This window comes from Anopheles stephensi, chromosome 3, assembly GCF_013141755.1.
Source record: "Anopheles stephensi strain Indian chromosome 3, UCI_ANSTEP_V1.0, whole genome shotgun sequence".
In the NCBI taxonomy this organism is placed as follows: domain Eukaryota; kingdom Metazoa; phylum Arthropoda; class Insecta; order Diptera; family Culicidae; genus Anopheles; species Anopheles stephensi.
In genome coordinates this window covers 38,755,349-38,815,591 of record NC_050203.1, presented here as the reverse complement: position 1 = coordinate 38,815,591, position 60,243 = coordinate 38,755,349, and the positions used below count along the sequence as shown (strand labels likewise).

The following is a 60,243-nucleotide window of genomic DNA, read 5'->3' as shown; positions in this document are numbered from 1 at the left end:
TATACCGTTTCAATCGGTTTATCCTGGCGCAACCGTGGCGCACGTTCCTTGAACCTGGTGTAATCGAGTGGGGCATTTAAAATATTTATCGAAATGCACCCGGTCAGCCGTAGTGTTAGACGTAGCGTTACTGGCCTGAACTGCTGCTGAAGAACGCTCGCTCGGCGCTCGCATACGGAAGCGCACATGCATGCAAACGTGTTTTCGAACAAATGAAACAAAAACCAGGCAAAGAAATTGAAAGAGCAAAAGATAAATTTTAATCTATCAGATCAGCAAACATCGCGTGAAGTGGTGCCGTATCTGTCCGTTACGGACACCCGACAGTGAGAGCATCGTTAAAGGGGAATAAATTCCTTTCGCCCTGTGAGTGACGACCTGCAGGTAAGTGAGCTCAAAAATACGATGATGATGCAGCTTGACCTGATGCTTGGCCCAAAAGAAACAGAAGGCAACATGTGTTTCCAAAACAATGCTTTATTAGTCTGCTGACAGGTAAACTAATGGATGGATAGGTAATATCGACTTCCTGGTAGTTAAAGCTTGATGAGATAAGGTATCGAATGTGGACTCTTAAGAATCACAAAATTTAAAGCTTTAAACATTTCACATCGAGATTTAAATTTTCGAAATAAGCTCCTGAATTCACATCCTCTTTATCGATACCTTTATCGCTCTATGTTCGCATACAAAATCACCGCCACCAGGAACACTTGAATGACACAAGGCAAACACGGTCTCCAATCACGGTCGATCCCTTTTGCAGTGCTACCGCAAATCGCTGTTACATTCCATTTGCATGATATCGGTGTAATTGAGCATTCTTCACTGTAAAACTCTCGTCCTGCTGTTGCTGATGCTGCTGCTGCTCCTAATCAGTACCTACCGTTGCCCGGTTCCGTCCCCTTATGCACCATTTCCATGGAGACCGTTTTGCTGCAGTTCGTAACTATTGCATTTGCTGCCTGCAGTTTTCCGTATGCATGGGAAATGCGAATGATGCCTCTTCGCCAAAGCCTTTGCATAAGTTTCCCGATCACGCATCTCTACCGCAGAACTTTAGTCTGTTTCCGGCTGGACTGTGAAATTGTTCGACTGATGTGCACAAATATGGGCATTGCGCCCGCTTGGAGCCCGTTGATTGTTGTTTGTAAAGTATGTTTCTTCTAAAGTGTTTCTTTGGATGCAATTTCTGCAATATGTGTTTTAAACCTTTTTTTGATATCGATTGAGAAATCAGTAGTTAGCACATAAATGATCTTGTTACAGTTAACCGTGCAGTGATTCTGGAGTTGCCACTCTCCCCGAACATAAACCACAATCGAACCTCTACAGTTTCTTTGCTGCGTCATAAACGGAGCTTGAGGCAGCATTCATTCAGGTCAACTTCACTTTACTGCGGGTTTAACTGATCAGGTTGTCTTCTTTATTAACTCCATTATGAGAGTTTTAACTTTATAAAATGTTTCATGCTAAATGCTGCTACGATAGGATATGACTATCGCAAAAACAACCAACAAGCATAAGGACCCTCGGAACGGATGCTATTTAAACAAAATTAAATGCTTGCTATAGTCTGAGAACCTGTTCTAGTTGGGGCGGATGTTCTAGATGTGAACAGCGGCGACGGTCTTCACATGGCAGGACCGGGGTTCAAATCGGGGTTCATCTGGATCGTTCCCTCAAAGTGAGGACTGACTATCCAAATATGCGGCATCAACAAGTCTAGTAAGCTAGAAATGGCAGCCTTGACCTTAGAGTTCGTAAAGCTAAGAGAGAAGAAGAAAAAGTCTGAGAACCTGAGGAGGGAACGAATTTTGTCTACATGCATCTAATACTACTAGCACGGTGCATTTGGCCAGGACAGCTATACAGCTTGATCACGAAGAGCAGAGTTCAAGGAACGAACAGCGATCGCTATAATACATGGAACGCAGAAAAAACTTTGTGAATAGTCGTTAGAAACCGTTGAACTCCACATTACGACTGGTATTCAACTAGTAATCGAACAAGCGAGCAATAGATAATTTTATCCGATGTTAGATCTGCAGCAGGCTTACTACCTCGAAACCATAGACGTAACGAGAGGACATATTTGTCCATCGATAATTATTAGGTTCTCAACTACGTACACGATTATAAAGTCATTAAGAGCCATGGAGAAGACAGGGGTGCAACTTTATTAGTATCTACTTGACTGCTGCTGCCTTTCAACGCCATCAGTCCATCTCAAACCACACGTCCTCTGGTGATGTAGATGGCATGAAAATACCTTGACAGTGGCATGAAAATACCTAGATGGCATGAAAATGACAAGTACAGTTAACCGAAACTTAGCGAATCTAACCAGCAAAATCATCTAGTGATTGGTAGATCATCGTAGAGCTCGTCATTGTTACCGATCCGAAGGGCCATAGATCCTTCTGAGCATCTTCCTGTCAAACGCGACTAATAGAGCTTCGTCAGGTTTTCACACTTTAAATGTCCTAAATGTCCTGAGACAATTGTTGCTACCTTAAAGTTTTTTTTTTTCATACAAGAAGTTTGAGAACAATTTTCCAGCTACAGTATTGTCCATAAACTGCATCATCGAATAAATGAATAAGTAATCAATCAGACAATTGAAATTCTACAAAATTAAATTCCGTTACAACTTTGACCGAAAAAAAATCTTTCTCTTTACCTAAATCCATGGATATAAAATAAATTAGTAGGTATATAGATTCCGGCTCAGTATCAGTTTAATACTTACCAAAAATCTAATTAGAGTATGCAAAAAATTGGACAATCAATGTACCTGCTTACGGCTCATCTAACATGCCGACTTTGCTCGCAGTAAACAAACGTTGCAGAGCACAGTACAAAGTCGCTCCTCGCGAAACTTTCCACGAGTCGCTCGCTCATTCAACAATGTCAAAGCATGCGCTCCTCTAATACATTATTCATAACAGATAAACCCAATTGCCAATTCACCCGTTGCGCGTGCACTTCGTCAACGCGCCGATTCATTGCGATCCATTTCTACCTCCATCGGACCTGGTTCCACGGGCAGGGCATTAAGTCGTGTTTTGGGGACCGAGGGCAAAAGCTCGTACGGTTGAATTATTTTCACGGGTCGTCAAACAACCGTTCGGCGAAAAACAAAGCGCCTGGTTCGGCATTCGGCCCGGAGCGGTCTAAGGGGCCAGCCAGCAATGGTTTGCTTAGATTGTTTTCCCTGCTCCGTCGGAATCTATAATAGTCGTCTTTCTGTCAAAATTCTTAATTGAAAGCGCCACTGGCAGGCGGTTTTTGAAATTATCCCTGCCGAGTAAAAAGTCCGCGCCTCAGCACCGTTTACACCGAATCTGAAATCCTTTTACAATGCTTCATCAAGCGTATGGTTGCGTTTTCCTTCTCGCGCTTTGTTTTTTATTTTAATAATTTTCTTTCGCGACCATAAAGACGCTCACTGCGAGTGATGTGAGGAAAATGAATCGCCCCCATAACGGTGGCGGTCACTTTGGTTTGAAATGTGTCCACCATTTTCTACGCTAATGAATTTTAATTACTTGGAACATTTCAATTATACAAATTGCTTATTATTCCGTCCAGGTTCCTACCGTCCGATGGCGGAATCGTCGATGGAGGCGCCCAGTCTCTCTCTCTCGCACGGTAGCCAACTTTGGGGTGTACGGGTCGACGCGATGCCGGTGACCCGAATCGGACGATGGGCGATGAGTGCGTTCCGGTCGGTGGGCAACCAATGGAACCTTCAGCAAATCGTTTCACCATCAAGCATCATTGTTATGGTTGTTATTATGCATTTTTGTGCCCACCGTTGAGCGCAGGAACGAAAGGAAATGGCATCAGTTTGGCACGTTATTAAATTTGGCGAATTGCTTGCGACCAACGTGAGTTCCGTGCCGAGTTTGGTTTTTGGGGAAAATCAATCGATTTATTTTTATTAAACCGTATTTTTGGGGTGACAGAACCGCCAAGCGAGTGGGACGTAATTACTTTTTCGTTAACGTTAGGGTGTTTGGGGTCAACACGGACTATGATTCGTGGTGGCAACAATTTTATGTCCAACGATTAGATGATTATTTGTACGTTAGCTTTCATTAATAAGTACCCTGGAGTTAACGAATGCTTTCTACGTGACTAATAAACCTAGATACGTTCGTCTCATAGCACAGCTCAGGGCTTTACAAATTCCTCATCGAAACACTTTAAACAGTAATGAAGCCTGTAAAAACCTATCCTTCGTTTTATACGAGGCAAAAGATTTTTTAGCAATATCCTGATATTCGGTGTAGTGTACAGGGTGTTTAATAACTTTGAAAACACTTTAAAATTGTGCTTAAAAAATGAAATTACACGATATTGATTTCTGAGTCAATTTCTATTGATGCAATGTGTATTGATATCCTTTAGGACATATTAGATAGGAACTCTCCCCGTCACGCATTTGTTCGATCGGCAATCCGTGCTAGACCGTTGTAATTATCTGCTTGGTCAGCATGGTAGGACCATACATAAAATCCAGGGGATCGAGTTACGATGAGCTGGGAGGTCTCAAATTCTTCTCGAGAAAATCAGTCAAATGCTCACTCACGTGTACCGAGGCCACAACCTTCTCCAGAACCTCGACCTTAAAATACGATGCGTTGATTTTCACGTGCTTTCGATAAACAGCCTGGATTCACGCTGTGGCACCGTGGGGTTGTTTTTTGGGACGGCGCAGTTTGATATTGGAAGTTTTACTAGTCTTTAAGCAGCATCTAGCTGAATCAGTTTAATATGAACAAGCCATACCATAAGAAGCACCATATGAAAGGGAAACAATGATGAAAAAAATTAAGCAATGAAAAAAACAACGTTTGTTTTGATCCGGGTGGTTTTCTTCATCCTTTCGTTTTGAGCTGTCCGGTCGTTAGACCTGTAGTAAAAAGGATCTTGTATACTAGGCTGTACTAAACCGACACCAATACCAATACATAGAATGCATATGTTGTACACCTACACAACTCTAAGATAACTTCGTAACTCCGGGCTAAACGAAAGAAATTTTGTTAAAATCGAGATTCACTTTGGCTTCCGTAATGCGAACGTGAGAGTTAAAGCTTACTTTAAGTTCCAAGCTCGCTGCGCTTTCTACCGGATAACCAAATTTGACAACCAAAATATCGACTCCTGAATCATGTGATCTTTTTCCAAACACTCGAGTATCATAATATACCAAAACAACTATACCAACCACTTCGTCACTTATCACAAGTAATATTTTGCCTCAAAAAACCAGGAAACAGAACTATCAGTTTGATTACCTACCGCTTTGCACATTAGTGCGACAATCGCTAATCGTTCCAATCTCCTGGGACCGATCTCTGATCCGTCGTTCTGTTTTATTGAGCATTGATAAAGCTACCGGCTAGCGATACGACCGAACTTCCGATACCTTCCGCACACCGGACCAAACTCACCCTCGCCAAGCCTCGCCATTGATTTCCCGAACGCCTAGCGACCCTAACCACTCGCCACTCGCCGGTTGAACGCACAGGCAAAGCACGTAATGTTGAGCCTATTATGTATCGGCAGGATGTAAATTATTGTTCCACCATGGACGCCAGAGACACAAATGGCTCCCTCACCTCCCCTCTCACCCCCTGCTTATCGAAGGTGCGACTGTGCGGCGATGATATGATTTGGTAAATGTAAAATTTAATTAGATTGATCATCTGATAATGGCAAAGGATGTGGGCAAAAGGATTATGGGATAAAACGTTGGTTGATTGCGGTTGGATGTTGCTGTTTTGCCGGTGGCGTACGGGCCCGCCAATAAGGCACGGTTTAGATTTATACTCTGCCATTACTATCTGCTGACACAAATGAGCTGTAGCGGCGGTCTGGCCGGGGTCTGAGTTTATCAATCGATATTATGAGTGCTGGCTGGCAGTGGCAGCCAGCCAGCGGTGACTGATTGTGAGTGCACTGCGATAATTCCATTCAAAGCAACAAATAGTTTTCGATTAAGCTCATCACCGGCCAATAATGGGCCTTTGGTAAATTAGTGCTGCTGCACTTATTATATGGCTTTGATTGTCCAGTAACGCAGTCGGATCTAATTAAAATCTTAATGTACTGGTCAACGGCGAGCTGTCCGGCTGGTGCAATGTTCAAGCTTGAAGGACGAAATCTACCTTCGAGAGCGCTTGTTTAACACACACACATTTTCCTGCTTTGTTTCGTGCTTCAATAAATCTTGAAACACCAAATACAAGTTACATTCAACAAATCGATTCACTGCAGGATAGCGGAATGCAATGATATATTTTGCTTGAACAAAACAAAAAAGACGAACATGATTACACATTTCGTAAAATATATGTCTCCAACGATACAATCAAGCTGTATGATTGCATCCAGGTACAACCATCATCGCGCTGATGGATTTACATTTGCAAAAACCCATAATAATAAAAATGAAAAATCAACATGATTTGTGGGTTAACTTCAACATTCGAGCATACGCACATCACGATGATGACACACTCACGCTGCACGGTTTGATGATGGTTTATATGGCTTTAAATCACCATCACCGTGGCATGGCTACGGAAATTGAGTTCTGCTTTGCGCACCGGGGCAAAGCGTCACATAAAAACATTCCAGCGTGCCAACAAAAAGTCATCAACCGCTGCTATTAGTAGCTGAGAATGAACTTTTTATGAGCGGTACAATATTACCCGTAACCAGCAGCGTATGAGAGGGCCTGTTATCAGAAATCATGCCTATGAGTGTGAAGTGATTTTTATACAGATGTTAAAGATTGTTTTGCATTAAGCGTGAGGCATGAAAATAGATACCATTTCCGTTCGATGTTATACGACTTGTTGTTTGTTTTGCATATTTCTGCTCGTAACATCAATTTTAAATCATCTTTGTTTTATGGAGAATGATAATATAACGATGCAATGGTTCATAAATAATAATTGAATGTTGGTTTTTCAACTTACGATAGTTAATGATCCAGTGATAGAGGTATTTCAACACCTTCAGGTTCCTCGTTATCCAAAAGAGACCGACTAAATCAGTTTGTATTATGTTAATAGTATCTGAACTTGTTTTGTTACAGAGATTCTACATTAAGCTTTATTTTGGCCATCCTTTTCTCGAAGATGGTTTATGTAATATATGGTTGGTTTGAGTACTGAAAATATAAATGTTTATTAAATAATTTTCCAGACTTACCTCTCGTCCTCCGTGGAACCTCGTCGCGCGAGTGACCTCGTCATCTAATTTGTTTCTCTGTCCATGTGACCTAGTCTATAAGGAGGTTCCACGGTCCAAGGATAACGCTATTTTAAATATTCGATTAAGGGACTTTTGAATCAATAAACATGGACTATCATGAGACCTTATCGTCCAAAGAATTGTTAAGCATTCCAGAACCCTTATCCTCTCACGGATCATTCCAGTCAAAAAATCAACTTCGGCCGTAGACAGTATCATATCACAAGATTAGCATAGTCGATAGTCGAGTAAATAGGAAATGTAAAGCTATAACCAGCATGTACCAAGTCACAAAAATTTTCTTTTGCTGAAATCGTCTTAGTGAACTCGCGCATAAGCATGGAGTTTCAGAAATGGCAAGAATGACCTAAGAGGTCGTTAGATCAAGAAGAGATACAGAGAGGAGGTAACATAGTATGGCAGGTTTCACCATTATCGGGTGGAATTGCTGAAAGGATCAAATCCTGTCAACAGCAGCAAAAAGAATGAACTACCTCTTTTAATAGCTACCTGTTGTATTTTACTGAACAGCTCGGTGCTTCTCTAAAGTGAGATATTTTAATAACCAAATTGTTGATGGAGCTCAGTTTCCTCAAGATCATTTGTTCAGTATCCAACTTTTTGAAGGTGATAACAGCCCTGGTTTTCTGAAAATCACCTTATCATGTCTTAAAGATCATGCAATGTTTGCATGTCCCATCAATCGACAGAGGTTGATTGATGTCCCATCAATTTCAGATGAACAGTGTTTTAGGCAGAATTGTAGGTATCTCCCTATAAAACCGTGCTTCCAGCTCATGGAATATCAACCATCAACTGGGAAGCAATCATAACGAAATGACTACATCCAACCTATCGTAAAGTAAATTTAATACTTTAGATCCTCTAACTGAGGTATTGAATAACTACTGAGAATTGAAATAGTGATCATTTGGCCATAATACGTGCATTGGATGTCTGGTTGTCTCGAAATGGTCATCGAAGAATCTTGGATGTAGATTTTTGGTAAAACAGTGGTGGCCGTCTGACACTTTTTCCTCAACCGTAAATTATTTCATCACCTGTAACGACCATTTAACCATTCATTGTATGGGACACAACCGATTTGACCAACTTCGCCTCTTCAAGTCACTCCGAAAACGATGTCTTGCAGTGTACAACTACTGTGTTAGAAACCTAGGAGTGTTCCTTGACGAGAAGTGGAGCTTCCAAGACGAACTAGAGTACGTTGTCAGTAAGATCATCGGATCCGATTTTTATTGCATCTGTATCTTGACATTTGTATACTTCATCCGAAAATTTCTATTTCTTTTTAGTGGCTTTCCCAGCTTTAGAAACTTCAAATTTCCTAAACTAAATAATATAGGCGTTGAGTTTGAGGGTCTAGTTGACAGAGATATTCCTCCGGATAAATGAATTGAACTTTTTTACTTAAAGTTAATAAATATGACCAGCGATCCTGCCAACTAACACTGATTTACGCAGGGGTATTGTACAGATAGAAGACCGCACCTTCGAAGTCGTTCAAAACCCATAGTCCCAGTTATAGTCCCAGTACTCACATACGCCTCTGAGACATGGACTCTGTCCAAAACTGACGAAACCCTTTTAGCCGCGTTCGAGAGAAAGATGCTCAGAAGGATATTTGGCCCCATCTATGATGAACTTTACGAGCTGGTACGATGATCTCACCATAGTGCATTGAATAAGATTCGTAAGGCTTCTGTGGGCTGGTCACGTCATGAGAATGACACCAGACGACCCAGCCTGTAAATTCCTTGTAGGCCGTCACCACGGACAGAGGAGGCTTGGAGATGGAGTGATGGCGTTGATGCGTCCGCCAGAATGGGCGGGATAAGAAGAAAAAGAATAAATAAGAATGCGAATCATCAATTAACATGAAGAAAAGGCTTGACTACTTCTATCATTCATGGCACCTACTATCATTGAGCGAGGTTTATTCATTATTGCATTATTAGTACGGTCTTTTTGAATTGTTTAACTTTGTATTGGCGAACTACACAATCCTGTCCATAAAACTAGCCCGTACCATAGCAACCTTTCATCATCAAACATCCCCAGCCAACTTGTCAAACGCATATTAGTTCGTTGATAACTATCGCTTTACACTTCGCAATGGCGTCGGCCATTGATGGTTGAAATATGATTTCACCAGCATACCACATTCATTTTCTGCCGTGCTGCAAGCGCAAGCAAAAACAACGACAGCGGTCCGAACGTGTGAGTGTTGATTGAATCCATTCGGTATTGACAGCATCGGCCAATCAGCAAACGGGCAATGGTAAAGCGATTAGTTGTTTGATCAGGAAACCACATCAACTCGGTTGGTTCGAACAGGGCAATTGCGCTCGTATCGCATTTGTAATCACTTCATGGTGGCAAAGTCAGGAGGCCGGAACGTCAGGAGGGAGTTCCATTCGGTTCGGCTGCGAAACGAGCGCAACTCTTCCCTTCCTCCCTTGTTGTCACGGATGTCCGGTGCTGACGTTGGCTGGCGTGCCGGTCCCTAGCAATGAACAAATTAATTAATTGCAGCATTAGCATACAACAGGCTAGGCCGTGTGAACAAAATTCACATTCGACTGCGTGATTCATATTTGATTGTCGTATTTTCTCGAATCATTAGTTCGATGTTATCTATTTATTGGACGCAAGACGGGTCGGCATCTTCCCGGCCGTTAAATCGGCAAACCGGGAAGTCTTATGGATATTTAATTATTTAGAGAGCCTTTGACGTAGTTTGACTTGATTTGAGCACAACAATGTGCGACAAGAAATGGGATGTAGAATTGCGATTGGTATCGATAGTTATTTCCACAGCCGAGCATTTCGAATTTCGTTCAGGGCTTATCAACAAGTTCTGATAGTTATGAAGATTTTCTTTTAGATACTTTACAGACATACAAAAAATGGGCTTGAAGCAGCATCTGTCATTAGCAAAAGCCTGTTTTAACCTCATCTCGATTGATACACCATAGTTCGCGCCGTATAAATGTGAGTCACGATAGTCGCTGTTGCCTGTTCCGCAGTGTCATTCTCATCTTCGTAGAGCAGCAAATTTACTGCACCGTGTGCCGCACCTATCACGCCAACAGAGAGACCGAAAGACTGACCGGGCTACTAAAAGTCTTAAGTTTATCTTCAGCGCCGTGCTCTGTACGGACGTCCATTATTCGCTGTACCGGGTACGGCAAAGGTTGGCAAGTCAGGCTCACCGAAAGCCGTTGAAAGTTATTCGCAGCAAAAGCTACAACTCAACAAGACGGGCGATGATGTTGCGGGTTCCAGCCTGGTTGGCCATTTATTGATTCCCGTCCAACCATGCGATGCGGTTCGAAGTAAATTAGCGTCAGAAGATTAGGTTCCATTATCCTTCGCTTAAGGGGGATTTACTTTCGGCGAGTTTTGGCCTCTCTGCCACGCTATGCGGAGGATTAAGCCGAACTAGACACCGGAACCACCGGGCGGAATGGCAATTCAATTCGGGTTGTTCATTTTGCGGATTGTTAGCCGGGGCACTGCTTTTTGTTTCGTTCCGAGTGATGCTTCTCCGGCCATTGCGGCTGCTGCTGCTGCTGCATTGGAGATTATTGGTATGCGGACCTGTCTGATTGGATTCGGTTCAGATTTGACATTTAGCAAAGTTGAATGTTCAACCGAAAGCGACAGTTCGATGTGCATATAGGGAAAGCAGGATAAAAGGGAATAACGAATAACGTCGGTTTGGGAAAAACCAAATTCCATCGTCAATGTTTTGGACTCTACAAAGAATTGGAGATTTTATGCTACTAAAGCACATTGGGAATAAAAGCAAACAGTTTCAGGTGAACAAAATTTATCAGCTAGCATTAAGACCGGGCCATTTCTAATTTAAAAAAATGATTGTATAAAAAGAATATTAAACCTTTAAAAGCCTACATAACTTATCTTAACACATCGCTCAACAAGTATCGATCAAACTAACAGAAAACGTAAAAAAAACAATCACTGTTCCATTAACAAGGATTGTAAATTTATGTTCTAAAGTAAGTTCATTGTGATCAACTTGGATATTTAAACAACTGCATGAGTTCATCGTTTATACAACCAATTACTGTTGTATTCATGTAGGACAGCTTAGCCGTAGTGCTTATAAAATATATTGTAATCATTATAAAACCTAATAAGGTGATTCGTGCTTCGTAGTGGACTGGAAGAGAGAATGCCGGGTTTGCAGTGAATCAAGGTCTTATAAACGACAGCAATAGGGATCACAGGAACAAGTCTCCAAAAGAATCTGCCAAATTGCCGGGTCGCATGAAGTTGCTCTATTGTCGCCACCCCAACTGGCGACCAAATAACGCAGGCATATTGGAGGATCGATCGAGCCCAACGCAAAGAGATCACAGATATAAGACGACAAACGAGTATTGAGGTGCAACATAAGATTAGCTTTCGCATCCAGCCATACTCCAAAATCCTTGCTGCTCTATACGCGATAGACGTCAATGCAACAAATCGTGCAGCTATGGTAGAAATCACGTTACAATTCTTCGCACAAAGTAACAGTCTATTAGAGCCTCGCCAAATAGAGAAGACATCGAGGTAATTTTATGGCCAAACGCAATCAGCGGACGAGGAGAATACACGAATGAAGAGTTTAAGATCATCCGAATACGTGAAAACGCCATCGGGGGAAAGCTCACTAACACAATCATGGACGAACAGCAGGAATAACAGACGGCTCAGGACACTACCCTGAGGATCACCTGACGATTCGATGAATTGACCGGAAAAGGAATGCTAAACTATAACTTGATATGTTCTTTTCTGAAGATATGAACTTAACAAAGACTGGGCAGAACTCTCCTGACTGAAACTTTGACGATACTGTCAAATTTGTCCAATTTGACGATACTGTCAAATACTGCCTTAAAGTTAGTACAAATAATGTCCCCTTGGCAAGGAACATCAGGTTAGAATAGATGGTATTTTTTTTTAATTTTAAGTAAAGTCAGTACTGGTAATTTAGTTCTAATGAAAGTTATTGGGAGAGACGTCGTACCAGGACTTAAGATTAATCAAGAGTAGTGAGTTATGGCAACGCATGGTTACTTTTTTCTTTTTATTCATAAAGAATGGCCAGGCCGTATTGCTTCGTATAGTTACTTCTTAGCCAAAGGAATATTTTGAACTATATCGTTAATTAAATTGATAAAACGATAGGTCTTAAGAGCTTCCTGATCCAAAGTGATCAAATTTCCTCTACAATACGTCGTTTGGAAAGCGGTTTCATCGACACAACTAAGTCACTATTGGCGCCGTATTTCAGCAGCTTCACGATGAGCAGATCGTGGAGATGCGTGGAAAGGTGACCTGAAAATCGGTGTAAATCAACTTGGCCGCAAATTTGATTGGTGTGATGAAGATTCCTCGATACTTTGCCATAGAAAGAACAAAGAATCGTTCATAGTTTTCAAAATTTTGCGACGAATACCATAACTTGGTTCGCTTTGATTAGGATTTACTTTCTTTAATTTAATTGATGTTTATTTTGGCCAACATGACTGAAAATTTTACTTAAATATTAGAGAAAGGACAAGGTAAACGAGGCACAAATCTGGGAATGAAAAAGTAACAATAAGACTTGCTAGCCAAGTGAAAACTGAGGGATGTTGCATGCAACTGGCGCTTTCAGGAAAGGCAATAATTAGGATCATGCCGGACGTGATGCGTATTCCCGATAGAGATATCTGCAATGAAAAATATAATCTGGCTTAAAACAAACAGATCAGCTTTTTACGCGAGATTGCATGAAATCTTTAAATAATATTTTTGAAACATTTCCTTACAGTGCTCTAACTGCTTTTTCTGCCCAAAAACTAATCTACGGCTAGATATTTTAAATAATGTCTGCAAATGAGCGAAACATCTTCTACCGGACAATGGTCCAGCCCCCAGGATTTAGTTTTTCTAAATTTTCTTCAAAAGATTTGCTCAAGGACGTTGTGCCTTGCTCCAGCTAAGCTTCCGCCCAAACGGTGTTGTGGAGAATAAGCACACAAAAAAACACGAGCGAGAGAGTAAAGTCTCCACTAAGTAGGTTAATAGCGCGACGGACGGACGATGAAGAAAAGTAAAGCAAATACCAAAGACCGAAACGTTTGGCACGCCGGAATGTGGCATCTGGGAATAAAAGCTCCATTAATCAACAGCAACCATGCGGTATCGTAACGAGTCTACCCTCCATAAGCTCCTCCGGCTGCATGGGCTCGCTCCCTGCTCTGGTCCTTCCCGGCCCCGACATCCGTATCCGAGTTGCTTAGTCCTCCAGTGTGTGTTGGGTCTTTTCTGGAGGATTTTTCTTTTTTTGGAGTTGGTTTGAGCCGTTGTTGTTTGTTAGCTTATTCTCCCATTCTCTGCCTCTGTTTCTGCATCAGATCGCAAGGGATATCGTCTTAGGTACTGCTGCTGCTGCTGCTGCTACGGAGGGTTTCAGGATCGTTTTTGCATTTTGGCCTCGGCATCACCATCACCACCATCGGTCCGGAAGACGATAGGTAGTGAAGCGCAAAAGCGACTTGCCAATTTGAAGCCGCGAATCTCCAGACCATCGACACACTGCGTTTGCACCACTACTTGTACGTACGCTCGTACGGGATCGGTACGGGCTAGGGCCGTTCCTTCCGGAGGGAGCTTCATACACTTCCACGCTACACGGGAGTTACTTTCGATGCATTTTTTATAAGCAAGCACATAAAAGATATTACCCGATATAACTCTTTTTCGGCGGTCCCTGCCTACTTCGGCTGCCTGCTCGTAAGATTTTGCACCCGAAACATTCCCCGAGATATGGTGTGCGAATGGGCAGGAGCTGGAGTCGCTGGCATGTATACATGACCAATGCGCGGAACATGAAATCGGAATCGGCCAGCTGAGCACCACCGTTTGTGGCGTTGGCCGCAGTTAGCAGAATGTTTCCGCCAGCGGCCTTTCTGGAAGCTGTCCCGATTCCGACCATAATTCACCTTTTTCTTTTGAGCTTTCGAGCGAAGAAATTTATATTCAGTAGTAGTTTCGTTTTATTACCTTCTTTAGTTTTTGTAACGCTCGTACGTACGTGTGCAATGGGAGTGTTTTAAAGAAAGTAGGTGCAAACCTGGTCCAGTACTGGTCAGTGCAACGCTGTTTTTCATTTGCAATTTAAACATTTTACCACGAGCGTTCGGTGCCATATGGTGGCTAGCCTGATTAACCTCACCCGATGCTGTTTGTACACGGGTCCGGCAGCTGCCATCGGCGCTGCGGTTTGGTCGGCTGTGATGAAAAGGGTTACAACTTGTTCACGTGATGTATCGGTTGTTTTTACCGGTGAATGGATCACACATTCCACCCATCAATCACCCTTAATATGGTTCATTTGGAAGCTGCACATCGAACGGACTGACAGCTTCGCTACGGCCTTCCGGAATGCCAGCCGACAGCTTCTGACAGTGAGCTTGGGCCACTCACTTATGCACCGCCATCTATCATATATTTACGATTCACGCAAAGAAAAAAAAAAACGAAATGGTACATTACCCCTTTTTATTTTTTCCCAACATTTCCTTTTGCTGGAATAGATCCATCAAGATAATATAGGCGTTATAGAAACGAACACAAAGCAAAAAAACACACACACGGCACCATGTGCGCATCGTTTGAATGTGAAAATTAGCTTGACCCAGCTTCGCTGACTCCCGCTTTGCTTGCGATCCATCAATTTTACGTTCAATTTTCGATGTTTTAAACAATTGCTCCCCCAGGCTGGTTGGCCCATCGGAATTTATCTTCGTTAGTCGACAGTCGATGGGAGAGTTTTTCCTAAATTTGCAGTGTAGATTATGTTTCGAACGAAACACATTTCAAAATTATTATCTTTCTGTTGGAAACTTTAAAATATGGCATTAATTATACTTATTTGTATTTAAAATTGATGTTGTTTTTGTAGAGATTATTATTCCACAAGGTGCTTCGTTCAGTTGGAGAAACGGTTTGGAAGGGTCCTTAAGTTATGATTTTTCATCTCTAATCGGATATTTAATACGGATACGGATGGGGCGGTCCAGTGGCCGAGGCGACAACGGCGCCGATCTACACCCACAGGGCCGGGTTTCAAATCCCATCCAGACCGCCTCCCCGTACGTAAGGCTGAATAGTTTACTGCGGGTTAAAATTAAGTCAGAGAAAGCCTGAAATGGCAGGTCGAGACCTTTCGAGGTTGTAGTGCCAAGGAAGAACGCAAGATTTAACGCCGGCAATTCTATCATTCAACTAATTCCTGCTAGGTAAGAGAGCCTCAGATCAATGATTTCTATATTCTCTAAGTATACCATGTTCTGAATTCACTTATAGAAAAGGGTCCTCTAAGGTTCCCCTAAAATTTGAATTCTTTCTATCTATCAATATGTCAACTAAGAGCTATCATAGCTGGATTTATAAAAATCTTTGAAAACTGTCCATCCACTGTCATCTGACCAGTTTTCAATTGCAATATTTATCAGCACGGTAAAGCTTCTGCCTAGCCGTCTTCTTAAAGATTTGTCAATTTGGTGGTTGATTTCTCATTTTAGTATCCTAAGTGACTGTTAACAAAAATCTCTTCTATGAAGATAATATAGCAAGCTTCTATTGTTAGATAAAACTTTTTGCAGGCGATATTAGCTACATGCCACTGATTGCTACAATCTTACTTATATCCTTCTTTTATGCGAGTTAAACAAATCGATCGAAAGTTTTGAGTCAATTTGTCCCCCGTTTGGCTACTTTTCTGTAGAGTTTCATCAAACCTAGGAGGCTAGCGGAGGTCTTGGCTATAGAGTTTCTGGCTGATAAGTGAACAGGATCGCCAAATTAAACAAAATAATGGATATGATAAACGTGAACATAAATTTTGCTTGGTGGTGGATGGCTCTTAGAGCTCTGAGATTCTTTGTAATGCCATTTATTTATAGAAGCATTGGGTCTCTGACACCTCAATTCCCCCTTTTTTTATTGGAGCTCTGAACAGTGACTAGGCTCCTGCATACCAGTATCCTGTAATAACGATAGGTTTTGTGAATTATTTGCCAATCATAGTTGAGATGGATTTGGGCTCGGGATTTGATTTCGTTGGGTATCGCGAGCTTTCTCTAAGCTTCTTGCACGTTTATGCAGATTTTTTTTAATGTTCCTGTTTAATTACTGTTTGCCACCTATCATCTAGCTTCTGAGTTGACTGTACTTGGCCATGTCAAATAGCGTACAATCAAAGATTTGAATGAGACTGGTGCAGATTATCAAAAGCAGTTCACGCTTGTACTCTGTTTAAAGAGGTCACGAGATAATATAGTTTGTCATAACATTCGTCCCACATATGAACACTACCCAATTACATTTAGTTACTCGTTAAACAACCATCATTGCCCGACCACGGAACAATTATACATGTGGTCGACCAACAAACGTCGTTACGTTATTTATGTACAGCTAGTTAGAGTTTGTAAACGCGCCACCGCTAAATGCACCCATTGTCAATGCGCCCACAACGCGTACGACCGAAGCGATATTCCGATATCTCGATTCTTAACCTCCACGCTGCGCTATCCCATTATCTTGGAGCTTTTGGAGAGCATTTGAATAGCGGCCGATAAAACCGCTCAGGGGCCACTAACACGATACAAACTGCCGTTCCGTGTGGTACATATCGCCAAATCAATGCATTTTGTAACAGTGATCGCGCTTGCATAATTGCATGGTGCATAATCGATAGCCGGTAGTCGGCAGACGGGAAAATTTATTCACACCATCCTTTTGCAGGTTGCTGACCGAGTGATGCAAACTCGTGCGGCCGCAGTAGGGTCTGGTCCTGGACACCCAGGAAGGTCAGGCGCCATTTTCACCAGACCCCTCGGTTTGCAAGTGTTTGCTTTTTTAATTGATTAAATGCAGTACAGCAAACCGGGATGGCGCGAGTGCTTATGAGATGTGGGAGGCAAAAGATTAGCTGCATTCAACCGTATTTCATGCTTTGCTTAAGTATGTATCGTGTATGGAACAGAACTATGGATTTTCTAAAAATACTGTGGACCTGTTTAGTACAACCATTCAATAAATATTAACAAAATTTGTTATTATTCCTTCTAATCATTCAAAGGATTCTTCTAAAACATCTCAGTGTCTTTTCGTAGCAGGTCTTCTTGACACTCAATTGATGTTTCTAATATAAAAAAACTTGCTAATATTATCGGCCCCATCAAGAACTCTTAGGCCACCACAGTTAGTACAAGTTTTGCGTTATCGGACTAATTTCGGACAGGGCGACCGCCTCTAATTTATATTATATGAGATACGTCTCATGATGTACGTGTTTCGGGATGATCTGTGTCAGGGTTAGGTGTCACCTCATTAGCCTTTCGTTAGATAAGCTTGATAAACGGAGGTGAAAACTTCGGAAACTATCTTCTATAACTCAATCCAGGAACTAAATCAGTTCCTTGCAAAAACACTCATCTGCACGAGACGATGTAAAGCGAGAAGACCACACCTTTGAAGTCGTCAAAAACGTCACCTAAGGACAACTCCTCAACATGTGTTTTTCAAGAGACTTAAGGGCTTTGAGTCGCCTCTGCTCCAAGTGCTGACTGCCAATCAGTCAGCGCAAAAGACCTGAGAAGGACAAATATGAGTCTCTATGATGAGCAATGTTACCTTCATGAGCGTTGATCTCACTGTTCTACAGCGTTCTAGGCTTAGCAGGATCCGGTGAGCTTCTCGTATCATGAGAATGGCAATGAACGACTCAGTCCGTAGATTCCACACATGGAAGGCGTAAATTGCGATGGAATGATGGCTTAAATGCGTTCCCTTCATGCGTTAATAATTTAAAAAAATCATAAATGATAAAATGCATTTTTAGATTTATATTTTCTATATTGTAATTAAAAAATGATCACTTATAAATCGCTTATAAAATTATCATTTATCAGCAATGATCATTTTAATAGTAATCCACATTTACAACTAAACAATGTTACAAAAACCAATCCAGACTAAATGAAGAACGTTTGTATATGCCAATTGACAGTCCACTTAGAAATACTGAATGCCACAATATCTCATAATTGAACGAGTACGAATAAACAAAAAGGACATCTAACGATAGGCAAATATATTATTGTTTTAAAATTACACCACTCGTGAAGCAAAACAAAAAGTCCAACACTCCTCACATCAGCAGCAACCATGGGCGTGTGAATGGAGTTTCTTCCCGGCTGGTCCGCTGGCTTAAAACACAAATGGGTTTGCGCTCCGTTTGCTGGCATCGGCGATTGCTTACACTTGGGCCGGGTCTCACCAAGTACCGTCGATTAACATAAATGAACACCGAAAGTAGCGAGTCGTGTTGCGAACGAAGCAATCATTTGCACAGCTTTGCAAACACCATCGTCGCTGTCGCCTCCCCTCGGAAACAACATTACCGACTGCTATTTTTCTGCGCGAATCTGGAGATGGCCACTTGCCGACGTAAGATTTCTTCCAGTCCAGTCTGCGGGAACAGCTGAAACAGCTCGATTGCCGGGCCCGCTCCATAAATAAACTGCTCTCGCCGAGGATATTGGGTTGGGGCTGGAAATGAAAAATAAGCTTTTCTTTTTCTCCCACTGCTGCTGCTAGGCCACTTGGACCGTTTGCAAAAAAGGGTAATGACGGAACCGCTTGTTAGGAAGGTCAACTGAACGGTTGGAAGCGGCCTGGAGCGGTGGAGTGGTGTGAATACGAAAGAAATGATACAACAGCAACAGCAGCAAGTGCAATGTTGTTGAAGTTTTCGTTCGCAATTTCACGGTGCAAATGTAAACGGAAGCGATCGTGCCAGGCCGTGTGCCCTCGCGAGCACCACACTGCCGAAAGACGTGGCGTTCGAGGGTGTCATGAGCGCCGAGTGGCTGGCTGGTTTTTCATTTTTGGCCGCTATTATTAGCACTGAGCATAAATTTGCCCGCTATCATTATGCAGTCACGCCGAATTGTTTCACCACGCCACGCGTCCCATTTGTTGCCATTGCTTCCAAACGTTTGCACTACACCAGCACGACGACGACGGAGAAGTGTTTTACATAATGAGTGGCCAAAGGAAAAACTTTGCTCCCGGTGTCAAAAAATTACCTTTTGACAATCTAATAATTTACCGATCGAAGCCCAACACCGTTTAGTGGGGGTTGGAGCTAAAACTATCAAACTAGCTTCCAGCAGGACGCCAAAAAGGTGTTGCTGGGAGCTGGAGCTCACCAAAGTCTCTTAATTTGTTGACGTGGCCGCTCTCCATTTGGCGTCACCTTTTTCACGCGAAGGCTAATTCCGCGCCGAGTTTGTTTGCTACACCTTTGGTGGAATGGCAAAAGTCGTCGTTTTGCCAACAGATTTACCTTTTACGCGTTCCGGTGAAATTTTGCTACAACGTGCCACCGTGTGTATCGCGAGTGACAGATGGAGTTGACCCGAGTCACCGGTAGTTTCTTAACGATGGGCTTAAAGTTTCGTTCCAGTTTTGCATAAGTCGACAGTAAGCCCGAGCCCGCCAGTTTCATATTGCGCCCAGATCGACGCCAAACTAAGGCGTTGGTAAGGGAAGATAATATTCTTAGAAAAGTTTGGTGAGTATGAATAATGGGGTCTTTTGCAGATATTTCCTGCAAAATCTTGCCGACCGCAGCGAACTGGTAGTGATGCCGTTCTATGCAGAAGAATTCATTTTGAAAGTAATTCATAACAATATTGCATGGAGGTTTTTGACGATTCTTTCTGTTTTGGAAACTTTGTTACTTGCGCTATTTACATATACTTTGTAGAAGTAAGTTTTGGTTAGGAACTCTTAAGATTCTGAGTTGAGAAGGAAGAAGTCACATCACTTGATAAAGCACATGAGTTTTCCTTAATTCTTTCAAAATCTAGTCCTTCATTAAGCTGAATTAAAGAGACGTGAAATTTCGGCTCATTTAATGGCTTAATTTTCATCCTAAAGTTAAATCAACGAGCCTTTTCTATTTCAAACATTTAAAAACACCTTCTCACCACGACTAATAACTGCAAGTTTAAATGTGCAAACAGCACTGTTTAATTGAATTATTTATGGAAACAGTGTTTGATTGCACCACGCAACTATCAGCGGGCCGTACCCCTCTAACCCGAAACCGAAACCAACCTAAACGGTCCTAGACCACGCAAAACGCAATCATCACTAGAATCTTCATAATTGGCCTGGCTTTTACCCGGAAAGCAGCAGCAACAAGTCGATAAGTACCACACAAAAATGTACACCCTGTACGCCCGGGTCATCGACGGTGGCAGGTTGCTTTTGGCCAGAGTCCAAGAATTGCGCTCGCATGTTTCATGGTCAGAGTCGGGGCGAGCTAATACCCTTGGCTTCCAATGCTGCGGGAGAGGTCGCAAAGAATGTCCGTACCGTCTCCGGCAGCATTCTTTATCGCTTGGCTTGGTGTTGGCTCTGGTTCTGGTTCTAGGGCGGTCTCAACTAGCGAAACCGTGCTCTGTGAAACATGAAGCGTCGCGTGCCAATAGAAAACAGGGCTGTGAATGGACGTTATTTGTTAAAGGCTGCGGAAAGAAGGAGGAGAACTACGACATTAATGCTTTTCACATTCCGGTTGACCCGTGAACTAGTTCAAGGTTTGAAGAAGCGTTCGGTAGACAAAATAAATATAAAAAACAGCCCTAATTGTTTGGATATGATTGTTAAAATATTGTACGATTAATAAATACGTCGTTGTGTAAATAGGTGGTCGCACCATGAAAGTCATCCGAAACGCCACGTATTGTGGGTCTTAAAGCAGCATCGACAACGACATAGATGTTGAATGATACCGTGCTGAACGATTTGGTGCCTGAGAACAGTAGCAATCATAACCTGAATATGAACCTGACCTGGATACTCTTTGAAATAAACCATGTTGAATATCAACTACCATGAACAAAAAATGAATTGTTGAATGAATTGTAGATTTGACGATACTCGTTGCACGGATTGGAATTGGACTTCGTCCTTTCTTGTAACTGTAAGAACTTACTTATTTATCAGGCGCTACAACCGCTTTGCGGTCTTGGACTGCTGCAACAATCCTCGATACCGCTCACGGTTTAGCGCCATCGTCTGCCAATCCGTTACCCCGGCCGTTCTGGCGGACGCATCAACGCCATCATCTGTCCGTGTGGACGGCCCAAAAGGACTTTACGGGCTGGGTCGTCCGGTGTCATTCTCATGACGTGACCAGCCCACCGGAGCCTGACGAGTCTAATTCGCTGCACGATGGTTAGATCGTCGTACAGCTCGTAGAACTCGTCGTTGTAGCGGCTCCTTCATTGTGCTTCCACTCATACGGAGTCAAAAATCCTTCTGAGCATCTTCCCCTCGAACGCGGCTAAAAGTGCTTCGTCAGTTTTGGATAGAGTCCATGTCTCAGAGGCGTATGTGAGTGCTGGGACTACAAATGTTCTGTATAGTCCCAGCTTCGTCCGTCGTGACAGGTGTTTAGAGTGGAGAAGTAAGAGCACTGCCCAGCAGTGATAGCTCAAGCTCGACCAGGCTGACTTCCTTGCTACGGTTAAATTCAAGCTAAAGCCAAAAATGGCAGACCAATACCTTTCGAGGTTGTACTGTCAGAAAAGGAAGGAAGGAAGTCACATATTTCTGAACTAATGGCAAACGTTTAATTCGTAAAATTTATAAGAGTTCGTGCATTTGTGTAAAAGGATAATTAGGAAATAAGCTTCAGCATATATTGAAAACGAGACCACGCATCGATAAACTGACACGAGCAGGCATGCAAGCATTTAGCAATTGTTTTAAGATTGTTGTCTCTTCAAGATGTAAAACGATAAGCTTCTACGAAAACGAAAAGACCCTATCAATTTTGAAACTTTCTCATTCCCTCTAACAACCAACTCCTCGAGATTGTTATTAGTGTAAAAGATCAGGATGTTTTTGACTTGCACTACATACCTTAACTCGGTATGCTCAGGTCATTTTGGAGCATCTTTCTGATTTGGCTATTTATGAAGAGTCCACAATTAGTTTGTTGTTGTTGTTTGTTGGCATACCTAGAGAAAGGTGCAGTCGAGCACAAGATCAGTCTGAGTAAAGTTCATGCAAAATTTGGTCCAATGCAGTACCGATAAGACTAGTCAGTAATAAACCGCGCGAAATATTGAATCATGCGAATCATACGAACTCAATAATACTAAGTCGAAGCTAAGCGAAAAGTATTTTAGAAAAATAATATTTTTTCATTTTTGAGTGTCCAAGCAGTCTTTCAACAGCTCAAGAACACTGTGATATAATTCACTTTAAGCAAGTGGTTGGAAGAAATCTGCGGAAAAACCGGTGGAAGTAAACACATAAGTCCTCAAGTTTGGTTTACTGATGTTAATCCCAGTTAGTCCCTGCAGATTTCATTAATGAATTCAAGTGTTAAATTATTAGCTGTGTATGCATTGTCCTGGTTGTTTTTTGTCCTAAGCGAGGTGCTTTTTGTAGTGAATATGACATTCTTAATATTTCCTGATAATTGAGCCTGTAAACTCCCAACAGACACTTTCCCACACAAACCTCCTGTCGAGCAACACTAGAGGTGCATGGAACATTTCTAGTTACATAGTAACATTTACCACACAAAAATCGAAAATTAGCTGCTCAGAAGGTTTGTGGTTCCGTACGCTTCGGAGGGAACAATGGAAAAGGCGCTACAATGACGAGCTGTACGAGCTGTATTGTGCCTATTGTGGTGCGAATTAGACTCGCCAGTCTCCAGTGGGCTGTACATGTTAGGAGAATGTTTAGTTCGTCCTGAACCTGAGTTGGAGTGACGGAATTGTGACGTTCGCTTTTTCTATTATTCATATTTCCAGTGTACCTATGAATGATTTCCACAGAATTTCCGTAGGATTTCTCAATCTTACCAACATTTTTGTAAAAATAAAGGACAGTAACAAACACCTGACATGATGTGCTTTTCACCGATTCTTACAGCACCAACAAGCAGAGCAAGTACCCTGCAGACAATAAAACAAAACTGCCCTGACAACATTCTGCTCGGTGAAACATTGTCCCTCGGCATTAGACAGGGACACAGAGCAACACAAGTGACTGGTTGGAAGGAAGGGTCTCACCGGAGAGAGAGGGAGAAAAAGAAAAAAAGACCCGCCAGTAAGTAAACAAGTGACGTGCAACAAATTGTGCTGGAAAATAAAAGTAACGCACCAAGTGGCGCCTTCCCCCATCCATCCACAACCAAAGTGTCAAACACCTTGTTAGGGCAGAAAATTAAGAGAAATTAATTTAACTAAATGAAAAAGCTCAACTGTCACCTCCAGTTGACGCAGGTACCGGGTGATACGCGTGCGGGAACCGGCACAATAAATCCCGGCGGGCAATCAATTAAGCATGTTTTCTTGTGTGTAATGATGCCGTTGCGGCATTCGGTCGCGCCTCGGGGGAAAATTCTGTACCGCTTCTTTATTGTTGTAGCTCGCTGGGATCGCTGGGGATGAAAAGGATAAGTTGAGTTCCGTGAGTTTGGAAGGCACGGGTGGTCTTTGATGGTTGGATAAAGGTTAAGAAAAATATGAGTCACTTTACTGCGCAATCATTACTATCAACGGAAGCATCGTGCACTTCAACTACCAAGGTGAGGATTTATTCAAACGACAAAATGCCATTTTGAAAAAAAAGCTGACGTTGTGCTCGAGAAAACAGTGAAATTAGAATAGAATGCATCCGCCTTGTTCATAAATGGATATTAATATATATTTGTGGTAAGGATCATTCAGACTCCATCCATTATTCAGCTCAAATTTACAGTGCCGGGCACATTTATCCCTTCAGCTGCTAATGAATGGATGCTTCAGCTGGAGCCAATAAGAGTTGACCGGTACAGACTGCCAGGCACATTTGCGTCTCAACCCAGGCGGACCTGCATCCTTCCCGGCCGCTAAGCAAAGCGTTCCCACTGCCACTCGCTTTCGTAACAGAAGTCACTCAAGATGGGAAATTGTTTTCTTACATCGGTGTGCAACCCGGCGCAAGTCGGTGTGAGGAAAATATTAAGGCATCGGGAAAGCAGTGCGCCTGCATGCAAGTATGTATTATGCATACGAACCCGGCGGCGTACGGCTGGTGTCCCTGCTGCTGCGCCGGAGCATGTACGCGCTCCGCATGCATGCATGCAGGGATGCAGTATGCTGTCACTCGCCTTGCTGCTGATGCTTATGCCACTGACAGGAATTGTTTGCAACTGTCTGCATTGTGATAAGAAAATGAGAAATGGGCAGGCAGGATTATTATTCTCGAGATGGCGAAGGAAAAACGATATATAATATTACGGTAAGACAGGCGGCTGATGGTAGCCACGGCACACTGACTTATGTCTCGCCCGATCGCCATTTAGTGCTTAGTTTTGTGAGAAGTAATAGTCTGACTGGTGGCAGGCGGGAGGATTATTATTTAAAGTAAACCCAATACACGTGATCATTCTGCTCGAGCATTTCATTCCTTCTTAAACACAAAGCCATTCACATCAAACTCATCTACAGCTCCAAATATAACACCAACCAACCACTATTGCCACGTCAATGTCAAACTCACACCGCTCGCCACGGCAATAGAGTAATAAATTTAACCCAACAACGCTTTGCAGCGCTTTACCAGGGGAAATGTAATATTAACGCAAATTAATCGCCCATCAACAGTCCATCAAAACCAAATTCAATCTCGGCCCCTTTTTTCTGAGACGGACTCCGAATTTCAACTGCCTAACCTAATCAAAATCTAATTTTGAGATACGTTTGAAGTTTTGCCACCATCGCCAACAAACGTCTGCGTCTGCTGAAGTGAACCGAAAAGGGAACCTCTTTCCGGACCCTTGGACCCTTGGCGAAGAGGGTTTTTGCGCGGTGTGTCTGGTTCTGGTTCCTCAGCTCGCAATTTCTTCTCCACCTTGTTTGCTCGCTGCTTCAGATTCGCCAGAGACAGATGTCAGTGAGTCTGACGAGCGTCTGATTGGTAGCAGCTGTTGCTTCTGTTATCATTCAAAGCTGTCATGTATGGAGAAGGATAAGACATCGTGCCGTGGTGTGGTCCCGTCTATAGCTGGATGGACCGCCGTGGACCTTCAGGACCAACCGTTGGCCGAACCGTAATCGAATCAAGCCGTGCACAGAACAAATCTAGCCCGGAAGTGATAATTCTCGTCAATGATGGGGCCTAGCATTCGACAGGGTAGCGGTAGCTTTCCGATTACATGCGGCCAGACCGACCGACAGACAGACAAGCCGACAGGCTGGTGGTTGGTGTGTTACACACAGCATTATACCATTGGCTGCTGGGGTGGTAGATGGGCTGTCGATGGTAGCCACGAAAAAGCTCATTTACATGTAAGTAGGTGGACAACCGAAAACGAATGCTTAGCCCCGATATTACAACTACTTTCTACAAAAGCTGTATCGAAAGTATGCTGGAGGGATTAACTTTAAAACATAAATAACTAAAACACCATTTTCTTCTCGAAAGTCCAAAAAAATCCTTTGCTCAAGTTATTTCACTAACCTACACCACTTCGTGCCACATCATCTCGATACTAACGACTCAGGCTGGAGGTTAAATAAACGACGCCATGGCACTGATAACAATGGCTCTAACCCGGCTCCCTTGCATCCATCCAGTGAAGGATGGTTGGTGTTAGGACTGGACTTCCTGATTCAATTTTCTTGTTTGCATTGGTTTGCATTTGCCTCACAAAACCATGCTCGTATGTATCCATTTTGGGTGCGAATGGGTGAGTGTGTTTCGTCGTGGTCGTGGTTTTTCCGGCATTTTCTTTTTCGTTTTTTTTTGCCCGAACTCAAGCTTTCGATTTGATCATTCTCTCCCGAGAATCATCATCTGTTTGCTTATTCGCGCTGCTAGTTCGACCGGGCTGCTCTGGTCACGATCGTCACCAGTTCCATCCATTGGCTTCGAAATTCAAACAGACCAGTTTCATCGAATATATTGACACAAGAAATTGAATTTTTTTAAACGTTTCCTAGTCCTCGAGGGGGATCCTTTTCAGCTATCGTCGTGTGACCCATATTTTACAGCCATGTGCATGTCTGCAAAGACTGTCTGACTGGGGTGTAAGATATTGTTCTCTGGAGTCTTTAAATCAGGAATGTATTCTCTAACAGAAAAAAAACAGAAATCATATAAGAGAGTTTGTGAGTTTATTAACATAAATGCACTCACTGAATGAATCCCACTCATCTTCTAATCACCAACACGATCAATGATTCAATCACACCCAAAATTGCTTGTTTACTTTCTGCCGCCTGCAATCCGCAAGTGTTGGGAAGCAAATAACAAAACGGCAACAGAACACCATCAAGGGCACTTGGGTACGGGTTGATGATATTCTTTCCGTTACCGTCAAAACCCGACAAACAACATTTCAATAGAGCGGAAGGTGTTTTTGAATCACCTTCGGCACACATATTGACGAGACAATCTCAGCCCGCATCGATGAAAGGATCCGACGGCCACGGTAAGTACAAACGGATGGCCGGGCGTGCCGGAAGTGAAAAGCTTTAAAAAGGGATGTTTATTTTGTTCCCAAATCACCCCCGGTAAGCACACCTTTCACACATACGCACACACACATGGGCACACACGCACTGCTGCACGCAATTGCGAAAGCGAGACAATCTTCAGACCGGTAGACCACCTTCAGGAAGCGGGAAGCCTGTATCTTTTTCGAACGACCGTGATATTCGTGCCAAACATTTTGCGTAACACGCGTTGCTCTGTCCTTGCCTAACTTTATTTTAACCATCTCAACCAACCCTCGATTTGGTGCACCGTGTGCAAAGGAAAGCGGTTCAGGATGGGTTGCTTTAAACAAGCTTTCTTTGACAGTATCAAGATACCTGCTAACAGGGCTTACCGGGAGTGTTATTTACGGCCAGGGATGATAAGCTAATAGAAAAACCGACAAACATATGCCAGACGTCCTTCAAATTTATCTTAAAGTATTTATTTTTCTTGTATGTATACTACACAAAAATAAAGGTAGCAAAATTTATTTAAAAAATCGTTTAAAAAGAACAAGCATTTTTTAAACCGTTTTTACGGGTGAAAACGAACTCACAGAAAGCCAGAAATGACAGGCTAATAACTTTAAAAACACCTTGCTCAGTATTAAATAGTGATAAGGAAGTATACACTGAAAACACCTATTCATCGATATCAAGGTATATGGATATAGGGGGCAGAGTTGTTCAGAGCAAATTGACATTTCTCAACCTGACATAACAGTTCCTTGGATATCGCGGGGAAGGGTATAGAGAAGAGTGATGGAAGCGTCGGAGAAGGTGCCGGAGGAGATATTGCTAGCGATTTTTTGACGAAAAATGCAACCAAATATCTTATATCCTATGTGGGACAACATTTGATATCCGAAGATGACCCATAAACTAGCAACATTGCTCAAGGGACTGACAACAAACTGACATATCTCGACTAAAATGGTGGTCTGTCAAATCGACAAAAAATCACCTTCTAAAAAGCCTGTCGTAGTGTGATCAGAAAGCTTGGTGTCATTCACTGTTGAATGATATTGTATCATCCTTGCTATTTATCTGAAAAACACCTCATGAAAAACATTTCATAAACACGTGCGAAGGAACGGTCAATCACACCACAATCTTATGCAATAACTGTTTAAACTCAAGCACCCTATACCCCACCAAGAACCGCATATTCAGCAGATTTTACCAAACACCCGTTGCAATAAGAACATTAAAAACCGACTAGCGCACTCGGCTAGCGAGCTACGCAATGCAATACGAAACCAAACCAGCCAATGCATCAAACATTGCACGGTGCAGACAGCGGTCAGCATCTAAGCGTAAAACTTTATCCACTCCGAACCATCGCAAACAAATAGAACAAAATAGACATAATCATAACGACACATTTTTATGCAAGCGCAGCAATCGATCGCATCGCGATCAATCGCCCCGAAACAAGCAAATCAATGAATGATAATTTCATATCAGCAGGTTAACGAATAGACAAACGGAAACGACTCAAACCAAAACTACCCCTAAGTAAAATTCCATAAAAAACTTTATTCTTTTGTTTACAACGAAGCGCTATGCTCTTGCCGTCAACCAAGAAGTTACTCAATAACGTAAAGAGTTTTAACCTAACTTAAGGCGAATGAACTAACCATACACTAAGAAATTTTTGGTATAAATAAAGCTGTCCTCCCCAGCCAACGAGAGAGTTGGTTCTGGGCTGAGACTTGACGCAACTCAAATCTGACGTCCAATTCCTTTCAAGAGCTTTGAGAGTCCCCCTACCCAAGGTAAGGCCTCGATGTCTCCAACAATCCAGTAAGGAAGATTCTCATCTAGAATCTTCACGATTGCCTGGACAGTCGATAAATGGAAGAATTGGTACGGTAAGCAAGTTGTTGTTCGTCACTCTTATCGAAATCGAAATGAACCACATAAGTACGGCGCGGTTCTAATCGCATATTCGTCACAAGTGCGCAAAGCCCCGTCGCGTAAAAAGACCGATCGATTCCGCGTATTACAACATGGTAACGTGTTAAGATATTCGAAGGCGTTTAGAACACAGATCATCACTCTCCCCGTAAGCAGGGCTGATACTAAGAATCTTTGGAAAACGTAGCCTTTAAATTCTGGCTTCCATGAGTTGGTTTTACCCGTAAGTGTATAGACAATACCACTGAGTATGATTAAATTTTAGTTAATGACTTACTAAATTTATCCTGGTGGCCGAGGCGACTGCTGCGCCAGTTTTCACACGACAGGACCGAGGTTCAATCCCATCCAGACCGCCTCCTCGTACGTAGGGCTGACAACTTTGCAACGGGTAAAATCAAGTCACAAAAAGCCGGAACTGGCAGGCCGAGACCTCTCGAGGTTTTAGTGTTAAGGAAGAAGAAGAAAAAGAAACTTATCCTACTTTCAATGGCCGCACCCGTAAATTTAAGATACTTTTATCATATTTTTTTATAGGAATTCTATAAAACTAAAAAAAGCCATATTCAAACTAAATGTTTTGAGAGCTATTTCAATACTAAAGGATTCCGACAGAAACACAAACAAACACTCGATTCGGTCTCAAAATTTACAGCAAAGACGATAAAAATGAAGGATACTCTGATTTCAGATATGTGAACTATGGATCATTTACAATATAGGCCTCAAATTGCACTTATTTAAAAGTTTATCAATGTGATTAATAATTTAAAGCTTTTAAATTGGACCAAAACAGTTTGCGAGTATACGCATGGCAGCTCAGTATTGCACCTTATGAATAACAAAAAAGCGATGAAGATATGTGCGAACACATCCAAATTTGACGTTTATTTGCTGTAAAAAAGTTTCCTTTGCAACAGGAAATATTATCTCTCTATGAATTTTTATTTTAATTCAGAAGTGGTTTGTGGGTCATTTAGACAGTTTTCTTTTGTATGGAATGAACTAAATCGACCAAATTAAGCATCAAATCTACAACTTATTAATAGCATGTAAGACCGTATCTGACAAAATTTGGTTTTGGCGTTTAAAACATCAAATCCGAAGCATTTTTTTCCACTATGCCGACCATGCTTAATCGTTGTATCCAGACGAATATTTCATCTTCTCTTACAGCTTAAGCGCTGTCGAAGCACTAAAATATGTGAAGGCTATTAAGCGGGTCAGAGTACTTCGAGAAAGAAATTTGTAAAGGTCTTGAGCATGGTTGGAGGTCATTGCGTTATTCCAGGCAATGAACGGCCAGACCAATTGGACAAAAAGGGCGATTCGAAAGGATTATCCTACTTCACGAGCACATACGTGCCCCACAGTCTCTCTGCATTGGTCGGTGGCAGAGTATGTGGAACACGGATGAGCCTGGGAGGTTTTAATATTCGATAACGTCCCAAATATCCTTGAAGCCCTGGTTTCATGGCAATTCAGGAAAATGTGCCTTCATTTGAATGATTATCTAGGCTTCCAGCGAGACCATTTCTCCAGCGTATAGGACTGATCGACTCCAAAGAATGGTGGCTACGACCTTGGATTCCATGACATAGATCATCTTCTATGGTATTGTGTGGAGAACGAGACAGATCGACCCACCTTATAGAACGCAGGTCCAGACATCGACAGAACGCCTAACGTTCCTATGAATGTATGAATGAAGGACTGGATGAATGAATGAATGAATGTATGAATGAGTACTATGATAGAGAGGCTTGGTATGAGATAGACAAAATATCATGGAGGATCCAGAAAGTACTACATCGTTACAATGACTTGTTCCAATGGTCAACAATGGCAGACAAGGCAGAGTGATGGAAGATCGATCGCTCTCGAAATCCATCTGACATCCCTCACATGCTCCACACAACAACAGGACAATGATACAGATGCCGGAATTGCTATTAACACATCAGCCGAGCTCACCCGATTTGTAGCAGGAAAAGTCTTCAAACCAATGTGAATCGTAAGCTTGTTGTAGCTAACTTTTAAGCAATTTTGCCATGTCGTCCTTCGCGAATAAAAAAAAACTCACATAATTATAGTTTCACAAAATAAAATTTACCTTTTTACAACTCTTTTACCGCCCGTGTGCCTCACCAAGCTTCACATCTAGTGGAAAGAGTCTGTCCTAAACCATTTCCTTATCTTCCTACTGCAGTGTTCTGCAAGAAATTAAAACATACTTGTCCCCGAGAGCTTGGATTAGCTTACAACACAAAAATCAGCACCCTCAAGACACGGACAAACACACAACGAGATTCTATCGTCGTGCGTAAAGATATGCTTATGTTGAGGTTTAAGGTTACCGCGAAAGGGGGGTCCTAAACTGTTGTAAGCAAGGAGAAGCTGGCAAGGGTGGCCTTTCACGAGCACGTGTTCTATCAAGGTGGCTTAAAACGAAAATACCGAAAATTCAAACACATTCACATGGCTTACTCGATTGCAGGTGGACGTGCCAGATGAGTGGTAGAAGCGTAGCTCGCACCCAGCAGCATTCTAATTAAAAGCAAAACATTTTGCATTTTGTTTAATCTCTGCTTATTCCTGTAACCACCAAAGAGAATGTACTAGCAGCTGAGATTCACTTCAGCAAGGGGTGGTAAATGCAGCGATGGAATAGTTGAATTTTCAAGCGTTCTCTGTGCTACAGCATTTAGAGGATTTCAGAACTTCACCAGAATTCATACAACATTTGCTCTTTTACAGCACGCGTTATTCTTTGCAACTAACTTTATTTTAAAAATTGTTATATCGAAAGTTTACTAAGCACGTGTTGGTCTTATCATCATTTTAGCTGACTTCAGCGCATAGTGGTGCCCTCGAAAGCTGGACCATTCCATTGCGGTAGCATATTCCGCCGTTTTTCCTCGCAGATATTTTCCGTTCAGATTGCTGTGGAAAATACATTTGAAACATTTTATAAATTCAGCTTCACAACTTCAGCCCGCCGGTTCGTACCTGGAATGACAGTTGCTGTACCACCATGCTCCAGCAAACGTAACAGCGCACTGGTTTTCCCACGTATCGTTATCCGCATCGAACGTGGAAAACTTCATCCCTTTCGTGCCACTGAAGGAATCTCCTGCCGTTCCCGAATATCCACCCATCTTCGTGACAACGTACTTCTGATCCTCGTGACCAATTTCGAACAGATCGTATTTTGCAATCGTACTGTTACCTTCGAAATCTTCCAGCAGCACTATCAGCTCATGCGGCCGGGACACTGTTAGCTGATAAATGCGATCCAACCCCAGCCAGAACTCGCCGTCCAGATTTCCAAACCCATGCTTGTACTCCTTCCAATTTCGATAGAAGTTTGTCGATCCATCAAACCGATGCTGTATCACAACCCATCCACCCGAATCGTACTCCTGATCGCACAGCACAGTGATCGGATCCTTGAAAGGCTTTTCCGGTTGAATCTTGTACACACCGGATGCGGGAACTGCACTGCAGAATTTGTACTCACTACTATTTTCCATCAGTTGTGCCGTCTGAGTGAGGCGATCTTCAAGCAATTTTAATTTCGTCATGATCATTTCGAACGCAAACCCATCTTTAACCACACTTGATGTTTCGGAGCTTGGCTCACACTGTACGCCAACACTGAGCGTTAGCGCAAATAGGAGGCTAACCTTGAGCATGTTGATAACACTGGCAAAACTGGTGCAATGACGCTATGAGACGAAATGTTGACCCTCTTATATCGATAATATGCTCGACGAGAAAGTCAAAATTGCCGCTGAGGACAAAAATCATCATATCACAGGAAGCATACAAGTTGCAATCGGCTGGCTCGTTACGGACTGTAGGCAATGATGCATCTCTAAGGGGGAAGAAAAGTATCACAATCGTCTTAAGTCCAACCAATTACCCGGTGTAAAAATGAGTTTTAGAGATTAAATACATTTACACTTCTATTTTTTCCATTGAGTGCTATTTTATCTTTCCGTGGAACACCTTTATAAACCTGAGCCACTTGATGCTTTCTAACAACATTTTTATCAAATTTAGATCTTATCAGCTATTCACTTTACACTTAAGAGTTACTCTGAGAACTCACTCAATCATCTTTTTAATTTTTTAAAGTACACGCGCAACATGTATTCAGAACGATGCTTTGCTGAAACATTCAGTTCTGAACCACGCGTGTTATTATCGGGTTACGGATCTTTTCACGGCTTCACCCAGACGCTTCGGGGAGTCACAGTGGTTGGAGTTTCCAGTTATCAGAATGAAGTAGACACGCTGCTTTTTTTGGATCCACGCTTCAATGCTGTTTAATGTACAATTGCTCAATGTAGAAGACATAGTAATAATCGTTACGATCAATAATTGATTCGTTATCTTATGTGTTCCAGTCGCATGCGATTAAGATCTTAGTACTCAAGATTCTGATGCTGAGATTTGCCCAGGTTCTCCTCAGTAGAGCGTGTAATGATCGTGTGTACTTGTTTGAAGTACTTATTAATGCTGATGCTGCTGTCGTCTCACTAGCTCATACAGTAAAAGATGATAAATGTTTTGGAGTTAACAAGAGTAGCAATTTTTAAACTTCAAACAGCTCATTAGTCATCAGGCACGGTTTAGACTGAATATGTGCATTCTTTCTGAATATGTTGCTTTATTATTCCCTTGCGGAGGAATATGTGATTTAGACTGTAGCGGCACTTGAACATTTACAACCCATGAGTAGTGGTCTTCAAGCCTATAACGGGGGCTTAACACAACAAATAGAAGTCTTTAAGTACTCTCTTTCTTTAAAAAAAAGGTAATTCTGCTAGCACAAAGTAGCTGTTCATATTATTAGTTTGTTCTTCGCACTCACAATCCCATCCACCACCGTCTGGCCAGCTTGTGATCATACTAAATCAGCATATTCCAAAATTGAGCTAACCCAGCAGCAGTACAGTGATTTGGGACGTAGGGGATTGCGAAATTCAGAGGACAGACGGATAATAAAGCCAAGCGTTTTCTTAACTTTATGGAGAGCATTCTCTATGCGATCACTAAAAGAAAACCCTAGATTCTTAGCAGACGTAACTCTACTTAATTTGGTTCCGCAAAAGGAAAAGTCCTACAGTATTTTGGAAGACAAGCGACCAAGCGATACAGCACAACACTTATCGGGGCAAAGCACAAGACCGTTGGACAACACCAGGAATGTCTCACGCTTTTCAGGGCCAATCGAAGGAAATTTACACTTTCGCTCTACCGATTAACGCTTCAGACTGACCGGTATCCAAATAAACTCTTCAGACTATGTCCTTTGATCCTGTGAGTTTGCTAGGCCTGATCGCTCCACACGATCAATGGACCCCCTTCGCCGTAGATCATCGCCGCCATGTAATAACTGTTGGAGGCCCCAACTGCACTGTGTAGCAACCATGCTTGGATACATGGTTTATGCTGCCCAACAGTGCCCTTAAGACCCCATGCACAGGGTATGTCGGCCTACTGCGCTGTTGAGTAGCCCTGCTTTAGTAGAATTTTCCACCTTGCCACAACACTAGTTACAACCACCAAAGTTAAATATTCATCCAAGAAGAGTTTTCCCTATTTAATTTCTTACAGCCCGATTCTCAGATTTGGGATACGGCTTACGCTTTAAATTGATAGGTGAAAGCTGTGCTTCAAGGAACAACTCGATCATATCGTGCCAAAGTACAACCAATAGCTAGGGTTAGTTACAAACATGACGCATAGCTAGGATTAAAGATCCACGATCCGCTCTGAGCCAAGTCGTTATACTGCATCCTGGTACGATCACTAACGATCAGTGTGGTGGGCTTCATCGACCCGAACCTTGGCTCCATTCAACGCAGAGCTACGTTCAGTCACGGAGCCTCAGGCCTTGCTTGACTCGCGTGACCCTTTGATCTGCATGTGTCGACTCCTCAACTCCGGGAGGTCAATTTCAGAAACAAACCAATCTGTTAAGTATTAAAAATGTCTGTAACACATTATAAATATCCGTCCGTCCATTTTAAATAAAAGAAACAAACAAACGAAGTGTTCTGCAAAACAATGCATTAAACGATTCACAGTTTATTATCACGCGAGAAGCTGCAAAATCTCATGATGCTTTAGGTCTTATCATCATTTTAGCCGACTTCAGCGAATAATAGTGTCCTCGGAACTTTTCCCACACCATACCAGTGGCATATTCCTTCGTTGGTCCGCGCAGGTATTTTCCGTTCAGATTGCTGTTGGATTTTGAGAAAAAGAGGCAATACAATCATATACTTTAGAGAGGTGTGTGACTATGACTGGAGTAAAACTGTAGTTACCTGCTATGACATGCACTGTACCACCATGCTCCAGCAAACGTAACAGCGCACTGGTTTTCCCACGTATCATTATCCTGATCGAACGTGGAAAACTTCATTCCCTTCACATTCCCAAGGCAATCTCCTGCCGGGCCCGAATATCCATCTATCCTCGTTAGGTTATACTTCTGATGCTCGTCTCCAATTTCGAACCGATCGTACCACGCAAACGTTTTGTTGCCTTCGAAATCTTCCAGCAGCACTATCAGCTCATGCGGCCGGGACACTGTCAGTTGATAAATACGATCCAACCCCAGCCAGAACTCGCCATCCAGATTTCCAAATCCATGCTTGTACTCCTTCCAATTTCGATAGAAGTTTGTCGATCCATCAAACCGATGCTGTATCACAACCCATCCACCCGAATCGTACTCCTGATCGCACAGCACAGTGATCGGTTCTTTGAAGGGCTTTTCCGGTTGAATCTTGTACACACCGGATGATGGTGCCTTTTGGCAGGAGCTGTACACCGTCTCCACCGTATGGTTGTAGACCGGCAGGGACGTCGTATTGCACTGGGGCTGCTGCAAGCTTTCGATCAGGGCGCTTAAATTGCTTAGCTTACTTTCAATTAGAAGCTCCCGTTCCATGAGACGATATTCCAGCGTGTTCAGCTTGTTCAGAACCAACCCGAACGCATATCCACATTCTTCGACCGTCAAGCGTACGGGTTTGGAGGCGTTCTGCGCGGCGAGCTGATCACACCACAACAGGACGACTACAAGCAAACACTTTTTAAGCATGATGTGACCACAATAATTCACGTACGTGCACTGTTCATGACGCTAAAGTGCATCTGTTTTATATAGATACATCCAACCGAGCCGAGCGCCTTATTTCTCAATGAATTTTTTTGCGAAGAGGTCACCCCACTGTGATAAGCAATCTTATCTGCGCGTGTATTTGCCATCGCTTGTTTTGTGTAGTAAAAATCCCCTTCTGTTTTACAGACCGCACATTTTACCGCACGATAATTAATTTGATCGTCTTGTAAGAACACGTAAGTGTTCTTAGTAAGCGTAAGTGGTTTTTAGCTCTTAAGCACTAATTAGCTGTGTTTGATTTCTATCTTTGGCGAATTACCTTTCGCTTATCATGTTGTCACATACAATAAAGCACGCCACACCTTTGTCAATCTAAGAATTAACAAAGGTTGATTTTTTTCTCTTTCTTGGGTATTATCATCATTTTCAACCATTTTCAATCCATGGCCCTTAGAACGATTGGACCAAGTCTTCTTGTTCTGCTTTGGCATTACGACGTCAAACGGTTTCAGGACTGCAATTTCTGACTTTCTGTGGCTTGGCATTATCCGTAGCTGGATAGTCAAGTCCAGCGTCCAGAGTCCAGGGAGGCGGTCTGGATGGGATTTGATCCCCAGATACCTGCCATGTAAAGACCGGCGCCGCTGTCGCCTCAGCCACCTTCTTTAGTGTACTCGTAAGAATCACCCGTCGTTCCTGAACCCCATCCTATTTCTGAAAGAGCATTGTTCTGATCTTCATTGCCTATCTCGAGCTGATCATATTTTACAGATGCCCTTATTGTTCTTCAATAGAACCACTGGAATTGATGGGAACCTGACACTTGCCAACTGATTTTCTATCCATCGAAAAGAACTTGTTGGATTATGTTGCACCACGGTAAGATCTAATGGAGTGAATTCTGCCGGTTAAACCAGTTCACTAGAAGTTGTGCAGTCGAGGAAAGTCATTTGACGCTTTGTAAACCAGTGTTAATCGTTAAACTGAGAATCTAAGATATCAATCTTGCTCCTCAAGTCCTCAAGTTTGATATCAAGCAACGAAGTATTTGACGTTGGATTATCTAATTCACAGTACACCTTTCAAATCAGATGTAGATCAGTATCACCGCTAGAAACAAAAGACACAAAACTCCCAACTTCAACATGATCGTACCTCAACCGATCGTAAATATTTTGTAGTCAAGATTTGATATTCAAATTTAGGCTTAATTTAGCTGTAGGTTGCTCAAAACTCGATCGCCGCTAATGATGGAGAGCGCTATCTACAGAGACCGAGAGTGGTAGTCAAGATATTTAAAGGCCTCGAGCGGAATGGCAGTTGAGCGGCCCTTCTAATTGTGATGTTTGAGGGAAACAACAGGATATCCCTGACCGACGAGGCCCCGAGCGGCCGCTCCTTCCGCTCCTATGCTGATGCGCCACTGCAGAGACCAGAATAATGTCGATCGCTTTCGCTCGACGAATGGCGTTACCGAGTAACGGCGTTACAGTGCAGGATCTCGCTGGGTTGGGCGAGTATGCATTCACTACAGCTCATATTTTCTTAACTTTCCAATTGTGCTTTACAAAATGCATTTACAACACTTAGTGATTTTTTTTCTTAAATCTTCTTCTAGCTATTCTTATCGTTTCATTACATCCATATTACGGGAGTTTTCAGTTGATAAGGCAATAGCATCCATTTTTATGGAAGGCTTCTCCGATGAAATGGCAAATACAGGTAGTTGATATGGAAACGGCTTCAGATGACAGGGAAATCAAATACTTTTTATTTTAATTTATTGTAATACGTCAGTATGACAATATGATGACTCAATAAATCGATGGCAATTTATCGATGATAATTTGGGGATAGCTTTGACCCTCCTGGGCGTATGCAAGGGCATGTGGTGGAATCAACATCATCTTCATGGTTTAAATTTGGGAATTGAAGCATCAACTGGCTTATCATGTGACAACATTTACGCTGGATTCACTCTTCTTTTACTCACCATGATCGCCCTTTTATGCTCGACATGTTTCAATTTTATTTATAAAACCTTTTTATGTTTCCATTAATTCAATAATTCAAATTTAATAATTGTTTTTTTTTTATTCAAATAGTTCTTCAAATGAAACATACAATAAAAATTAACTATCTAGCAATACGATCGGTCAGGTCCTTCTAACTTCTTCTAACTAATTGAGTACACACATCGTTATCAGTTAGATTTAGGTCTAATCATCATTTTGGAGCTTTTCAACGAATAATGATAGCCGCCAAACGATTTCCAAACCATACCCGTTGCATATTCTTCCGTATGTCCCCGCAAATATTTCCCATTGAGGTTGCTGAAAGAATGAAACATTAAACAATTGCTCTTTAACTCATCTACAGCTAACACCACGAGATGCACTTACCTCTGATGACAGCCTGCATACCACCATGCACCATGGTAAACTGAGGCACAGTTAGTGGTGTGTGAATCATTGTCCGAATCGAACGTAGAAAACTTCATGGCTTTTGCACCTCCCAATGAGTCGCCTGCCGTGCCCGAATAGCCGTCTAGCACGTTGAGCGCATACTTTTCGTGTTCGTTTCCTATTTGAAACTGGTCGTACTTTGCGTGTGTTTTGTTGCCCTCGAAATCCTCCAAAAGAACCACCAGCTCATGAGGTTCCGCATTAGTCAGCTGATGTATACGATCCAACCCCAGCCAAAACTCACCGTCCAGATTGCCAAACCCATCCTTGTACTCCTGCCATTCGCGGTAGAAATTCAGTGATCCATCGAACCGATGCTGTATCACAGTCCATCCGCCTGATTCGTACTCTTGATCACACAACACAGTTATGGCTTTCTTAAAAGGCTTTTCCGGTTGAATCGTGTACACTCCGGACACTAGAAAAGGTATCTTGTTGCAGGACTTGTAGCTGTGATCGATTCCTCCTAGACTTCCTCCATTGAGCGTGAGTATCGTTGAATTACCACAGCGCTGGGAAAGATACTGATCTTTCCACTGGTTTTTCGCTCTCAACAGCTTCTGTTCAGTGAGCACACTTGTAAGATCACTCTGGATTGCGGTGAGATTTTTCGCAATGTACTTTCCATTTAGTTTGAGCTGATTTGCCGTTTCTTCCGTTTGCTGTGCCGTCCAAGCAAGGCTCTCGACATTTTTAATAAGATTTTCTATTTTGGCGCTCAGTACTGTTATCTTTTCCTCTGTTTCCATATTATGTACGATGAATTGATGCTCCAGTAGTTGCAACTTCACCAAAATCATTTCGAACGCGAATCCACTTGATGACGTATTGAGCGGTGCGGTTGAATCACACTGGGGCGCTACCAGACTGCACAACAGTAGAAAGGTTAGCAGGCAAAGCTTCCGCGACATTATGATAGGCCAAGCTCAACCACGCAACTGACTGAACGGCTGCCAAGCTGAGCTGATTATGTTGAGATGTGCTGACGAATCTACTTAAATAAAGCATGAAATTGGATGTGAAGAAAATCTTTCAGCCCATTCCTGGAATTAAAATTTTGAGACTGTGTTCAAGACTGATACAGGAATTACACCCTGAATAGCACTCGGTCTGGTTAGAGATAACTGTTGATGATAAATCTTTTGTTTCATCCACGCCAACCTAAGGTCTTGTTTTTGTCCCACAGTTTTTGTGTAGTTTTCAAGAGTTTTTTTGTGTTTTTGATATTGTAATTTCACATTTATTTCATAAAAATCTGTTTTATGTTCAAAAACAATTTAAAACAAAAACAATTGAAATTGAAACTGTTTGTCCCCAAAAAAAATCAAATTCTTTACATTTAACATTTTTCAATTCAACAACCGGCTGAATAACGGGTTTTATTGCAATTTGAAGTCATAGTTTGCAAGCAAAAGTATAGATGGCGCTGTCATCGGTAAGGTGAATTACAGAAAATCGTCGCCTTCGCCTTTTTGTAACACAACTATGTTTATTTCAGATATTTCAGCAAGATTTTGCTTTTAAGATGTATTTTTTTGTGCATAAATAACTGGGAATAAATAAATTTGTATAGTCAATACGATGTGATAATAAAATGAATTAAATTTGCTTTTCCAGTTTTCTATATTACTTTCATCAACACTTGAACTTACATCATAAACGCTTTTAATGACACATCGCCCCAAATGCACGCGGCTTCCTGTCATCGGCTTGCTGTCACCCTGGACCATTTCTTTTTCAGCGCATTGTCCACGAGGTAAGTCGCTCGAATCTGCTTTGCGAATGTAAATTATCATTTTTGTTTCTTTACCTCGTCATGTATCCCTCTCCTTGCTTGTTATTTTGATAAATCATCTGTAGAATTGTGTTCTAATCGTTGTTTATTTCTCTCTTTTGTAGGTTAGTATCTACAATTTCATCACACAACTTCCGGCTATGCCCAGCTACCGTCCGCCACTCTCGGCGAGCTGCGGTAGGATAGACCGATGATGTGACTTCTGATCAAAACTTGTTTGATTTCGTTGCTAGGGTCTATCCTCAATCGTTGTAAACATGGGGGCATACAGATACGTCCAGGAGCTGTACCGCAAGAAGCAGAGCGATGTGATGCGCTACCTGCTGCGTATTCGCGTTTGGCAGTACCGCCAAATGACCAGATTCCACCGTGCACCTCGTCCGTCCCGTCCGGACAAGGCCCGCCGCCTGGGATACAAGGCCAAGCAGGGCTACTCCATCTTCCGCATTCGTGTCCGCCGTGGTGGTCGCAAACGCCCGGTCCCCAAGGGTTGCACGTACGGCAAACCGAAGAGCCATGGTGTGAACCAGCTCAAGCCGTACCGCTGCTTGCAGTCCGTTGCTGAGGTAAGTGCAAGAAACCCCGCATGCTATCCAATGCCTGTGGCCAATGGCCGTGGTGAACACCTAACGTGAGCACTGTTCTGATGATAATTACCGTTTTTTCACGCGATGATCACGAATCAAATGAACCTAGAATACTTCCTTGGATGTCTGACACATAACCTCACAAAATGGCCACGCATTGTTTTGATGGCACCTGCTGCATATGACCACCATGCATTAATGTTGCTCTGCTCTCTTTACCGCCCTCGACAGGAACGTGTTGGTCGTCGTCTGGGAGGTCTGCGTGTACTGAACTCGTACTGGGTGGCTCAGGATGCTGCCCACAAGTACTACGAGGTCATCATGGTCGACCCGTCTCACAACGCCATCCGTCGTGACGCAAACGTGAACTGGGTTTGTAACGCCGTGCACAAGCATCGTGAGCTTCGTGGTCTCACCTCCGCTGGAAAGAGCTCGCGCGGTCTGGGCAAGGGCTACCGCTACTCCCAGACCATCGGAGGATCGCGTCGTGCCTGCTGGCGTCGCCGCAACCGCCTGCACATGCGACGATACCGTTAAGGTGAATCACATTTGTTTGTGGCAAGTTCGGTGGATAATTGGAAGGCAATTTGTATTTTCAATCCACGCAATAAAAACCCTCTGTTGGTAATAATCCAAATGATTCGGTTTGGAGTTGCGATGAAGCATTGTTTGTGGGGAAAGAAATCGTCCTATAACGGCTCGAGGCTGCCGGTAATTAAAACAGCCATGTCCAAACATGAAATATCTACAACATACGGTGTTTGATCTTAATCACCTGCCTTCTAACTTACTACTAATTAAAGTAAATGGTACATAAAGCTAGGATTGATTTGATTTCGTTCAAAGGAACTTGTACAAATCTTATTCACCTACTTAAATGTAACTTATTATTCACTGTTCATATTTTAAGTTCGTAAATTGAATGCATAGTTTTAGGTTAATTTTCATTTAAATTTTGCTATGGAATGTACCATTAAAAACCGCTAGTGTAAGTGCTTCATCAGAATTTAAGATTTTTTTCTGTGAAAGTCAAGAGTTAACATTTTGCACTCGACGTCCTTTTCATTGGCGCGAACCAGCAGCACCTTCAAAAGATTTTGACTTCGTATCAGTTGGTCCGTATCACAGGGGTTCACAGTGTAGGGGTGAGTAAGAGCACGACAAAATTAGTAGCTGATGGCAATACAATTGCATGGTAAAAGCACTGCTCTGGAGAGTGCCTTAAGAGACCACCTCTTGGTTTTTGCCAAGCGTATCCAAGGGTCACGCCATGGAACTTCATATCGGCTCGAATTGGTACTCGACCACTCACCTGGGGAAAGGATTTTTGAACATTTCATTTAGGATGTCCCTTTTGGCTACTAATACTACAGACGGTAACAGGTGCATCTGGTACATTCAGAAGTGCATACTCACTCGTAATTTGCCACATTAATTGTACTCAACGCTAAGAAGTTACACAATACATTTCTTAGTTGATGTTTTCAAGAGGTTTTTTTACGGGACTTCCAATATTTTTGGATGAAGATTGATCTCTTTAGATTATAAACAAAACCTGCGGAGCTCGATTCTATTAGTTTGAAACAAACTATTTGTTTTAACATCTGTTCTCCTTTTCCTAGTTCTTTTTTACCATGTTAAGCCCTAGGTCAAATTGGCATTGCTTTCCATTTAACGGCTCGTCCCGGCAAGTTTTAAATTAACCCTTTTTCTATATAACAATAATTGCTATCGTTGTGCTTTGTTACAAAACAATTTATCCAACCATTGCTTTCCCCAGATCTACGATTATCCTGGCCGCCGATGTTCGCATACTGCTGTCCAGTCCCAACAAGAATCCATATCAAAAAAGTATCGGAAGCGCACTGATGGAGCAGGATTTATTTTAATCGGACACATGATTAAATTTCATTTTCAATTAAAAAAGTTACACCTCTCATGAACTTAATACCAAAAAGTTTAATTTTTAGTGATCTTCCTGCTGTCTTTGGTCTCTAAATTTTTTTATCATTTTTTTTTGTTTCAAACGACTTGCAACTTTGAATTATTCTAACAATTGTTTGAACTTTTGAAAGGAAGCACTTTTATGCAAAAAGATACCATTCGGTTAATTTTGTTGCAACAAAAGAAACACAGAGTTGAATCCTTTTCTACAGGCTTTATTGTTTTGTGCAAGAAAATAGTAACAATTTATGTGTGAAATTTAACGGAATTATATTTTGAGATACTGCACCATCATGTTAATGCAGCTCCATAAAATCCCTCCAAATCACAGAGCCACGAAATAGGCGATTTTTATTGGATGTTGTTGATAAGTCCCAATCAGACTGCCTCCTCATAAGCGGGACTGACTATCCAGCTAAAGGTAAATGCAAGTCAAGGAGGCCGAGACCTTTCAGGATCGCCAAAGAACGTGAAGAATAAGTTATAAAAGTACTTACTTACTTATCCGGCACTACATCCGCTTTGCAGTCTTGGCCTGCTACAACAATCCTCGGTAACGCTCACGGTTTAGCGCCGTCGTCTGCAGCTCCGTTATCTCGGCCGTTCTGGCGGACGCATCAACGCCATCACAATCCTCCCATCTCAGTTTAGGCCTACCACGCCTCCTCTGTCCGTGTGGACGGCCTAAAAGGACTTTACGGACTGGGTCGTACGGTATCATTCTCATGACGTGACTAGCCCACCGTGAGACCCTGGCGAGTCTAATTCGGTGCATGAGCGTGAGATCAACTTACAGCTCGTAGAGCTCGTCATGATAGCGCTCGCTAACACCAGATTGAAAAAAGAAAACCGGCAAGCCCTTGGTGGTAGGGCAGGGCCCCGAGAGTTTTCCATCCACCTTCACATGGCATGTGATGTTGGCCATAGTCATTCTTACAAGCCTGGTAAGCTTGGCCGGGATTCCATATGCTGTCATGTACGGCTTTAAGATCTATGAAGAGAGGGTAGGAGTGGAGCTGCTGCACTGCCATCTTCTCCAAGATTTGGTCAGTGGTTGATTTTACGTTACGTCCAATTATCGATCCTCGATCTTGTAGGATTGGGGAGAAAATCTTGTAGGCGGTAATACCCCTGTAATAACTGCACTCTAGCCTCTAGCCCTGCTTATATACGGGATAGATGATACCAGGATTTCAATCAAACGGCATCGATTCGCTATCACCTCAGTCGAATTTCATAATTTGTCGAATTTCCTGCTCGAGTGCGGCAACTCTGTTTTTGATCAGTTCGGCTACTATTCCGTTGGTGCCTGGTGCCTATACATTGTTGTTCTTGAGCCGACGGATAGCCTTCCGTGTCTTATCAATGGCAGCAAGATGGCAGTAGCATGATATCATCTGCTAGTGGAGACTCTAGCTGTTCGTTGAGCTGATTCGTTAGCAATTCATTAAAATATTGAGCCAATCGCGCGAGGACCCCTGGCTGGTAACTGATTAGATAGAGATATAGAATATATAGAAGAGGATCTTTAAAAAATGTTAATAAATACCTATAACAATTGGAGGACTGCCAAAGGGCAAGGATTTAATTTAAACCATATGAGAAAGCATGATTGTGAAAAAACTCCGAGGCATCCTCTAACTAGCATAAGGCATCAATACTTCAATTGTTAATTAGCTCATATCTGTTTGTTATTTATAAATTTTCTACCAACTTCTTAAAAATTATCAAAATGCCTAATATAATATTTAAAACTAAACTTTAATAATGCGACCACTTGCCTCTTACGGATGAACACGCACCCAAGAGTAACTCACTCATTCCCCAGGCTCTGAAACAGTTCATTCGTAGCGATCACTAGCGAAATGAACGCAAGTGCAATGTTGGGTGCCAGTGTTGGGAAATGTGAAGTCATCTCGGCACATGCTCAGACGATGCTGCATTTCGGCCGTAAGGGGAACAATGTTGGGCATCATCCTTACGAACGTTGTACGAATCGGGCTGTCCCGGAACAGGTCTCGGGTGCTCCATCGTGATCCAAAATGATGCTAGTGGTTCTAGGCCAATGGTTCGTTCAGCTTAGTCGCACGTTGGCGTAAGTGCGATGTGGACAGGATAAAGCGGATTTAGACGGATACCAAGGAAAACTCTATCAAAATACGTCAATACTGTTCCGTCAAAACACCATGCCTTTAGTTACCCCTTTTTTGATGCTGTGTTCGCATCAAATATATCTGTTTGAAGGTGATATGATCGAATAATATCGAATTGTCCTAACTCCAGTTTTTTAGAGGATAATAATGATGTTGCTGGGAAAAATTGATATAATAATCATTTGCTTTCGTGCAGGTGTAAAGCTGCATCGAAAAATAATTGGTAACGGGTTTGTTGGCTTTCATTAAACATGGCCCAAAGATAAAACTAGACTAATCGAGTGGATGGTGAGTTTTACCATAACTTTTCTCACAATCCTTCCCCATCCCAGACGATTGGAGTTGCGATGCAATGGGACACACTGGCCCCGGTCACTGGGTGCAGCACAATAACAGGTGCAAAGTGAAACGAGCATTTTCAGGGTTCGTTTACTTCTAATGAAAGCTTGCCCGGCCGGATTCCACGGCATTGCAGCGAACCATCTGACCGACCGACCGACCGACCCGGGCCGAGGTGTACCAGGTGGAAAGGGCTCGCGTAACAGGAAGCATCGTTTTCCATCGTTTTCCAGCATCATCGCGGTGAAGCAATCGTACGGTGAATTCTTTATTCTGCTCCTCATCCTGTGCTCTCACCCTCGGCTAACTCGGTAACGGGTTCGTTCGTTTGCCTCTTTTTTATCTTCTTCTTCTGCTTCGCCCTACCCTACTGGGGTGGCCGTGAAAGCTGCAGCGGTGCATCATGTCTATGCAGCTTTCTTTTTGCAAAGGGAAAGGGAAGATGGGCTTTCGGGGAATAGCGTGGGCACCGGAAGACCGGCAGACTCGGACAAAAGGGCCGCGTGTTGTCTGCTGCTCGTGTAAATGAAAATAATTTAATTGAAGCAAAATCGCTGCACTTTAATTAAATGCAAACAAGGCAGTGATTGTGAGTGTGCGGATAGTGGCGGTAGTATCGATTCGGTGCATGCTTTTGATGATCGACCGGCGTGGGAATATGCTCGGGCTCAGTGTTTAAAGAGGGCCGAGGATTCTGCTAAGCTATTTTGAATTATGATTTTGATTACGAGTTAGGATTTGTAATTATTATTATCATTAGGCTTAACAATAGCTGGCGTGTTAAACAAGAGATCCGAAAAGAGTTGCAAGAGTGGCACATTCGAAGATGCTCAGAACGCAAACAGCAATTGGACAGCATTTTTTGTCACAAAAACCCATGATTTGTCCCAAACTTTCTTTTACATCTTACAAATGTGGATGAGCAAAAACGAAACGGACCAGTTAATTAAGCGAGTACGCTGGTGTCCCTTTTCCCGCAGCATAATACAGAAGGAAAAACAGGGGGGAACCTTTGTAAGGAAATTGTTTATTATTTCTATTTGGCCAAAAACCCGTGTTTGCTGGCACAACAAAAGTGACATAATTAACCTTTTTGGTTCGGTAGATGGAAGCGCTTCCGGATGTGCCAGGCCGAGCAAGAGTGATTTGCTTCTGAGAAGATCCCGGATTCTTGTGACTTGCTTCTTAAAGCTAACCGACAAACCAACTTTCTTCATGGTGGACGTTTAAGTCCAGAGCTCCGCTAGCTTTTTTTCTTGCTGGAGGTACCTGGACCTGGATAATCTTGGAAAGGGGGACAGATGCAACACCCCAATCGCGTGCATTAATTAATTGCTAGCTGCAAGCCTTATGTGCTGATGCATCGACAACATCTCTTTGATCGTGTGGCGGGAGCTGTGTTTGCTGAAGCGTGTCCGCACATTTCAGCGGGAAAATTCTAATCTTAATGCACAATTTCATTGTTGGTTGGGCCAACGGTCAGTCAAATATGTAAATTCTTCAAGGCGTACAAGGCGTGGGTTGCGTTCATTGTGCTCTTATCGCTGTTAATCAATGGGCATTTCAATTCATGCGTAAAATATTTCACTTTGGTAGTAGCTTACGTATCCTCAAGGAACAGAAGAAGAAAAAACATTAGGAGCCCCCATTCTGAAAGATCTAATCTAATTAATCAGCGACGGAAGGGGTTTACGGGGCGACAATTCTGCTAGTGACAGCTGAAGCACCTGTTGGCAAATAGCACATTGATTAAATATTCATTAAATGGCCAATGGTCTTTGAATGCTTGCGGCAGATGGTTAGTTAAAGGCGTTAAAGGCAAGTCGATACGTATTATTACGTCCGAACACAGAGTTACCACGTGGAATATTTATATATCGGAAACTTAAAATCTGGTGTTTAGTGTTTAAAGCGAAGAATTGTTTTTGGACATAACATTCTTTAAAGTAGCAGCAATACGAAGCATCCTTGCAGCAAAGGGATTCCTGTAGGACGAGAGGATAGTTTCCGAAAGCACTTTTGAAATTCTTCCAGCAGCATTGGAATGAACCAACATGTCCAGATAAGCCAGCAGCGGGCAAGACGTCCCATGGTGAATGTGTGTCCCATTTTCATAGCCAGTATTTTCTCACCTGATAGCGTAAGGATTTATACATTTCATCGTAAATGATTAATACACACACAGCTGGTAGTTTGATGGAACCGGATTCAAGCATAAGTCTTTAAGAGTTCAACAATACCCAACAAGCCGCGGTGATAAATCTGAGTGGACATGGTTCCCTAGTTGGAACTTTTGATTTACACATCTCATGCTAATCTGGGCGAGGGTGAGCTGAGTTAGATAGCAGTCCTCCCGGTAGCGAATAAATCCTTATTCCATTTATTTTTATCTTCCTGGAAAGCTTTTAATGACTTGCAAAACTGGAACAAACTGTTTGCTTAAGTTTGGAAAATCTGGCATATTTATGGCATAATTGTTGGAAATCTGACGTAAAATTTGGAAAACAATATGGTGCTACAAAACTAATTTTAAAAAGACACATCTCCATGGTCTCTCATCGAATTTAGGTTTTATATGATTTTTTCAATCTCGAGACAATCGTAATATTTAGAAATTTATCATCTGGCACTTCATTGGCGCTTCTTTATCCCTTCTGCAACTCTATTTCATTGGAACGGATTTAGACAGTTGGATTGTTTTAATACTAGAAGCTCAGCGGCGCCAGTGTCCACACGGCAGGACCGAGGGTCAACTCCCATGTGGACCGTTCCCCGAGTGTGGATTGATTATCCAACTATACAGTATCAATGGCAGGCATGACCTGAGAGATCGTAAGGACAAGAAGAAGGAAAATAAGAATTTCTTTAACATTTTACCATTCTGAAAATTAGATTGCCTTTTTTACATCAGCTGTTAAATTTTATTTATCCATATAATGTGAAATATGTCCGATATTTCTTTCCAAAGTTTCTCGCCGCTTATCAACTTCTTGCATTGCCTTTGGGTTTCACTTCTTCAATATAAATATGCAATTTGAAAGGTTTTTAAAACAGTGTCAAGGCATAAAAAAAATTAATAACGTGATATCAAAATTACAACTATCAAGTATAAAAAATTGAGCCCTATTTTAACTGCATTTCAGGGAGCCAGGGACGAAATATAAAATGATTCAATAACATATTCACGTTAGTAAAGATTATTTTAATCTTCTAGTAATTTTTAAACAATTCTTAAAGCCATTGCATTCGCGTTAAGGGCGATCCCTGTACCGTGGCGACAGCGGCGCCGGTCTTCACGGCAGGACTGGGGTTCAAATCCCATCTAGACTGGTTTCCCCGTGTGCACTACTGTGCTACGGGTAAAATTAAGTCACAGAAAACCAGAAATGGCAGGTCGATCAAAAAAAAAACAGTTAACAAGGCATTTCCTCCCTGTTATTTGCCTTATCCCGGGCATACTCGGCTTTATTGTCACAATTTACTTAATAATAATTTTAGCTACCTGTTCGATAGCTCTACTGGTTTCTTTCGGATCGTTGCTGTGACTCGCTTGGGGTTTACCTTATGAGGTATGATGATGAGTTGATTCTGAGTTCCTTGTGTCGTTCTGATGAAAATATGGCCAACACATAACTACTTCATACCAAATTCAAAATTCAAACAGTTTTTTTTTTCGTTTTCCTTCCTTTCTATTTTTAACTAGAAGACTGTTCAGCATTGTTATTAAAAAAAAGTTAGGTTTTTAGTCATTTTCACCCCTATTTAGGGGTTTATTTTAATTATTACACGATTTTTGTTCATTGTTGAATAAAACCAAAATTGATATAGCAAGATATTGTATTGTCCGTCACTGTACATGTTCTTTTCTACCACTTTCGGTATGAAGATCAATTGACTTGGACAATAAAATGTCTCAATTTACCACTGCTCTTAAGGTGCACCTCCTAAGCAGCAATTTACCGAATCACTTAGATCCTAATGGCTAAAGACATCAGCGTTAAAAAAGGAAACGACATTATGATGAACCTCTATGGGTCTTTATCGTACGGAAAACAGGGTACATAAATGACCATTGCTGCACTTCAATCATGATAGAATTCCACTCCTTAATACGAATATGCATTGTATGAGGTCTAACAAATTATACAAACAAAAAGCCCTCCTTGACGTAAAATCGTATACCCGGTTAGTTTGCTCATTTGAAGTGTCCTCCTGTATGCTCTCGATTATCCCATCGTATAACACCAGCCCAACAATTCAGCCAGGTCTTTTGAATGCCTTTACGCACCCAACTCGTACATAATTCCGGCACCGGGGAGATTCAACGGGATGTGCAATCTTGCATTTTATCATGAATTAATTAGTTTCGAAGCAGGTCCCGCTGTGAGAGTATGCGTAGCAGATCAGCTGCCGCCTGTCCCGTGCCTGGGTGCGGATGCGTGTGTGGGTAGTCTCTTAACGGTCAGAACTTCCTCATTTGAATGGGTTCGGTTCGGCATTTCGCTATTTGTTAGGCCGCTGTTGTTGCTGGTGTAGCTAAGTAGCAATCCCACGCTGGAGCAACAATTTAGCCACCTACGACGATCGTAACGCATTTGGTTCGCCCACGGTCGCGCACGGCCATGCATTTCCGGGCATTCGGAAATAAATAGGCATTTATATGCAAGCTCCAAAGATTGCAACCGGTCGTCGAAAATTAATGGAAGGGATTCCGGGAGTGCCGTACCCCGGGGGTAGTTTTTCCCTCCCACTCGATCCGCTCTTGCAGCCAAATCGAACCACCGAGATCCAACCGTGCGAATGTTCACTACTGCAACCGGGCTCGTATTATGAAATGGCACACGAAGAAGTCATTTCCATCATCAGTTGATCTGCTTTTAATTATATCACTTCCAGCGACTCGCTGCTGCTGCTGCTGCTGCTAAACAACGCAAATTTGGAACGACGGCTATTGCGTCAGTGATTCCCGTTGTGCTGCACGGTTGAACGATTGCGGCAAAGGATTTCCCGGGATTAGGCCCGGAATGATTTGCTTCGACAATGTATCTTTCTAATCGTCAATCTGTGTATCAATTGTTTCGCACGTGTTCTCTAGCGCGCCGGAATTAACCGACACGGTCACAATCAGGCTCGGTCGAGATTGGTGGGGTTGAGAAATTTGAAACAAATTATGGCGCTCTCTCCTGGGAGCTTTCTGATTGACGTCTAAACCAAAAAATGGTGTAGAGTTGCTTGGTTCCATGGTTTAAATGTTAAAATGTGCTAAATCGCCGGATCTCGTCAGCTTGAAGTTAACAATTAACAAAGGTTTCACCCTCGCTTGGGCTAAGCTTCAGATTCAATTTAACTGCTCCTCTCGTTGCCCGTTGGAAAGGATATTGAATTCAACGTAATTTAAGCACTTCTCAACGGCCAATTACGGAAAAGTGGGCTGCCGGCATCTTCAAAGGTTTCGGTTGAAATTGAAGATGGCTGCTTTACGAATTACAATTTCAACAATTGCGTCAATATTATTTCCAGAATAATTTCTATTGAGTTCATTTCATTCAGGTAGGAAAATTTCCTGTAAGTGTTTTAAAGCCTAGAACGTTCAAACTCGTCCCAGTTGAATAGCTTGTGAATTGTAACTGGCTTCAATTAATGATAGTAAAACTGACGAAACTGGGACTGTGCGGAACATTCATAGATCCCGTATTCGCATACAACTCTGAGACATGGACTCTGTCCAAAACTGACGAAACCCTCTCAGCCGCGTTCGAGAGGAAGATGCTCAGAAGGATTTTTGGCCCCGTATGTGTGGAAGGACAGTGGAGGATCTTCTTCAATGACGAGCTCTACGAGCTGTACGATGATCTCACCATAGTACAGTGAATTAGACTCCCAAGGCTCTGGTGGGCTAATCATGTCATGAGAATGACACCGGACGACCCAGCCCATAAATTCCATCCACATGGACAGAGAAGGCGTGTTAGGCCCAAACTGAGATGGAGTGATGGCGTTGAGCGACTGGGATAATCGATTTGCAGACGAAGGCGCTGGACCGTGTGCGATATCAAGGATTGTTGCAGCAGGACAAGACCGCGAAGCGAATGTAGCGCCAGGATAAGTAGTGCTGAGATCGACTGAATTATTTAGGCCCAAGTAGGAATGTGAAAAATATTTAATGGTTTAATCCAGTACCCAACAATAAACTCGATCACAAGTTTCTACTGGGAAACTGGAAGTTTATTTTCTCGAGAATGAGCGAGACGTCATTTGTCTATATTGGAGGGAATATAGTTCTAATAACAGACACCTAGCACGGTAACTGGGATATGTAGCGTCACGAGACCAAGGCAAAAGATAAAAAATCATACCTGTAAATTTTCTTCGCAATGAAGAAAAAAAAAGGGCTGTACTGTTGCGTTAGTATTTAAAAAATACTAGAAAATTCTAAATTGGGCCTATTTAAAGGTTTAAGAGCTTTAGGATCCTTAATGAGTCAACCTACAGTCTAACAGTACGTACACCTGTTGGCTCTAGCCGCGGGGATATTGTTTAAGCGTTTATTTATCGAGGCCTTGGATCTTTGGGACCTCATTAGACTGTTTTTTGGAGTGTATGTTTCCAAGAAATAATTCGATAATTTTGATGAGATGTGGGAGAGCACCTTCTTTAAGTGAATTCTTATTGGGAAACAGGCTGATGCCACCAACATCATTAGCTTACTTATGGCTCCCCCAAGACCCTTACTTACCTTATGGCTTGTGTCATGATTTGTCCTTGAGGAACAGGACATGGATTTTAGATTTTCTTCAGTTTCAGACGGACAGAGCCTAGGTCTGGCAGCCGTATGTGTGAACTAGGACTATAAATGTCCATCATGGCATCGAATTTTGAGTGAAGAAATTTCCTTAGGTTGCATTAAGATTAATCGGTGCTGACCAATGACCGAGCTTGAATACAATGTTTATAAGCTTCAAGGGCGACAAGGGGTACGTAGATCTGTATTGTAATTATTGTAGTAATTAGATGCATATTTGTTAGAAGTGACCCTAATGGTATCACTTTCATTTTGGATTGCAGTTCGTTATTATTCAATACCTTGCTCAATTCTAGGAGAGGAGGAGAGCCTCAAACCAATGATGTCTATGTCGTCAGCGTTTGCCAGGATCTAGATTGATTTAAGAAACATGGTCCCCGTGGTTTCTATTTCCAAGTCTCTTATGGGCCTCCCGGTCGCCAGCTTCAAAGGAAGACAGGCTTATCTCCCTGGCGCAGGCCAACCAGGGAAGCAGAGATACAGATTTTTCAAGCTGTACATCAGTTATGGATCATTAACATGTATCTCTCGCAAAAGCATCGCGTTTGATTCGTTTGACAAAGAAAAACCCGTGATATCACTAGTTGAAAGCACTTTGACGAACGGTATCGGCTCAACACCAGCTCACAGAAAATATCAAAACCAGCACGCCAGTTCTCCATTCTCGCTGCTGCTTGTGCCAACTATCGGCAAAGTTTGCAATATGTTTTCCATCAAAGCCATTACGAAGGCTAGGCTAGGCTAGAGGTTTACGAAAAGTACATCAAACGGCGCAAAGGCTCTCCGTATAGTGTGACGGAGTGCGACGAATGGTAATGGCCTCCGGGGACCGAACCGATTCAACGATTCCAAAGTAAAGCAAACCGTTGACAGAAAAAAAGTAAGCTGAAAGCCGTACGCTACTTCCAAAGCTTCCAGCGAGGTTACAAATATTTGAATATTATGATGCCGGAGCACAAATAAATCAAAACATTTACAGATTTATGGTACCCGAGCTGGCCACTGCGTGAAGTCGGTGAAAGAATCCGTATGCTACCGTCAGCGGTTTATCGCGACTGAATGTACCACCGGAGTGGTATTGAAATCTGGCGGGAATTTCAAAGACGCAGAACGAACGAAACGCGTTCGAAGGGATTGTCAATTTTCGAAGATTATTTCCCCAGCCCAAGCATCCGGCCCCGTGCTGTCCGGCCCAGTATGCCGGCAAAGGATTTAAGGAAGCTCATTGTTAGCGGGCAAAGTGTTGGGAACCCATCTCAAGCGCCCGGAACGGAACCCGTCGCCCGACCGTCGTTGTACAGTACGTAGCTGGTTTTGTGGCCACCATCCAATTTGGGCGAAAGAAAATGATCCGTTTAATGCTACTTTTGTTACAACGTTTCGGTGGGTTTGTGCTGGCGGGTTCGCCTCGAGTTCGCCGAGTGATGTGACATAATACGTGCACGGAAATGACTTCGATCCCACGTAACCCCTTCGGCGGATGGGAGGTAGAATCCTGTTGGATCTATGTTACGCTTTTCAATTGTGTCAGCAAGCACTTTGATGTGGCGATGCTTCATCGGGATCCTTTTGCTTGGGCATTCCCATCATCTTCGTCATCGGCACAATCAAAACATAATTATCTTCGATAAGCTTCTAACTCTGCTGCACATGTGACGTTTCAGCAAATTCTATTCCAAACTGTGTTTCTCTTTGGTGGACTATTGAAAGTTTTTATCCTTACCTTTTCATGATTTATCATTGATCCGTTTTCTACAAAATCACGTAGCAATGGTTATTTCCTTACGTCCAAATGAACATAACAGTTGGTAACTCTTAATACAGGCTACCATTACCATTTCGTACAAACGACCCTCACAATTATCCTCGACAAGCGACGAAAACAACAATTTTTCCCCCCATTTGTTCTACAGCCGTGGACAGTCACAATTCAGCTGACAAAGTGCCGTCCTCGAACCCGGATGGCTCACCGCAAATACCGATCACACCGAGACCCACCGATGCGTTTGTGCGTGATTGGAGCACAATTGGAGCACACGATCAGCCTAAACCCTGGGCCGGGCAATAAAAACCATTTCCAGTGACGGTCAACACATCTTCATGTCTTCGTCATCCGAATGGCCTTTCCGCATGTGGAAACTTTTCTCTGCGAATGACAAAAATATCACAAACGGGGGCTTGAAAGAATGTCCCAAGGGGTCCGGGCGGGAAACAAAACCACCGAAGGCGTATTTTCGCGACAATACACACCTTTGGGGTGAGTTAAACAAATGCTTCACATTTAATGTCACCTGTCAGGAGTGCTGAGCTAGCACAATCGCAGCGGGCCAGATTGTTATGCTCGCTCGGGGAGTACGGAACGTTCCCGTAATCGATGCACGTGATTGGCATTTGCTACAGATGAGGCTTGGGTTAAAGTGGCGGTGTGTTTGGTCCGGATGCTGTTAGGGCACGCACCGAACTTAATTCTTCTGATTTAAGAATTGCTTTAGTAGATGTTTCGTACCACCGATATAAAAATGTAATAGAATAGCGTAGAAATATGCATTTAATTCATTTCGAGCATTTTTTTTTTTTGGATTTTAATTTTGAATTATTTTTTTTAGTTTTAATAATTAAAGATTAAGTAAAAATTTGTGTCCATTTAAACAAAACTATCGAAAAATAATATTTGCTAAAAATGTTTAGTATACTTCAGCGTGAGTAACCTGAAGGAGGACAAACTATTTATTCACAGCTACGGATAAAGCAGAGTCACATAAGACAAAAGTGATAAATCGAGACCTTTCAAGGTTCTAGTACCAAAACAGGAGAAGAAGTATCTGACATCTGCTTGTATTTGGCAGTATAACCTCGCAAAATCTTGAACTGTCATTTCTGAGCATAGATTGGAACATATTTATCCACGATGGACGTCACTTGATCGTCCCATCAAACTCACCATGGTTTATTTGTGCTTTGGCACAGCTGAATTGTTTCGATTTTGCCATAACGATTTTAAACCAAAACTAAGTTTAAATCTTTTGATAAAATCGTAAGCTTCTGTCATATATTAAATCTTATGTAAAATTTTGACAGAATCGACACCACCCTTAAGTCAGTGTAATGCCAACCTACAACAAGTTGTAAACCCACATTATCATTTCTTCTTCTTCTCCTTCTTTGGCACTACAACCTCGAGAGGTCTCGGCCACGGCCTAGTCAAGCCTTACAAGTACGGGCAGACGGTCTGGATAGGATTTGACCCCCGGTCCTGCTGTGTGAAGACCGGCGCTGCTGTCGCCTCGGCCCACATTAACATTTACTGTATATTAATGCTCTTTGGTCCTACATGGTATGTAATTATGCAAGAGCTCATCAATAGCAGCATAAATTTTATGTTTGCACTTTAATTTAATCCGATTATTTTTTCCATTCGTTTCACTCAAGAGTACACCAATCTCAACAATGAAAATATGTACCAAAGCGCCGATGAATTTTCGCATTAAATATACTGCACTAAATGTGCAAAAAGTGATCGAAAGTATTAATCCACTCAAAGTTTGTTAAGTACGGCCAGTAATCCGGAAGAATCGAATGATGGATGGATAACCACGTGGTGAGGATGCGGGGACTCATGCCCCACCAGGAAGCTGCGAGTCAGTGATTCGTTTGGCACGAGGAGTACAGGAGCAAAGTGACCTCATTGGCTGTATCAAGACTAACCTATCGGAGGTCGGATGCAGTGGGAGAGATTGAAGGAGTACAACTCTGGACCGAGTTTCCTGAAAACGGATTGGTTGCCTGACCATGTCTTATAGACGTTCTCTATCCTGAGATTAGACCCTGAGGGTCAAGAAGATCCATAGTCTCTTTTTGATATTTTGATAAGATCTAACTTTCATTAGCTCATCTCCTTCTCTTTCAAACAGCCAGCCAATAAACTCGCTATGTGCCATCTACTGCTCTTATCGAATAGATCGCTGATGAGCACTTTACTTATGGAACATGAGTTCGGGATCCTCTCCAAATGCCTAAACAAAGGTATCATTTGGCTTAGGCTTTTTCCACAATACTCCGCTAAGACGTAGCACAGTATTCTTCTCAACTTTAAAGCCTTTAATCCCGTCACTCAAAAATGAAGCGACCATTTGCGTCCTCTGACAGCAGAGACCAGACACCTGTAGAGGACACCTGTAGAGGTTTGATGCATCAGTGTACGATCGAATCCAAGCCGGAGCGTTCCCCAAAAGCATGGCCTGAATATCGACCCACAGATAAAACTAAGTCAGGGAATTCGGGGAGTTGGCATGTTGAGACCTTTTGAAAATGTAGAAGAAGATTTTGTTAAAAAAATAGAAATTCATTCTCAGTCTGTTTATCCTTTTACAACTGCACTTCTTTGAACGGCCATGTTCCACTCCATTGAAACATAATAAACTAATTTTAGATTATGGTCTAAGTTGCCAGTTCCTATACGGGGTGATATAGTCTAGATTATTTGTAAAAGGACCAGGAAGGCTTATAATAGCTTACAAATATAAAACAAACTTATCAATTGTTGCTCAAAAGCGCAAAACAGTATCTTGAATAATTCTCAACCTGCTTAACAAATGTGTCTCTAAATGCTAAGAAAAGGTTCTTATCACCAACAAAGACACAAAGATTTCGGAGCACATCCAGCACCACTCCTCTCCAGGTCAACTCCAAAGGGCATCTGGCTCAATTGAAAGTTGACAGTGTACGTTCAGATGTTTATTTACACACTCCAGCCTCATTGTCGTGCAAGATTAAGCGAACTTCGCTCAACTCGCAGCTAAACCGGCATTATTTGACATAATGGATTTGTTTCGCTTTTTGCTTTCCGGGGTTTCCTCGCTTCGCCTCTTCCTTTCTTTCCCCCGCACCTGCAACACCTCCGTGGGCAACCTGTGGGAAATATGGAACGCTCTAGACATTCTGTCTCTCCCTTCGATTCGAGCGTCTGACCATACCGGGAACCACACTGACCTACACGCGAAACCCGACAGGAAAGTGACGGTAAAGTTCAAAACCCACCTCACCACTGTGCACCGTGGAGCGGCAAGTATCGGATATCGTAGAGCAAAGATCTTAACAGCCAATAAATTTATTTCCTGGCTCGGTTTCGTTCCTTCCTTTGTGCGGTCGGTACGGCGTACGGTGTCTTCTCGGTCTTCCGCCGTGTCCCAAAGGCAGTCCCGCTCTCCCCTTACCAGCGCTCCTACCTGCTGCACCGCTTTTACCTTACCGTCGGGACCATCGTTTGGGAAAGCTTATTTTAGACACTCTCTTTCGCTCGTTCCGCATCTCGCTCCCCGGGTTGCCCGGTTTGCAACTGTGGGTTTTCCCAGTGGAAACTTTGGGCCGGCAAAAGTTTTGCTTCTGCTCGGTATCCAAATCGAAACGCTTATAAAATGGTAAGGTCTAATTATGCCTTAGCTCGTAATGAGCTTAATTTTTTGTGCACAAAGAACAAAGCTCGGGCCTTTAAAGTCACCGGGCGGATAGATAAATGGTTTGCCTCACGCTTAGCTATAAATTCCCAAGAGCAGCTGAGCCGGCCCGAGCAGCCAACACGCCTGGCTGTGTGATGTGCGTGGTTTTTTTCTTCTGGGGATTACACTCTTTAAAAAGGAAAGGAAATGCTATGTTTTTGCTGCTACCAAAGGCAAAGAAAAACATTTCCCTAACGAAATTCTATCTCAGAAAGTAAGTTGAAACATTACGCTCGTTGTGGGAAAAAACGGGAATGCATTTTAGTGGGCTAATGTTGAAACATAATTGCAATGTTAAGGCACTCTTGAAACAAAATTTTTATTATCATTGAATTTGCAATGAACCTGCGCTGAAAGGCTAAAAAAAAGCAGGAGATACCACATATTTTCCTCATTATTTTGAAGTGTTTTTAAGAAGCGTACCATATATATGAAAAGTTTTGCTAAAAAAATCTTAATGAAGAAAGATCTATGTAAATACATATACCGTCATTTAGTCTCTACTGCAAGTCTGCAAAAACTCCCAAGACCCTTTCATCATGGTTGAGCTGAGGTTTTTAACCTGGAAGCTGAACCTTCGTGCACAATTTTTCGATAGGCATTGTTTATTTTTGACTACAATTATTTCCTAGATAAGATTACACAAGTGCATGTTATCGGTCTTGGCTTAAGGACCTGCTAGCTAGGTCATAGCAGTCATAGAATGGCTTAATAGATCATTAAAGTGATAGCCAGTCCTTGCTGCAGAGGAACGCATTTGATTTGATCTGGGATTTGATCTCCGGCTCTGCTGTTTAAAGACTACAGTTGGAATGATCTCATCCATGAGTTAAGGCATCTGGAGAATACGGGACACCCAGCAGCCACTCCAAAATCAATTTTGTGAAGAGAAATGCAGGATGTCTGTCTGTGCAAAGAGACGATATTCAGAACCAAGTGTGTTCTCCAACAGTATTATGGGCGAAACCCATAATTTTGATTTTGATTTGATAGAGAAGGATCTCTGACTGTGATAGAGTCTAACAGGGAAGCAGAGTATCAGTAGGCAGCAAATGGTTCAAAGGTATCGTTCCTACTAAGGGCTCTACGAAGTCCTGCTATCCAGAAGATTCCAGCAACACACGAAATGTACGATCGCTCACTACAATACTCGGTTGTCCTCTACAGACATGATTCTTGGGCTATGCTGACACAGTCCTTCACCTTGCTGTCGAGACCATTTTCGATGCAGACATCTTATAGAGTTGCTCTACCGAGAGAGGGTCAAGAAGAGTAGTCCAGAAGAGTACTCAGTACACACTTGTACCAAAGACCTTTTACACTGCATCGAACTGCGATACTCAAGCATTAAATAGGATCAAAATCACATCCGTCGTCGTAAATTTTCTCTAGAATTGAACTGAAGTTATAAGAATACCTCTATAGATGATGGGCGTTCTCGACATTCCCAATATCTCGTCCGCTCTAATCAAGCTACCGATGTCCCTTCAAACTATCCGCTTATGTATCTTGCAATCCAATGGCCTACCAGCCTTGAGTTTTATATTTAAAAAATTCTTCCAAAAAAATCACTTATTCTCTTCAAGGCTTCTTCAAGGCTTTTTGTAATATAAATCGCCTCTAGAAAACTACTCTCTGACAAAAAATCTCTGTTTGTTTCTGCTAGATCATAAATATTTTTTAGATTCAGTTTTTTGTGCATAAAAAATTCTGAAAGTGTCTGCATTGCACATCGGACGAGTAAAAGGGTTATTCCTTGAAGACTACAGAAACACCTGAATGGAGGCGCCCAGTCTTTTAGCAACATATGCAAATGAGTGGTGCACACTAACATGCTGCAAGCAATTAATCTAACCTTACCAAACTGAATATTAGCAAATTAAATAAATTAGTTTTAAAAACTAGATTTAAAACATTGCTGAACAAACAGTATCAAACTGTGTCCACCTGTCACCAGACTGGCAACTGATCAATTCACTGCCAGGGGCAATTCAGAACAAGAGTATCTACCATCCAAACTGAAAAGACGATGTAGAACCGTTCTACTTACACCTAGTTCGTTCCACACCAACGCGTTCTGGAGGCGTTATTTGTGTTTTGCAAGCATGGTGCACATGTGGGAATGTGACTTCTTGCCACTACCGTTTGCTAGCCCCGATGATGTCGACCTTCTGCCGCAACACGCACCCGTAGTAGAGCGTAGCAGCTGATGAAAGGCCAACCCAACAAGGTAGCAATCGAAGAGATTGAATTGCTAACTTTACCGTACGGGGCGCCGGTAGAACCGCGTGGGCAAAACAAGCCCACCGGGTTGCCGGGTGGTGGTTCGTCCCCAAAACTGCATGCATAAATATGCTCGTTGACATGCAGAACCGCAGCCCGGCGAGCATGGAGGCGCCCGGTTCTTTAGCAACATTTTGCAAAAGTGTGGTGCGCTTTGACATCCCATACTTGATTCATGGTTTCCTTTCGGCGTCAAATAACAGTGCCACGTGTCCAATCCCGCAACGGCACCACTGTGGCATGCAATAACTTCGTCATTCGACGATGGTTCGCTTCGTGGGCGAATCGTTCTATCGTGGTGCTGTTGCTGTTGCTACTGCTGCCGAAATCATTAGCAATGCATTAAATTTTATCAAAGTATTACGATCGTCTAACGAAGTTGGTGA

General features: G+C 42.5%; 4 protein-coding genes across 5 annotated transcripts; 1 reads left to right on the top strand and 3 right to left on the bottom strand.

Moving 5' to 3' along the window:
• Positions 1-31,599: 31,599 nt before the first annotated feature.
• LOC118511890 (ficolin-1-like) lies at positions 31,600-32,583 on the bottom strand. Its single transcript, XM_036055517.1, has 2 exons — positions 31,860-32,583; positions 31,600-31,793 (listed from the first exon to the last, which is right to left on the bottom strand). Exons 1-2 carry the CDS (start codon positions 32,543-32,545, stop codon positions 31,664-31,666), a joined length of 816 nt encoding a protein of 271 aa, XP_035911410.1. The 5' UTR covers positions 32,546-32,583; the 3' UTR covers positions 31,600-31,663.
• Positions 32,584-34,914: 2,331 nt separating this feature from the next.
• On the bottom strand, positions 34,915-36,032 carry LOC118511889 (ficolin-2-like). Its single transcript, XM_036055516.1, has 2 exons — positions 35,192-36,032; positions 34,915-35,107 (listed from the first exon to the last, which is right to left on the bottom strand). Exons 1-2 carry the CDS (start codon positions 35,971-35,973, stop codon positions 34,978-34,980), a joined length of 912 nt encoding a protein of 303 aa, XP_035911409.1. The 5' UTR covers positions 35,974-36,032; the 3' UTR covers positions 34,915-34,977.
• Positions 36,033-37,768: 1,736 nt separating this feature from the next.
• LOC118511888 (ficolin-2-like) lies at positions 37,769-39,463 on the bottom strand. Its single transcript, XM_036055515.1, has 2 exons — positions 38,397-39,463; positions 37,769-38,327 (listed from the first exon to the last, which is right to left on the bottom strand). The coding sequence occupies exons 1-2, from the start codon at positions 39,368-39,370 to the stop codon at positions 38,198-38,200; spliced, it is 1,104 nt and encodes a 367-aa protein (XP_035911408.1). The 5' UTR covers positions 39,371-39,463; the 3' UTR covers positions 37,769-38,197.
• A 672-nt stretch (positions 39,464-40,135) lies between these two features.
• On the top strand, positions 40,136-41,481 carry LOC118511886 (60S ribosomal protein L15). Of its 2 annotated transcripts, none has more exons than XM_036055513.1 (3): positions 40,136-40,215; positions 40,488-40,820; positions 41,073-41,481. In XM_036055513.1, the coding sequence occupies exons 2-3, from the start codon at positions 40,512-40,514 to the stop codon at positions 41,376-41,378; spliced, it is 615 nt and encodes a 204-aa protein (XP_035911406.1). In that variant the 5' UTR covers positions 40,136-40,215; positions 40,488-40,511; the 3' UTR covers positions 41,379-41,481. The 2 variants fall into 2 exon arrangements, with proteins under 2 accessions (XP_035911406.1, XP_035911407.1); XM_036055514.1 differs by having other exon boundaries at positions 40,192-40,358.
• Positions 41,482-60,243: the final 18,762 nt, after the last annotated feature.

Bases quoted from the DNA above. Each gene is read 5' to 3' on its own strand.
- LOC118511890 (XM_036055517.1), bottom strand. From the start codon at position 32,545: ATGCTCAAGGTTAGCCTCCTATTTGCGCTAACGCTCAGTGTTGGCGTA. The intron at 31,794-31,859 runs GTACGAACCGGC...TATTTTCCACAG, and splicing joins TACAGCAACTGTCATTCCAG to CAATCTGAACGGAAAATATC.
- LOC118511889 (XM_036055516.1), bottom strand. From the start codon at position 35,973: ATGCTTAAAAAGTGTTTGCTTGTAGTCGTCCTGTTGTGGTGTGATCAG. The intron at 35,108-35,191 runs GTAACTACAGTT...AAAATCCAACAG, and splicing joins TACAGTGCATGTCATAGCAG to CAATCTGAACGGAAAATACC.
- LOC118511888 (XM_036055515.1), bottom strand. From the start codon at position 39,370: ATGTCGCGGAAGCTTTGCCTGCTAACCTTTCTACTGTTGTGCAGTCTG. The intron at 38,328-38,396 runs GTAAGTGCATCT...TCATTCTTTCAG, and splicing joins TATGCAGGCTGTCATCAGAG to CAACCTCAATGGGAAATATT.
- LOC118511886 (XM_036055513.1), top strand. From the start codon at position 40,512: ATGGGGGCATACAGATACGTCCAGGAGCTGTACCGCAAGAAGCAGAGC. The intron at 40,821-41,072 runs GTAAGTGCAAGA...CGCCCTCGACAG, and splicing joins GCTTGCAGTCCGTTGCTGAG to GAACGTGTTGGTCGTCGTCT.